We start from the raw sequence: 72,089 nt of genomic DNA on the forward strand, positions 1-72,089 counted from the left end.
TGATGTGATATGGCCAGAAGATGTGATGAATGATATATATGATGTATGAGATTGATCATATTCTTGTAATAGGAATCACGACTTGCATGTCGATGAGTATGACAACCGGCAGGAGCCATAGGAGTTGTCTTTATTTTTTGTATGACCTGCGTGTCATTGAATAACGCCATGTAAATTACTTTACTTTATTGCTAAGCGCGTTAGCCATAGAAGTAGAAGTAATCGTTGGCGTGACGACTTCATGAAGACACAATGATGGAGATCATGATGATGGAGATCATGGTGTCATGCCGGTGACAAGGATGATCATGGTGCCCCGAAGATGGAGATCAAAGGAGCATGATGATATTGGCCATATCATGTCACTATTTGATTGCATATGATGTTTATCATGTTTTGCATCTTATTTGCTTAGAACGACGGTAGCAAGTAGGATGATCCCTTATAATAATTTCAAGAAAGTGTTCACCCTAACTGTGCACCGTTGCGAAGGTTCGTCGTTTCGAAGCACCACGTGATGATCGGGTGTGATAGATTCTTACGTTCGAATACAACGGGTGTTGACGAGCCTAGCATGTACAGACATGGCCTCGGAACACACGCAATACACTTAGGTTGACTTGACGAGCCTAGCATGTACAGACATGGCCTCGGAACACGGAGGACCGAAAGGTCGAGCATGAGTCGTATAGAAGATACGATCAACATGGAGATGTTCACCGATCTTGACTAGTCCGTCTCACGTGATGATCGGACACGGCCTAGTTAAACTCGGATCATGTTTCACTTAGATGACTAGAGGGATGTCTATCTGAGTGGGAGTTCATTAATCAGACGAACTTCATTATCATGAACATAGTCAAAAGGTCTTTGCGAATTATGTCTTGCGCTTTAAGTTCTACTGGTTTAGATATGTTCCTAGAGAAAATTTAGTTGAAAGTTGGTAGTAGCAATTATGCGGACTGGGTCCGTAAACTGAGGATTGTCCTCATTACTACACAGAAGGCTTATGTCCTTAATGCACCGCTCGGTGTGCTGAACCTCAGCGTCGTCTGTAGATGTTACGAAACATCTGACATACACGTTTTGATAACTACGTGATAGTTCAGTGCGGTTTAGAATTGTGGCACCCAAGACGTTTTTGAAACGTCGCAGAACATGTGAGATGTTCCGAAGACTGAAATTGGGATTTCAGACTAGTGCCCACGTCAAGAGGTATGAGACCTCTGACAAGTTTCCTAAGCCTGCAAACTAAGGGAGAAAAGCTCAATCGTTGAGCGTGTGCTCAGATTGTCTGAGTGCCACAATCGCTTGAATCGAGTGGGAGTTATTCTCCCAGATGAGATAGTGATAGTTCTCCATAGTCACTGCCACCAAGCTAGTAGAGCTTCGTGATGAACTATAACATATCAAGGATAGTTATGATGATCCTTGAGCTATTCGCGATGTTTGACACCGCGAGAGTAGAAATCAAGAAGGAGCATCAATTGTTGATGGTTAGTAGAACCGCTAGTTTAAGAAGGGCAAGGGCAAAAGGGATACTTCATGAAACAGCAAGTCGTTTGCTGCTCTAGTGAAGAATCCCAAGGTTGAACCCAAACCCGAGACTAAGTGCTTCTGTAATAAGAGGAACGGTCACTGAAGCAGTACTACCCTAGATTACTTGGTAGATGAGAAGACAGGCAAGGTCGACAGAAGTATATTGGATATACGTCATATGAATGTGTACTTTACTAGTACTCCCAGCAGCACCAGGGTATTAGATACCGGTTCGGTTGCTATGTGTTAGTAACTCGAAATAAAAGCTGCGGAATAAACGGAGACTAGCTAAAGGTGAGATGACGATATGTGTTGGAAGTGTTTCCAAGGTTGATGTGATCAAGCATCGCATGCTCCCTCTACCATCGAGATTTGGTGTTTGCGTTGAGCATGATTGGATTATGTTTATCGCAATACGGTTATTCATTTAAGGAGAATAATGGTTACTCTGCTTATTTGAATAATACTTTCAATGGTCTTGCACCTAAAATGAATCTCGATTGTAGTGATACACATGTTCGTGCCAAAAGATGTAAAATAGTAATGATAGTTCCAGATACTTATGGCACTGCAATTTGAGTCATATTGGTATAGAACGCATGAAGAAGCTCCATGTAGATGGATCTTTGGACTCAATCGTTTTTGAAAAGATTGAGACATGCGAACCATGTCTATTGGTATATATGCATGAAGAAACTCCATGCAGATGGATCGCTTGGACTCACTTGATTTCGAATCACTTGAGACATGCAAATCATACCACATGGGCGAGATGACTGAAAGTCCTCGTTTTCAGTAAGATGGAACAAGAGAGCAACTTATTGGAAGTAATACATTTTGATGTATGCAGTCCAATGAGTTCTGAGGCATGCAGTGGATATCATTATGTTCTTACTTCACAGATAATTTGAGTAGATGCTGAGAATATTTACTTAATGAAACACAAGTCTGAATTATTGAAAGGTTCAAGTAATTTCAGAGTGAAGTCGAAGATTGTCGTGACAAGAGGATAAAATGTCTATGATATGATCATAGAGATATCTGAGTTACGAGTTTGGCACACAATTAAGACATTGTGGAAAGTGTTTCACAATTAATACCGCCTGGAACACCATAGTGTGATGGTGTGTCCGAACATCATAACTGCACCCTATTGGATATGGTGCATACCATGATGTTTCTTATCAAATTACCACTATCGTTTATGGGTTAGGCATTAGAGACAACCGCATTCACTTTAAAAGGGGCACCACGCAATTCCGTTGAGACGACACCGTTTAGAGAAACCTAAGTTGTCGTTTCTTAAAAGTTTGGGGCTGCGCAGCTTATGTGAAAAAGTTTCAAGCTGATAAGCTCAAACCCAAAGCGGATAAATGCATCTTCATAGAATACCCAAAACAGTTGGGTATACCTCCTATTTCAGATCTGGAAGCAAAAGTAACTGCTTCTAGAAATGAGTCCTTTCTCGAGGAAAAGTTTCTCTCGAAAGAATTGAGTGGGAGGATGGTGGAGACTTGATAAGGTTATAGAACCGTCACTTCAACTAGTGTGTAGCAGGGCACAGGAAGTTGTTCCTGTGGCACCTAGACCAATTGAAGTGGAAGCTTATGATAGTGATCATGAAACTTCGGATCAAGTCACTACCAAACCTCGTAGGACGACGAGGATGGGTGCTACTTCAGAGTGGTACGTGATCCTGTCTGAGATATCATGTTGTTGGACAATACTGAACCTACGAGCTATGGAGAAGCGATGGTGGGCCCATATTCCGACAAATGGTTAAGAGCCATGAAATCCGAGATAAATGGATCTTTGAGAAGAAGACGGACGTGGACGGTAATGTTACCGTCTATGAAGCTCGACTTGTGGCAAAGAGTATTTCCACAAGTTCAAGGAGTTGACTACGATGAGATTTTCTCATCCGTAGCGGTGCTTAAGTCTGTCGGAATCATGTTAGCATTATCTGCATTTGTGAAATCTAGCAGATGGATGTCAAAACAAGTTTCCTTACCAGTTTTCGTAAGGAAAGGTTGTATGTGATACAATCAGAAAGTTTTTGTCGATCCTAAGGATGCTAAAAGGTATGCTAGCTCCAGTGATCCTTCCATGGATTAGAGCAAGCATCTCGGAGTCAGAATATACACTTTGATGGAGTGATCAAAGTTTTTGGGTTTATACAAAGTTTGTTAGAAACTTGTATTTACAATAAAGTGAGTGGGAGCGCTACAACATTTCTGATAAGTATATGTGAATGACATATTGTTGATCCGAAATGATGTAAAATTTCTGGAAAGCATAAAGGGTTGTTTGAAAGGAGTTTTTCAAAGGAAGACCTGGATAAAGCTGCTTACACATTGGGCATCAAGATCTATAGAGATAGATCAAGACGCTTGATGATACTTTCAAAGAATGCACACCTTGACATGATTTTGAAAGAGTTCAAATAGATCAGCAAAGAAGGAGTTCTTGGCTGTGTTACAAGGTGTGAGTATTGAGTAAGACTCAAGACCTGACCACAGCAGAAGATAGAGAAAGGACGAAGGTCGTCCCCTATGCTTTAGACGTAGGCTCTATAGTATGCTATGCTGTGTACCGCACATGTAGTGTGCCTTGCCATGAGTTGGTCAAGAGGGTACAATGGTGATCCGGGAAAGGATCTCATGACAGCGGTCGAACTTATCCTTAGTACCTAGTGGATTAAGGAATTTTCTCGATTATGGAGGTGGAAAGGAGTTCGTCGTAAAGGGTTACGTCGATGCGAACTTTGACACTAATCCGGATGACTCTGAGTAGTAAACCGGATTCGTATAGTAGAGCAATTATTTGAAATGGCTCCAAATAGCGCGTGGTAGCATCCACAAAGATGACATAGATATTCGTAAAGCACACACGGATCTGAAAGGTTCAGACCCGTTGACTAATAACCTCTCTCACAAGCATAACATGATCAAACCAGAACTCATTGAGTGTTAATCACATAGAGATGTGAACTAGATTGTTGACTCTAGTAAACTCTTGGGTGTTGGTCACATGGTGATGTGACCTGTCAGTGTTAATCACATGGTGATGTGAACTAGATTATTGACTCTAGTGCAAGTGGGAGACTGTTGGAAATATGCCCTAGAGGCAATAATAAATAGGTTATTATTATATTTCCTTGTTCATGATAATCGTTTATTATCCATGCTAGAATTGTATTGATAGGAAACTCAGATACATGTGTGGATACATAGACAACACCATGTCCCTAGTAAGCCTCTAGGAGACTAGCTCGTTGATCAATAGATGGTTACGGTTTCCTAACCATGGACATTGGATGTCGTTGATAACGGGATCACATCATTAGGAGAATGATGTGATGGACAAGACCCAATCCTAAGCCTAGCACAAGATCGTGTAGTTCGTTTGCTCAGAGCTTTTCTAATGTCAAGTATCACTTCCTTAGACCATGAGATTGTGCAACTCCCGGATACCGTAGGAATGCTTTGGGTGTGCCAAACGTCACAACGTAACTGGGTGGCTATAAAGGTGCACTACGGGTATCTCCGAAAGTGTCTGTTGGGTTGGCACGAATCGAGACTGGGATTTGTCACTCCGTGTAAACGGAGAGGTATCTCTGGGCCCACTCGGTAGGACATCATCATTATGTGCACAATGTGACCAAGGAGTTGATCACGGGATGATGTGAGTTACGGAACGAGTAAAGAGACTTGCCGGTAACGAGATTGAACAAGGTATAGGGATACCGACGATCGAATCTCGGGCAAGTAACATACCGATGGACAAAGGGAATTGCATACGGGATTGATTGAATCCCCGACATCGTGGTTCATCCGATGAGATCATCGTGGAACATGTGGGAGCCAACATGGGTATCCAGATCCCGCTGTTGGTTATTGACCGGAGAACGTCTCGGTCATGTCTGCATGGTTCCCGAACCCGTAGGGTCTACACGCTTAAGGTTCGATGACGCTAGGGTTATAGGGAAAGCATGTACGTGGTTACCGAATGTTGTTTGGAGTCCCGGATGAGATCCCGGACGTCACGAGGAGTTCCGGAATGGTCCGGAGGTAAAGATTTATATATGGGAAGTCCTGTTTTGGTCACCGGAAAAGTTTCGGGTGAAATCGGTAATGTACCGGGACCACCAGAAGGGTCCCGGGGGTCCACCAAGTGGGGCCACCAGCCTCAGAAGGCTGCGTGGGCCAAGTGTGGGAGGGGACCAGCCCCAGGTGGGCTGGTGCGCCCCCCCCCACCAAGGCCCAAGGCGCATGGGAGAGTGGGAGGGGGCAAACCCTAGGTCCAGATGGGCCTTAGGGCCCATCTAGTGGGGCGCCTCCCCCTCTCCTCCCCTTGGCCGCCCCCCTTGATGGGATCTAGGGCTGGCCGCCTCCTCTTGGGGGTGGAAACCCTAAGGGGGGGCGCAGCCCCCTTCCCCCTATATATACTTGAGGTTTGGGCTGCCATACACACACGAGAAAGTCTCCTTTTGGTGCTGCCCTACCCCTCTCCCTCCTCCTCCTCTCCCACGGTGCTTGGCGAAGCCCTGCGGGATTGCCACGCTCCTCCACCACCACCATGCCGTCGTGTTGCTGCTGGATGGAGTCTTCCCCAACCTCTCCCTCTCTCCTTGCTGGATCAAGGCGTGGGAGACGTCACCGGGCTGCACGTGTGTTGAACGCGGAGGCACCGTTCTTTCGGTGCTTAGATCGGAATCAACCGCGATCTGAATCGCTACGAGTACGACTCCCTCATCCGCGTTCTTGCAACGCTTCCGCATCGCGATCTACAAGGGTATGTAGATTCACTCCCCTTCCCCTCGTTGCTAGATTACTCCATAGATTGATCTTGGTGATGCGTAGAAAATTTTGAATTTCTGCTACGTTCCCCAACACCACGATGTCGATGTTTCAAGCAACCCCGTATACAATTCCCTTTGTCAATCGGTACGTTACTTGCCCGAGATTCGATCGTCGGTATCCCAATACCTCGTTCAATCTCGTTACCGGCAAGTCACTTTACTCGTTCCGTAATGCATGATCCCGTGACTAAATACTTAGGCACATTGAGCTCATTATGATGATGCAATACCGAGTGGGCCCAGAGATACCTCTCCATCATACGGAGTGACAAATCCCAGTCTCGATCTGAGCCAACCCAACAGACACTTTCGGAGATACCTGTAGTGCACCTTTATAGCCACCCAGTTACGTTGTGACGTTTGGTACACCCAAAGCATTCCTACGGTATCCGGGAGTTGCACGATCTCATGGTCTAAGGAAATGATACTTGACATTAGAAAAGCTTCAGCAAACGAACTACATGATCTAGTGCTACGCTTAGGATTGGGTCTTGTCCATCACATCATTCGCCTAATGATGTGATCCCGTTATCAATGACATCCAATGTCCATGGCCAGGAAACCGTAACCATCTATTGATCAACGAGCTAGTCATGTAGAGGCTTACTAGGGACATGTTATGGTCTGTGTGTTCACACATGTATTACGATATCCAGATAACACAATTATAGCATGAACAATAGACAATTATCATGAACAAGGAAATATAATAATAATCATTTTATTATTGCCTCTAGGGCATATTTCCAACAAATTCTACTAGGACTGGAGTCCTAGTAGGACTCCCCTCTCCCTGGCGCGCCCCTTGGTGGCCGGCCTCCTCCTCCCCTCCTTTATATACGTGGGCAGGGGGCACCCCAAAGGCACATCAATTGTTCTCTTAGCCGTGTGTGGTGCCCCCCTCCACAGTTTACTCCTCCGTTCATAGCATCGTAGTGCTTAGGCGAAGCCCTACGCGGATCACGTCACCATACCGTGCTAACGGAACTCTCCCTCGACCCTCTGCTGGATCAAGAGTTCGAAGGACGTCATCGAGCTGAACATGTGCTGAACTCGGAGGTGCCGTACGTCCGGTACTAAGATCGGTTGGATCATGAAGACGTTCGACTACATCAACTGCGTTAACCTAACGCTTCCTCTTTCGGTCTACGATGGTACGTGTGAAGGAAATATGCCCTAGAGGCAATAATAAAGTTGTTATTTATATTTCCTTATATCATGATAAATGTTTATTATTCATGCTAGAATTGTATTAATGGGAAACTTAGTACATGTGTGAATACATAGACAAACAGAGTGTCACTAGTATGCCTCTACTTGACTAGCTCGTTGAATCAAAGATGGTTAAGTTTCCTAGCCATAGACATGAGTTGTCATTTGATTAACGGGATCACATCATTAGAGAACGATGTGATTGACTTGACCCATTCCGTTAGCTTAGCACTTGATCGTTTAGTACATTGCTATTGCTTTCTTCATGACTTATACATGTTCCTATGACTATGAGATTATGCAACTCCCGAATACCGGAGGAACACTTTGTGTGCTACCAAATGTCACAACGTAACTAGGTGATTATAAAGGTGCTCTACAGGTGTCTCCGATGGTACTTGTTGAGTTGGCATAGATCGAGATTAGGATTTGTCACTCCGATTGTCGGAGAGGTATCTCTGGGCCCTCTCGGTAATGCACATCACTATAAGCCTTGCAAGCAATGTGACTAATGAGTTAGTTGCGGGATGATGCATTACAGAACGAGTAAAGAGACTTGCCGGTAACGAGATTGAACTAGGTATTGAGATACCGGCGGTCGAATCTCGGGCAAGTAACATACCGTTGACAAAGGGAACAACGTATGTTGTTATGCGGTTTGACCGATAAAGATCTTCGTAGAATATGTGGGAGCCAATATGAACATCCAGGTTCCGCTATTGGTTATTGACCGGAGCGTCTCGGTCATGTCTACATAATTATCGAACCCGTAGGGTCCGCACGCTTAACGTTCGGTGACGATCGGTATTATGAGTTTATGTGTTTTGATGTACCGAAGGTAGTTCGGAGTCCCAGATGTGATCATGGACATGACGAGGAGTCTCGAAATGGTCGAGACATAAAGATTGATATATTGGACGACTATATTCGGACAGCGGAAGTGTTCCGGGTGATTTCGGAGAAAACCGGAGTGCCGGAGGGGTTACCGGAAACCCCCGGGGGAATTAATGGGCCACCTTGGGCCTTAGTGGAGAGAGAGAGGAGGGAGGCCAGGGCAGACCGCCCCCCGCCTTGGAGTTCGAATAGGACAAGGGAAGGGGGGCGGCGCTGAAGGAAATATGCCCTAGAGGCAATAATAAAGTTATTATTTATTTCCTCATATCATGATAAATGTTTATTATTCATGCTAGAATTGTATTAACCGGAAACATAATACATGTGTGAATACATTGACAAACATAGTGTCACTAGTATGCCTCTACTTGACTAGCTCGTTGATCAAAGATGGTTATGTTTCCTAGCCATAGACATGAGTTGTCATTTGATTAACGGGATCACATCATTAGGAGAATGATGTGATTGACTTGACCCATTCCGTTAGCTTAGCACTTGATCGTTTAGTATGTTGCTATTGCTTTCTTCATGACTGCTACCTCTTGAGCACTGCGTTGGTTTTCCCTTGAAGAGGAAAGGGTGATGCAGTAAAGCAGCGTAAGTATTTCCCTCAGTTTTTTAGAACCAAGGTATCAATCTAGTAGGAGGCCACGCACGAGTCCCTCGCACCTACACAAACAAATAAAATCCTCGCAACCAACGCAATAAAGGGGTTGTCAATCCCTTCACGGTCACTTACGAAAGTGAGATCTGATAGATATGATAAGATAATATTTTTGGTATTTTTATGATAAAGATGCAAAGTAAAGAAAGCAAAATAAACGGCGCCAGAAATAACTTGTTGACGGGAGATTAATATGATGGAAAATAGACCCCGGGGCCATAGGTTTCACTAGTGGCTTCTCTCGAGAGCATAGGTATTACGGTGGGTAAACAAATTACTGTTGAGCAATTGACAGAATTGAGCATAGTTATGAGAATATCTAGGTATGATCATGTATATAGGTGATACGTCTCCAACGTATCTATAATTTATGAAGTATTCATGCTATTATATTATCCATCTTAGATGTTTTATATGCATTTATATGATATTTTATATGATTTTTGGGACTAACCTATTAACCTAGAGCCCAGTGCCAGTTTCTGTTTTTTTCCTTGTTTTTGAGTTTTAGAGAAAAGGAATACCAAACGGAGTCCAATTGACATGCCAACTTTTGATGATTTTTTATGAACCAAAAGAAGCCCCTGAGTAAAAGAGTTGGGCCAGAAGAGTCATGGGCTGTCCACGAGGGTGGGGGGCGCGCCCACCCCCCTGGGCGTGGGCCCCTGCCTCGTGGACACCTCGGGCACCTCCTTGACGTGAGACCGACGCCAAAAATTCCTATAAATACAGAAACCTCGGAAAATTAACCTAGATCGGAAGTTCCGCCGCCGCAAGCCTCTGTAGCCACGAGAAATCAATCCAGGCCCTCTCTGGCACCCTGCCGGAGGGGGCCATCATCACCGGTGGCCATTGAGGAGTATCCCGGAGAGGCCATCATCGCCATGAAGGCCAAGGACCAGAGGGAGAACCTTTCCCCGTCTAGGGGGGAGGCCATGGAGGAGGAAGCACAAGGGGGAGAACCTCTCCTCCTCTCTCTCGGTGGCGCCGGAGTGCCATCGGGAGGGGAATCATCGCCGCGGTGATCGTCTTCATCAACATCAGCACCATCATCACCATCCTCATCTCTTTTATGCGGTCCACTCTCCCGCACCCCGCTGTAATCCCTACTTGAACATGGTGCTTTATGCCACATATTATGATCCAATGATGTGTTGCCATCCTATGATGTTTTGAGTAGATATCCTTTGTCTTTGGGTTGATTGATGATCTAGATTGGTACGAGTTGTATGTTTTATTTTGGTGTTGTCCTATGGTGCCCTCCGTGTCGCGCAAGCGTGAGGGATTCCCGCTGTAGGGTGTTGCAATACGTTCATGATTCGCTTATAGTGGATTGGTGAGTGACTGAAACACAAACCCGAGTAAGGGGGTTGTTGCGTATGGGAATAAAGAGGACTTGATGCTTTAATGCTATGGTTGGGTTTTACCTTAATGATCTTTAGTAGTTGCGGATGCTTGCTAGAGTTCCAATCATAAGTGCATATGATCCAAGTAGAGAAAGTATGTTAGCTTATGCTTCTCCCTCTTATGAAATTGCAATGACGACTACCGGTCTTGTTAACAATTGCCTAGGATAATTCCGCACACCGACCCACCATTATTCCACACTCGCTATTTATATTATTTAGTAATATATTCTAACTTTATGATAACAGCACCTACTTTTATATTTTAGCTCTCCGATATCATACAAAGTTATCCTCTTCATACCCACAACATAGTTTTATTTCTCGTTTCTAGTTGGAAGCAAACGTTCGGTGTACGTAGAGTCGTATCAGTGGCAGATAGGGCTTGAGAGAATATTGATCTTACCTTTAGCTCCTTGTGGGTTCGACACTCCATACTTATCACTTCCACCTTTGGAAATTGCTACGATGATTCCCTACACTTGGGGATTATCAAGCTCTTTTCTGGCGCCGTTGCCGGGGAGCAATAGCGTGGGGTTGATATTCTCGTGTGTGCTTGTTTGCTTTCTTCACTAAGTAGATTTTGTTTTTTTTTCCTTTTTGTTTCTGTTTAGTTGTGGGTGAAACATACAAAAAAATTAAAATATAAAAAAATTTACTTGCCTCTTATGCCTAAAAAGTTTTTCAAAAAGAGAAGTGATTGGAAAGTTATGCATTGAAGAAGTGATGGTCGACCTTGAGCACTTGTGTTCATGCTCGCGGAAACAATGTAGAATTTTTCATGGAAGTTTCTCTTTAAATAATTATCCCCTTGTATATATCCATTGTATTATAAAAATAATGTGCCAAGCTTTGGTTTTAGGATGATTAGATTGCTTGTTTACTATGTGCAGAACAAAAACAGAAACTTTGGCTGTAGTGCATGAATTTACAATTTTTACTGGAAGGTCAAATGGGTCTGAAACTTTTTTGCATATTACTTCTGTACAAAATTTTCAAATTTTAAAATTTATTTCATAATTTTAGTAATTACAGAAGTTTACTAAACTTCCATATTACTACAGACTGTCCTGTTTTTGACAGATTCTGTTTTTCGCGTGTTGTTTGCTTATTTTGATGAATCTATGGCTAGTATCGAGGGGTATGAACCATAGAGAAGTTGGAATACAGTAGGTTTAATACCAATATAAATAAAGAATGAGTTCATTACAGTACCTTAAAGTGGTAGTTTGCTTTATTACACTAACGGATCTCACAAAGTTTTTGTTAATGTTTTGTGTGGATGAAGTGTTCGAAGAACGAGGAGTTACCGATGTGAGAAGAATAAAGAGAGGCAAGAGTTCAAGCTTGGGTATGCCCAAGGCATCCCAAGTAAATATTCCAAGGATACTCAAGCATCTAAGCTTGGGGATGCCCCGGTTGGCATCCCATCTTTCTTCTTCAACAATTATCGGTATACCTCGGTTTTTGTTTTGTTCACATGATTTGTGTCCTTTGTGTTTTTCTTTTTCTTTAGGAACCATGCTAGTATGAGATGTCCCTTCATAAATTTATAGAATACTTCATGTGATTCACTTATATCTTTTAAATATGATCTTATAGAATTGCTCTTTGTGCTTCACTTAAATCTTTTGAGTATGGTTTTATAGAATGCTTCGTGTGCTTCACTTGTATATTTTGAGCTTGGATATTGGTTAGTCTATATTAATTGTAGAATGCTCCATGAACTTCACTTATATCTTTTGGAGTATGAATAATACTATCATTTAAAGTGGGTTTGGAAGAGTGTCAACTTTAGGAATTAGTGATCCCACTATTTTGGAGGGTGTTGAATCTTAGTGTGATATTTATGAAAGTGGATTTGGAAGAGTGTCAACTTTAGCTAGTAATGATTCCACTATTTCGAAAGAGGTTCCAATTGAGTATGAGAACAAAGTTGCTATCCCTGATGCTACTGAAAATTATTATGAGGGAGGAATACATGCTTGTAGGACTTGCAATAATATCAAGTTTCCACTCTAAGTGCTTAAAGTTTTGAAGTTATACTTGTTTTGCCTTCCTATGCTAGTTGATTGTTGTTCTTATAAATGGTGTGCTCACAAAATCCCTAGGTATAGGAAGTGGGTTATGTTTAAATGTGTTAGTCATATTCTTTATGATGCTCTCTTTATGTTTCAATTCTTTTTTTTTATGTGAGCATCATTGAAATCATCATGCCTAGCTAAAAGGCACTAAAGAAAAGCGCTTGTTGGGAGACAACCCAATATTTACCCTTACTGTTTTTGTGTGTTTACATGATTAATCTACTGTAGTAATCATGTTTTATAGCTTTTGTTAAAGTGCCAAGTAAGACCTTTGGGAAGACTTGGGTGAAAGTTAATGTGATCTTGCTGTAAAAAACAGAAACTTTGCGCTCACGAGATTAGCTGTCATTTTTTACAGAAGAGTGATTTTTAGTTGATTCTTTTTGCAGAATATTAATAGACAAATTCCTCACGTCCAACAATTTATTTCATAATTTTTGGAGTAGCAGAAGTATGGTTTATGTTCAGATCATTACAGACTGTTCTGTTTCTGACAGATTCTGTTTTCATTACATAGTTTGCTTGTTTTCTAGTTTCTATGGCTTATATGTCTCAATATAAATTGTAGAAATGATATGGTACAGTAGACATTGTGTGGGAACAATTATGAACCTTGTCTTAGACATTACCAAAGTGGATGGTTTACTCTTTATCATACTAACCTATCTCACGAAGTTTTGTTAAGTTTTGTGTGATTGAAGTTTTCAAGCTGTGGGTGAGATATTGATATGAGGAGAATAAGGAGTGGAAAGACCCTAAGCTTGGGGATGCACAAGGCACCCCAAGGTAATATTCAAGGAAGACTCAAGTACCTAAGCTTGGGGATGCCCCGGAAGGCATCCCCTCTTTCGTCTTCAAAACTATCGGTATACCTTACTCGGAGCTATATTTTTATTCGTCACATGATATGTGTTTTGCTTGGAGCGTATTTTCAATTTTACTTGCTGTTTGAATAAAATCATTGGATCTGAAATATTGAATGAACAAGAATCCTCCCATGGCTAGTTAATTATTTGACTACTCAGTGTTCTTCACTCATATCTTTTGGAGTAGTTTGTCATTTACTCATGTGCTTCACGTATATCCTATGAGTAAATGGTTGAATGAATTGAATGTCATAAATCTGAATTTATATATGTTTCATATGCTTATAACATGGGGAGTAATGACTTCACACATAATAAGTATAGGTAGTAAACTTATTGAAAGTTAGCAAACATAGAATTGGTCACTTGAACAATTCATGAAAGAATATTGAAGGAAGAGGGATTTCACATATAAATATACTATCTTGGACATCTTTTGTAATTGTGATCACTCATTAAAGTATGACATGATAAAAGGTTGATGTTGGACAAGGAAGACAACATAATGGGTTATGTTTTCTTATATCCGAAATAAAGTATATTGTCTTGGATCATCCAACATGTTGAGCTTGCCTTTCCCCCTCATGCTAGCCAAATTCTTTGCACCAAGTAGAGATACTACTTGTGCTTCCGAATATCCCTTAAACTAGTTTTGCTATGAGAGTCCACCATACCTACCTATGGATTGAGTGAGACCCTTCAAGTAAGTTGTCATCGGTGCATGCAATAAAAATTGCTCTCTAAATATGTATGATCTATTAGTGCGAAGAAAATAAGCTTTATACGAACTTGTGATAGGGAAGAAATAAAAGCGACGGACTGCATAATAAAGGTCTCTATCACAAGAGGCAATATAAGGTGACGTTCTTTTGCATTAAGATTTTGTGCATCCAACCATAAAAGCGCATGACAACCTCAGCTTCCCTCTGCAAAGGGCCTATCTTTTACTTTTATTATTCTACCTTATGCAAGAGTCATGGTGATCTTCACCTTTCCTTTTTACATTTTATCCTTTGGCAAGCACATTGTGTTGGAAAGATCCCGATATATATATCCAATTGGATGTAAGTTATCATGAACTATTATTGTTGACATTACCCTTGAGGTAAAAGGTTGGGAGGCAAAACTATAAGCCCCTATCTTTCTCTGTGTCGATTAAAACTTTGAACCCATAAATATCACGTGACTGTTTGCAATTGTGAAAGATTAAATGATAGTTGAGTATGTGGAGTTTGCTGAATCAAAGCTCTGACATAGACCCTTACTGAAAATAAGATGAATTGCAATTGTTTGATGACTGAGAATATAGTTTGTTAGTTTCAAGAAAGTTTATGATCTATACTTTAACATGTGAATAGCTTGTTACTTGATCATGAAAAGTTTTATGAGATGAGCTACTGTTATGACATAATGATGCTAGAAAAGGTGATTGAAATTATCATTGATCAAACTTGTGCACCTGCTAGCATTCACACTTCATAAATTATTTCTTTTACCATTTACCTACTCGAGGACGAGCAGGAATTAAGCTTGGGGATGCTGATACATCTCCAACGTATCTATAATTTATGAAGTATTCATGCTATTATATTATCCATCTTAGATGTTTTATATGCATTTATATGATATTTTATATGATTTTTGGGACTAACCTATTAACCTAGAGCCCAGTGCCAGTTTCTGTTTTTTTCCTTGTTTTTGAGTTTTACAGAAAAGGAATACCAAACGGAGTCCAATTGACGTGCCAATTTTTGATGATTTTTTATGAACCAAAATAAACCCCTGGAGTAAAAGAGTTGGGCCAGAAGAGTCACGGGCTGTCCACGAGGGTGGGGGGCACGCCCACCCCCCTAGGCGTGGGCCCCTGACTCGTGGACACCTCGGGCACCTCCTTGACGTGAGACCGACGCCAAAAATTCCTATAAATACAGAAACCTCAAAAAATTAACCTAGATCGGAAGTTCCGCCACCGCAAGCCTCTGTAGCCACGAGAAATCAATCTAGGCCCTCTCTGGCACCCTGCCGGAGGGGGCCATCATCACCGGTGGCCATGGAGGAGTATCCCGGAGAGGCCATCATCGCCATGAAGGCCAAGGACCAGAGGGAGAACCTTTCCCCATCTAGGGGGAGGCCATGGAGGAGGAAGCACAAGGGGGAGAACCTCTCCTCCTCTCTCTCGGTGGCTCCGAAGTGCCATCAGGAGGGGAATCATCGCCGCGGTGATCGTCTTCATCAACATCACCACCATCATCACCATCCTCATCTCTTCTACGCGGTCCACTCTCCCGCACCCCGTTGTAATCCCTACTTGAACATGGTGCTTTATGCCACATATTATGATCCAATGATGTGTTGCCATCCTATGATGATTTGAGTAGATATCCTTTGTCTTTGGGTTGATTGATGATCTAGATTGGTACGAGTTGTATGTTTTATTTTGGTGTTGTCCTATGGTGCCCTCCGTGTCACGCAAGCGTGAGTGATTCCCGCTGTAGGGTGTTGCAATACGTTCATGATTCGCTTATAGTGGATTGGTGAGTGACTGAAACACAAACCCGAGTAAGGGGGTTGTTGCGTATGGGAATAAAGAGGACATGATGCTTTAATGCTATGGTTGGGTTTTACCATAATGATCTTTAGTAGTTGTGGATGCTTGCTAGAGTTCCAATCATAAGTGCATATGATCCAAGTAGAGAAAGTATGTTAGCTTATGTTTCTCCCTCATATGAAATTGCAATGACGACTACCGGTCTTGTTAACAATTGCCTAGGATAATTCCGCACACCGACCCATCATTATTCCACACTCGCTATTTATATTATTTAGTAATATATTCTAACTTTATGATAACAGCACCTACTTTTATATTTTAGCCCTCCGATATCATACAAAGTTATCCTCTTCATACCCACAACATTGTTTTATTTCTTGTTTCTAGTTGGAAGCAAACGTTCGGTGTACGTAGAGTCGTATCAGTGGCAGATAGGGCTTGAGAGAATATTGATCTTACCTTTAGCTCCTTGTGGGTTCGACACTCCATACTTATCACTTCCACCTTTGGAAATTTCTACGATGATTCCCTACACTTGGGGATTAACAATAGGCATCACGTCCGCGACAAGTAGACCGACTCCTGCCTGCATCTACTACTATTACTCCATACATCGACCGCTATCCAGCATGCATCTAGAGTATTAAGTTCAAAAGAACAGAGTAACGCTTTAAGTAAGATGACATGATGTAGAGGGATAAACTCATGCAATATGATATAAACCCCATCTTGTTATCCTTGATGGCAACAATACAATACGTGCCTTGCTGCCCCTACTGTCACTGGGAAAGGACACCGCAAGATTGAACCCAAAGCTAAGCACTTCTCCCATTGCAAGAAAGATTAATCTAGTAGGCCAAACCAAACTGATAATTCGAAGAGACTTGCAAGGATAACCAATCATACATAAAAGAATTCAGAGAAGATTCAAATATTGTTATAGATAAACTTGATCATAAACCCACAATTCATCGGTCTCAACAAACACACCGCAAAAGAAGATTACATCGAATTGATCTCCACAAGAATCGTGGAGAACTTTGTATTGAGATCCAAAGAGAGAGAAGAAGCCATCTAGCTAATAACTCTGGACCCGAAGGTCTGAGGTAAACTACTCACACATCATCGGAGAGGCTATGGTGTTGATGTAGAAGCCCTCCGTGATCGATGCCCCCTCCGGTGGAGCTCCGGAAAAGGCCCCAATATGGGATCTCACGGGTACAGAAGGTTGCGGCGGTGGAATTAGGTTTTTGGCTCCGTATCTGGTAGTTTGGGGGTACGTAGGTATATATAGGAGGAAGAAGTACGTCGGTGGAGCAACGTGGGCCCCACGAGGGTGGAGGGCGCGCCCCCCTACCTCGTGCCTTCCTGGTAGCTTTCTTGACGTAGGGTCCAAGTCCTCTGGATCACGTTCGTTCCGAAAATCACGTTCCCGAAGGTTTCATTCCGTTTGGACTCCATTTGATATTCTTTTTCTGCGAAACTCCGAAATAGGCAAAAAACAGCAATTCTGGGCTGGGCCTCCGGTTAATAGGTTAGTCCCAAAAATAATGTAAAAGTGTATAATAAAGCCCATTAATGTCCAAAACAGAATATAATATAGCATGGAACAATCAAAAATTATAGATACGTTGGAGACGTATCAAGCATCCCCAAGCTTAATTCCTGCTCGTCCTCGAGTAGGTAAATGATAAAAACAGAATTTTTGATGTGGAATGCTAGTTGGCATAATTTCAATGTAATTCCCTTAATTGTGGTATGGATATTCAGATCCGAAAGATTCAAGACAAAAGTTTAATATTGACATAAAAATAATAATACTTCAAGCATACTAACTAAGCAATTATGTCTTCTCAAAATAACATGGCCAAAGAAAGTTATCCCTACAAAATCATATAGTCTGGCTATGCTCTATCTTCACCGCACAAAGTATTTAAATCATGCACAACCCCGATGACAAGCCAAGCAATTGTTTCATACTTTTGATGTTCTCAAACTTTTTCAATCTTCACGCAATACATGAGCGTGAGCCTTGGACATAGCACTATATGTGGAATAGAATGGTGGTTGTGGAGAAGACAAAAAGGAGAAGATAGTCTCACATCAACTAGGCATATCAACAGGCTATGGAGATGCCCATTAATAGATATCAATGTGAGTGAGTAGGGATTGCCATGCAACGGATGCACTAGAGCTATAAGTATATGAAAGCTCAACAAAAGGAACTAAGTGGGTGTGCATCCAACTCGCTTGCTCACGAAGACCTAGGGCATTTTGAGGAAGCCCATCATTGGAATATACAAGCCAAGTTCTATAATGAAAATTTCCCACTAGTATATGAAAGTGATATCATAGGAGACTCTCTATCATGAAGATCATGGTGCTACTTTGAAGCACAAGTGTGGTAAAAGGATAGTAACATTGTCCCTTCTCTCTTTTTCTCTCATTTTTTTGGGCCTTTTCTCTTTTTTTATGGCCTTTCTTTTTTTATTTAGTCCGGAGTCTCAACCCGACTTGTGGGGGAATCATAGTCTCCATCATCCTTTCCTCGCTTGGGACAATGCTCTAAGAAATGATGATCATCACACTTTTATTTACTTACAACTCAAGAATTACAACTCAATACTTAGAACAAAATATGACTCTATGTGAATGCCTCCGGTGGTATACCGGGGTATGCAATGAATCAAGAGTGACATGTATGAAAGAATTATGAACGGTGGCTTTTCCACAAATACAATGTCAACTACATGATCATGCAAAGCAATATGACAATGATGGAGCGTGTCATAATAAACTAAACGGTGGTAAGTTGCATGGCAATATATCTCGGAATGGCTATGGAAATGCCATGGTAGGTAGATGTTTTGAGGAAGGTATATGGTGGGTGTATGATACCGGCGAAAAGTGCGCGATATTAGAGAGGCTAGAAATGGTGGAAGAAAGAAAGTGCGTATAATCCATGGCCTCAACATTAGTCATAAAGAACTCATATACTTATTGCAAAAATCTACAAGTTATCGAAGCAAAGTATTACACGCATGCTCCTAGGGGGATAGATTGGTAGGAAAAGACCATCGCTCGTCCCCGACCGCCACTCATAAGGAAGACAATCAATAAATAAATCATGCTCCGACTTCATCACATAACGGTTCACCATACGTGCATGCTACGGGAATCACAAACTTTAACACAAGTATTTCTCTTCAAAACTAATCAACTAGCATGACTCTAATATCACCATCTTCATATCTCAAAACAATTATCAAGTATCAAACTTCTCATAGTATTCAACACACTGATAAGATTTTTTTTTCTAATCTTGAATGCCTATCATAATTAAAGCAAATTACCACGCTGTTTTGTAGGACTCTCAAAATAATCTAAGTGAAGCATGAGAGAACAAAATTTTCTATAAAACAAATCCACCACCATGCTCTAAAAGATATAAGTGAAGCACTAGAGCAAAATTGTTTAGCTCAAAAGATATAAGTGAAGCACATAGAGTATTCTAAAAATTTCCGAATCATGCGTGTCTCTCTCAAAAGGTGTGTACAGCAAGGATGATTGTGGCAAACTAACAAATAAAGAATCAAATAATACAAGACGCTCCAAGGAAAACACATATCATGTGGTGAATAAAAATATAGCTCCAAGTAAAGTTACCGATGGAAGTAGACGAAAGAGGGGATGCCTTCCGGGGCATCCCCAAGCTTTGGCTTTTAGGTGTCCTTAGATTATCTTGGGGTGCCATGGGCATCCCCAAGCTTAGGCTCTTGCCACTCCTTGTTCCATAATCCATCAAATCTTTCACCCAAAACTTGAAAACTTCACAACACAAAACTTAACAGAAAATCTCGTGAGCTCCGTTAGCGAAAGAAAACAAAACACCACTTCAAGTTACTGTAATGAACTCATTATTTATTTATATTGGTGTTAAATATACTGTATTACAACTTCTCTATGGTTTATAAACTATTTTACTAGCCATAGATTCATCAAAATAAGCAAACAACACACGAAAAACAGAATCTGTCAAAAACAGAACAGTCTGTAGTAATCTGTAACTAACGCAAACTTCTGGAACTCCAAAAATTCAGAAAAAAATAGGACGACCTAGAAAATTTGTTTATTGATCAGCAGCAATTGGAATCAATATTTTATCACGTTCTGGTGAATTTTAACAATTATTTTTGTGAACAGAAAGTTTCTGGAATTTTCAGCAAGATCAAATAACTATCATCCAAGAAGATCCTATAGATTAAACTTGGCACAAACACTAATTAAAACATAAAAACACATCTAACCAGGGACTAGATCAAATATTTATTCCTAAACAGAAGCAAAAAGCAAAAAACTAAAAATAAAATTGGGTTGCCTCCCAACAAGCGCTATCGTTTAACGCCCCTAGCTAGGCATAAAAGCAAGGATAGATCTAGGTATTGCCATCTTTGGTAGGCAATTCTTTAATGAGACATCTATCACCCTTAGGATTTTCTTTCTTTTTATTAATTATCAAACTTCTAGGCACAAAATTGAAAAATTCATTTGTAACAAATGGTTCCTTAATGGTAGCAAAAAGATTGGGATGAATACTTATAGATTTGAGGTCCGCAGTTTCCTTACTAGAGGATTCACCCTTATTTTTAGGAACATACATAAGCTTGGCAATTTTAGTTGGAGGACTTGGAGTATTCTTTACGGAAGAAAAAGCGGTTCCCAAGTTGGTAATGATACCCTCAAGTTTATCGATTCTAGTGGAATCCTGATTTATTCTTTCATTAACTATGGGTTCCTTCTCCTTAATATTTTTCAAAGTGACTCCTACTTTAGATCCATATTGGGTAATTTGGTTGTGGATCTTTTTATCCAAATTTTCAATTAACTCTATAGTAGCAACTTTATTTTCAATAATTTCAAGTCTTTGCATTACATGCTCCAAAGTTAACATAGTTCCATTAACCAAAAGAGGGGGTGAGCCAAACAAATCTATCATAGCATTATAAGAATCAAAAGTATGGCTACCCAAGAAATTTCCTTCGGTAATGGTATCAAGGATATATCTGTACCTAGGAGTAGTGCCTACATAAAAATTGCGGAGAAGAACGGAAGTAGATTGCTTCCTGGTAGATCTATTTTGAGCATTGCAAATTCTATACCAAGCGTCTTTTAGATTTTCTCCTTCCCTTCGCTTAAAATTAAGAACTTCATTCTCGGGAGACAACGGAGAAGATAGGGGACTAGCCATAATGACAAGCAAGCAATCCAACACACGAGCAAACAAGAAACACGCCAAAAAAGAGGCGAACAGAAATGTGACGCCCCCGATTCAATCGTACACTAATCATGAACGCAAACGTGTACGATCAAGATCAGGGACTCACGGGAAGATATCACAACACAACTCTAAAACATAAATAAGTCATACAAGCATCATAATACAAGCCAGGGGCCTCGAGGGCTCGAATACAAGTGCTCGATCATAGACGAGTCAGCGGAAGCAACAATATCTGAGTACAGACATAAGTTAAACAAGTTTGCCTTAAGAAGGCTAGCACAAACTGGGATACAGATCAAAAGAGGCGCAGGCCTCCTGCCTGGGATCCTCCTAAACTACTCCTGGTCATCATCAGCGGGCTGCACGTAGTAGTAGGCACCTCTGGTGTAGTAGGAGTCGTCGTCGACGGTGGCGTCTGTCTCCTGGGCTCCAGCATCTGGTTGCGTCAACCAGGTAGAATGAAAAGGGGGGAAAGAGGGAGAAAAGCAACCGTGAGTACTCATCCAAAGTACTCGCAAGAAAGGAGCTACACTACATACGCATGGGTATATGTGTAAAGGGCCATATCGGTGGATTGAACTGCAGAATGCCAGAATAAGAGGGGGATAGCTAATCTTGTCGAAGACTACGCTTATAGCAGCCTTCATCTTGCAGCATGTAGAAGAGAGTAGATTGAAGTCCTCCAAGTAGCATCGCATAGCGTAATCCTACCCGGCGATCCCCTCCTCGTCGCCCTGTTAGAGAGCGATCACCGGGTTGTATCTGGCACTTGGAAGGGTGTGTTTTATTAAGTATCCAGTTCTAGTTGTCATAAGGTCAAGGTACAACTCCGGGTCGTCCTTTTACCGAGGGACACGGCTATTCGAATAGATAAACTTCCCTGCAGGGGTGCACCACATAACCCAACACGCTCGATCCCATTTGGCCGGACACACTTTTCTGAGTCATGCCCGGCCGCGGAAGATCAACACGTCGCAGCCCCACCTAGGCTCAACAGAGAGGTGAGCACGCCGGTCTAAATCCTACGCGCAGGGGTCTGGGCCCATCGCCCATTGCACACCTGCATGTTGCGTACACGGCCGGAAGCAGACCTAGCCTAGCAGGCGTTCCGGTCCAATCCGGCGCGCGTCGCTCCGTCGCTGACGTCAAGAAGAGCTTCGGCTGATACCACGACGTCGAGTGCCCATAACTGTTCCTGCGTAGTTGGTTAGTGCGTATAGACCAAATGGCCAGACTCAGATCAAATACCAAGATCTCGTTAAGCGTGTTAATTATCCGCGAACGCCGACCAGGGCCAGGCCCACCTCTCTCCTAGGTGGTCTCAACCTGCCCTGTTGCTCCGCCACAAAGCAACAGTCGGGGGCTGTCAGGAACCCAGGCCCACCTCTACCGGGATGGAGCCACCTGTCCTTTCAGCCCCCTCATCAGAATCACTTGCGGGTACTCAACGAGCCGACCCGACTTTAGTCACCACATGTATCATGTATAAAGTATATAAGTATATACCTGTGATCACCTCCCAGGTGATCACGGCCCGATAGTATAGCACAGCAGACGGACCAGAATGTAGGGCCACTGATGGAAAACTAGCATCCTATACTAAGCATGTAGGATCGCAGGTAAAGGTAACAACAGTAGTGGCAAAGACAGGCTATGCAGCAGAATAGGATTAACGGAAAGCAGTAACATGCTACACTACTCTAATGCAAGAGTATAGAGAAGAATAGGCGATATCTGATGATCAAGGGGGGGCTTGCCTGGTTGCTCTGGCAAGGAGGGGTCATCGTCGACGTAGTCGATCACAGGGGCGGCATCGGTCTCGGGGTCTACCGAAGAGAATAGGGGGAAGAAACAGTAAATGCAAAGCAAAACAGATGCATGACAGGCAATAAGCAGCGCTAGGGATGCTCTAATGTAATACTACGGATACCGGCGAAGGGGGAAACATCCGGGAAAGTTTTCCGAAAGTCCAGCATTTTCGGACAGATGAAACAGAGGGGAAAAGTGCAGGTTCGTTATGCTAGGGGTGTGTGACAGACGAACAGACTGCGTATTCGGATTCGTCTCGTCGTTCTGAGCAACTTTTATGTATAAACCTTTTTCATCCGAGTTACGGATTATTTTCTATGAATTTCTAAAGTTTTATCAATATTCTAGATTTTTTAAATTACTTTTAATGCGAGTTGACCAAGTCAAAATGACTAGTCAAAAGGAGAGCTATGGCCCACATGTCATGGACTATTTACCTAAACAATTAAATAAACCTAACTTATTTAATGGGGCCTACATGTCATCTACTACTAGACTAACTTACCACTAAATTAATTTCCTATCTAAACTAGTCCTAGGTAATCCTAGCCTAATTAAACCAGGGGTCGGCCGATGGCACAAACCAGCCGTGGCTGTGCACACATACGCAAAAACAAACAAGGCCAAGGCCCGGCCATGGCAAGCAGCAGCAGTACCAGGCGGCAGCGGCTGCACTAGCAGCAGAAAGCGGGCGCCCGCAACAGCAGCAACTAAGCAGCGCGCCACGGGAGGCAGTAGCAGCTGCAAGACAAGCAGCGGCATCAGTTCTAGCAGCGGCAACAACATCAGGCAGGGACCAGCGGCATGTGCAGCCGCAGGAGCAGCAGCAAGCAGTAGAGCAACGGCAATGCAGCAACAAAGCATCAGCAGAGTAGCGGCAAAGTAGCAGCCGAGCAGCAGGGACCGCGGCCTCACGTAGGCAGGCGCGGGCGATGCAGGAGCGGCGCGTACGGGGCGTGGCAGTGGGGCGGGGTGAGCGGGCGCGGGCGCGAGCGCCGGCAACGGCGGCCGAAGCACTGGGACGGCGATACGGCGACGAAGCAAAGGGGTAGTAGGGGGAATGGAGGAGCAGCTCACGGGGAGGTCGTAGGCGAGCTCGAGATGGCCGGGGAGGCCCGGTGGTGGAGATCGATGGCGGGGACGTGCGGCGACCGTGGCGGGAAGAAGAGGCGATGGCGAGGCTACGCGGCGTCCTAGCTTGGGCTGGCCCCCGGGGCGGACGAAGGAGAGGGCGGCGCTCCTCCTGGACAACATCCCGCTCGCCGGGGAGGCCAGTGGTCGCGAGCATAGCGACGGCGCATCGACGACATCTCGGGAGCGAGGAAACAGAGAGGGAGAGGACAAGCGAGAGGATAAGTGAGGGCTAGGGGTTTGTCTACAGGGCCGGGAGCGATCTTATCCTCGTCGGGGATGCATCGGATGGTCGACACGGGGGCAAAAACAGCCAGGGCGGCGTGGATGTGCTCCACGCACAGGTTCTCTTCCTACTGTACGTGAGGACGAGGATAAGGGAGAGATGGGCTAGGCCTAGGTACTGTATCACTCGAGCCCAAGTGCATAGTGCACCATTTTCTCTTATTCTATTTCTCCTTTTGCCTTTTGCTACTGGTTCTATTTAAATGCGCTAGCAAAGAATATTTTTTAGCTGTGAAACTTTGCACATAAATCAAACACAACAATTCTAGAAGGCACAAAAAGTTTGGGGTCAGAGGAGTTGTCTAACCATTTTTAGAAATTGAAAAAGCCAATTTTAAATGCTGCTGGCCCACTAAATAATTTCCAGGAGCACTTTCAGAATCTAAAAGAGGTTGGTTCCAACATGACAAATACCTAGAGATTATTTGCCACACTTTGAACATTTTAGTTTTCAGGTTTGGTAAATATGAATTTTTGACTTTAGATTGGATTTGAATTTGAATTTGAATTGTGATTTGGATCAAGTGAAGATTAGCAACAGTAACATGATGACATGGCGCCATTATCAGGGGATTACTGTAGCATGACACTGGGGGTGTTACAAATCTCCTCCACTACAAGAAATCTCGTCCCGAGATTTAAGAGGTGGAGTAAGGAGAGAAGAGTTGGTTATGAAATTCTAACGAATGTTCTTTTTCGTGTTGCTGTCATCGAAGAGGTTGATCCATAACGTTGAAGTCTCCAATTCGTTGCATCAGGGCATCATCATGAAGTCCTCATCCTTTCTTCAGAAACTCCATCGTACTTACGAATAGGGTATAAGGGGAAAATTATAAGGGCGGATGTCTGAAAGGATTGGCATCCGATAATTAGCTCAATGAAGGAGAGTTTAGAAGCACCAGGAAACAAATCGAGAGTGCTATAAGGAGGTTCAACAAGTTTCAACCAGGTAGGCATCAAGCTGATGCCTATAACAGGTGAGGAAGGGGTTCAGAGCAATGAAGAAATAATGTTGTCGCTGATACCGGAATGAATCATGGTAAGGAAGTTAGCTCGTGAAGTACCTACGAAGCCGAGTGCAAGGAATATTTCGGAATCAAGGTTGTACAGGAGAGTCAGGTTTCTATCCTGTGGAATTGTAGGTTATGGGCCCACCATGTGGGTTAAAAGTAGAAAGGGGGCCGATAGCAAGGCATGTCAGAGCATAGACTGTCAGTTATATTGGCAACAACGTTGGTACCAAGGGCGAGGGACGAAGAGAACCATTTTCCTGCTCGTTAAACGAGGCGGACCAATAGGCAAGGTTCTCGTCCATCGGTGGTTACCAGAATGTTGTCAACGGTAGTAATAGGGTCTTGCTGACAGAATTGTACACCGAGGTGTTTACATAAGCAGGTGAATGTTACTGTTTAGATCATATAGACATCAAGATAGGTTAAACCAAACAATGGAAAGGATAATATGATTATCAAATTAAACAGAACAATGGAAAGGAAAAATCTGTTTAAACACATATTTCAGGGGTATATCCTCCCCAAGGACAAACAGAGCAGGATATCCATGACAGGATAGAAGTAGAAAACCATTTAGGTAAGGGGAGAGGAATTTCATGACATTACCCAAACAACAGTGTTTGAATAAGTGATCAAGAAACAGTTAGTATTGCGCCTCCAATGTTCTTAATGAAGTTCGGAGTACCACAATCATGCTTCGGGATAGCATTGACATGGTGTTTCAAGCAAGATTGAATCTGAAGGTCACAAGAAGTACAAAGGAACAATTCCAAGAATGTCAAGGAATGTAAGATATAACCAAAACATGACCAAGTCTGTATTGGCAGGAAGTCAAGGACATTGTCGATGATAACACAATCATAGAGGGGAGAGGATGGTATTTCTCATCATGAATTCGATTGATGTCCTGAAACAGGTCAGTATATTGATGGGGATCACGACAGATTTTGTCGAGGTACTATGAAGAGGCCATCGAACAGCGACCACATCAAGCAAAAGGAATGATGAAGCAAAAGGTCAAATGCGACACAAGCTCGAAAACAAGCTTGTTGTTTGAGGTGAAATGATAAGATGAGGAAGATCGACGTAAGCTTAGCTAGTCGTCGAAAGTTGTGCTCCAAAAAGAAGGACCGGGTAGCACAGTTAAAATTAGCTCGATAATGATATAGCCGATCAGGCTATGAATGACTTGAAGGATTACTAAACTCGTAAGCAACGGAAATAGCTTAGAGTTATTGAATCGGAGTGCGGAATCGATTCACTTATCGGTGTTCTCGAGTGACTAATAACTCGGAACCCGGGGCAATCTGAAATCGCTGAGGAGCAATACTAGATGAAGACTCATAGGGAGCAACACAGTTCTTTGTTATTCTCGAGATACCGGAGGGTAATACTCGAAGGAAGGTCAAGATAGAGGTTGCAAAGATGCATTGATCTGCAGAAGACAAGTGCTTTAACTTGTCCGAGAAATGGAATCAAAGGGGAACAATCATGGTCAAAACCACGGTTGCAAAGGAACAAACATAGTTACCAAATGAACTTATAACAAGGGGATTATTATTATCACAAGAAGCTTCCATGATAAGTTCTACATCGGGTCCATGGGCATGAACACAAGGGTTCAAGGTCGACTCCCACTTCTTCAATGCATAACCTTTCATTCACTCCTCGTTTTCGAAGAAATTGTAGTGCAGAGGGTTTATCTGGCGAAGTACCAGAAGAGTAAGACTCATGAGAACTCTTGGGTTCACACGGATTATGGAAGGCATAAGTTCAACCCATCGGGGCATTTTTACGAATCAATACCACCATCAACCAAGGAAAAGATACGAGTTCAATAGCAGAGTATCGAAGTCAAAGCAGATGATTCAATTTACCGAAGGTATTATGTATCAGGGAAAAACTCACAAGACTTTGGATGTGAAGGTCACTGTCGGATAACAACCCAGCAATGGATCTGGCGGTTCACGATAGAGTTGATGTGTGTATCGGTAATCAATCAGATGAAGAAGGGGATGCAAAGGTATTGGCTTATAGAAACGTCTGAATGATTTGATGCTTGGGTACAAAGGAATTATGATTTCAAGACGAAGGATCAGAAGCAGAGGCTCTGATCAAAAGATGAGTAAGTTGAATAGACTTAGAGGTGTACCCGATCAAATCTGGATTGGGCAAGAACCAGCTCATATCTGGAAGAATGTCTGAGCCGGAAAGAAAATTTCCAAGGATTGATTGATGAGTGCGAGTATTTGCACACATGCTGAATCCATAGGAACAGAATGACAATCACAAAGAATTTCAAAGAATATTGCTAGACATATGGAATTAATCCTAATGCAAGTAGGCAAGGAGAATCAAGAGCAATAAGCTGCAGAGGATTTTGAAAGATCAGAAAGCCTTTTCAGGTATTTGGAAAGCAAATGAACAACTGGGGATGAACGAACCCCGGTTAAGTGAATTATCCGCATTTCGAAAAGAAGCTGCAAAGCACAGGGCATAAAGGATTCTCGGAACAACGGAGAGTACTAGTGGTATCTTGTAATAACAAGAGCAACTAGGGATGAAGGTACAAGCGGCAAGGATGTTATTCGGGGGGGATTATCGATGGTCAGGAATTGCAAGGCAGTTGGCACAGGGTCTCAAGAAACATCAAGGAGTATCCGCAGAATCTTCTGGCGAAGCAAGCGATCATCGATAATGTCGGGGCTCTCCGGGAGGAAGTGGGTACGAGAACCTAATGTCAGAGTTAGTAAAATGTTTAACCCGAATAGAAGAGAGATCAGAATCCCAGAGTATAGACGAGAAGTAAAAGATCATAATACCACCCAATGGCGACGTGGGCCCGTAAGACACACAGCCAATGTTAATAAAAGTTTTTCAGTGACTAGACTCAACTTCGGCCAAGGAGTTAGAAAGGGGGCTACCTACAGGCAGTCGGCTCTGATACCAACTTGTGACACCCCCAATTCAATCGTACACTAATCATGCACGCAAACGTGTACGATCAAGATCAGGGACTCACGGGAAGATATCACAACACAACTCTAAAACATAAATAAGTCATGCAAGCATCATAATACAAGCCAGGGGCCTCGAGGGCTCGAATACAAGTGCTCGATCATAGACGAGTCAGCGGAAGCAACAATATCTGAGTACAGACATAAGTTAAACAAGTTTGCCTTAAGAAGGCTAGCACAAACTGGGATACATCTCGAAAGAGGCGCAGGCCTCCTGCCTGGGATCCTCCTAAACTACTCCTGGTCGTCGTCAGCGGGCTGCACGTAGTAGTAGGCACCTCCGGTGTAGTAGGAGTCGCCATCGACGGTGGCGTCTGTCTCCTGGGCTCCAGCATCTGGTTGCGTCAACCAGGTAGAATGAAAAGGGGGAAAAGAGGGAGAAAAGCAACCGTGAGTACTCATCCAAAGTACTCGCAAGCAAGGAGCTACACTACATACGCATGGGTATATGTGTAAAGGGCCATATCGGTGGATTGAACTGCAGAATGCCAGAATAAGAGGGGGATAGCTAATCCTGTCGAAGACTACGCTTCTGGCAGCCTTCATCTTGCAGCATGTAGAAGAGAGTAGATTGAAGTCCTCCAAGTAGCATCGCATAGAATAATCCTACCCGGCGATCCCCTCCTCGTCGCCCTGTTAGAGAGCGATCACCGGGTTGTATCTGGCACTTGGAAGGGTGTGTTTTATTAAGTATCCAGTTCTAGTTGTCATAAGGTCAAGGTACAACTCCGGGTCGTCCTTTTACCGAGGGACACGGCTATTCGAATAGATAAACTTCCCTGCAGGGGTGCACCACATAACCCAACACGCTCGATCCCATTTGGCCGGACACACTTTTCTGAGTCATGCCCGGCCGCGGAAGATCAACACGTCGCAGCCCCACCTAGGCTCAACAGAGAGGTCAACACGCCTGTCTAAATCCTATGCGCGCAGGGGTCTGGGCCCATCGCCCATTGCACACCTGCACGTTGCGTACGCGGCCGGAAGCAGACCTAGCCTAGCAGGCGTTCCAGTCCAATCCGGCGAGCGCCGCTCCGTCGCTGACGTCAAGAAGAGCTTCGGCTGATACCACGACGTCGAGTGCCCATAACTGTTCCCGCGTAGTTGGTTAGTGCGTATAGACCAAATGGCCAGACTCAGATCAAATACCAAGATCTCGTTAAGTGTGTTAATTATCCGCGAACGCCGACCAGGGCCAGGCCCACCTCTCTCCTAGGTGGTCTCAACCTGCCCTGTCGCTCCGCCACAAAGCAACGGTCGGGGGCCGTCAGGAACCCAGGCCCACCTCTACCGGGATGGAGCCACCTGTCCTTTCAGCCCCCTCATCAGAATCACTTGCGGGTACTCAACGAGCCGACCTGACTTTAGTCACCACATGTATCATGTATAAAGTATATAAGTATATACCCGTGATCACCTCCCAAGTGATCACGGCCCGATAGTATAGCACAGCAGACGGACAAGAATGTAGGGCCACTGATGGAAAACTAGCATCCTATACTAAGCATGTAGGATCGCAGGTAAAGGTAACAACAGTAGTGGCAAAGACAGGCTATGCAGCAGAATAGGATTAACGGAAAGCAGTAACATGCTACACTACTCTAATGCAAGAGTATAGAGAAGAATAGGCGATATCTGGTGATCAAGGGGGGGCTTGCCTGGTTGCTCTGGCAAGGAGGGGTCGTCGTCGACGTAGTCGATCACAGGGGCGGCATCGGTCTCGGGGTCTACCGAAGAGAAGAGGGGGAAGAAACAGTAAATACAGAGCAAACAAATGCATGACAGGCAATAAGCAGTGCTAGGGGTGCTCTAATGTAATACTACGGATACCGGCGAAGGGGGAAACATCCGGGAAAGTTTTCCGAAAGTCCGGCATTTTCGGACAGATGAAACAGAGGGGAAAAGTGCAGGTTCGTTATGCTAGGGGTGTGTGACAGACGAACGGACTGCGTATTCGGATTCGTCTCGTCGTTCTGAGCAACTTTTATGTATAAACCTTTTTCATCCGAGTTACGAATTATTTTCTATGAATTTCTAAAGTTTTATCAATATTCTAGATTTTTTAAATTACTTTTAATGCGAGTTGACCAAGTCAAAATGACTAGTCAAAAGGAGAGCTATGGCCCACATGTCATGGACTATTTACCTAAACAATTAAATAAACCTAACTTATTTAATGGGGCCTACATGTCATCTACTACTAGACTAACTTACCACTAAATTAATTTCCTATCTAAACTAGTCCTAGTTAATCCTAGCCTAATTAAACTAGGGGTCGGCCGATGGCACAAACCATCCGTGGTTGTGCACACATACGCAAAAACACACAAGGCCAAGGCCCGGCCATGGCAAGCAGCAGCAGTACCAGGCGGCAGCGGCTGCACTAGCAGCAGAAAGCGGGCGCCCGCAACAGCAGCGCGCCATGGGAGGTAGTAGCAGCTACAAGACAAGCAGCGGCATCAGTTCTAGCAGCAGCAACAACATCAGGCAGGGAGCAGCGGCATGTGCAGCCGCAGGAGCAGCAGCAAGCAGTAGAGCAACGACAATGCAGCAATAAAGCATCAGCAGAGTAGCGGCAAAGTAGCAGCCGAGCAGCAGGGACCGCGGCCTCACGTAGGTAGGCGCGGGCGATGTAGGAGCAGCGCGTACGGGGCGTGGCAGTGGGGCGGGGTGAGCGGGCGCGGGCGCGAGCGCCGGCCATGGCGGCCGAAGCACTGGGACGGCGATACGGCGACGAAGCAAAGGGGTAGTAGGGGGAATGGAGGAGCAGCTCACGGGGAGGTCGTAGGCGAGCTCGAGATGGCCGGGGAGGCCCGGTGATGGAGATCGATGGCGGGGACGTGCGGCGACCGTGGCGGGAAGAAGAGGCGATGGCGAGGCTACGCGGCGTCCTAGCTTGGGCTGGCCCCCGGGGCGGACGAAGGAGAGGGCGGCGCTCCTCCTGAACAACATCCCGCTCGCCGGGGAGGCCAGTGGTCGCGAGGATAGCGACGGCGCATCGACGACATCTCGGGAGCGAGGAAACAGAGAGGGAGAGGACAAGCGAGAGGATAAGTGAGGGCTAGGGTTTGTCTACAGGGCCGGGAGCGATCTTATCCTCGTCGGGGATGCATCGGATGGTCGACACGGGGGCAAAAACAGCCAGGGCGGCGTGGATGTGCTCCACGCATAGGTTCTCTTCCTACTGTACGTGAGGACGAGGATAAGGGAGAGATGGGCTAGGCCTAGGTACTGTATCACTCGAGCCCAAGTGCATAGTGCACCATTTTCTCTTATTCTATTTCTCCTTTTTCCTTTTGCTACTGGTTCTATTTAAATGAGCTAGCAAAGAATATTTGTTAGCTGTGAAACTTTGCACATAAATCAAAGACAACAATTCTAGAAGGCACAAAAAGTTTGGTGTCAGAGGAGTTGTCTAACCATTTTTAGAAAGTGAAAAGTCCAATTTTAAATGCTGCTGGCCCACTAAATAATTTCCAGGAGCACTTTCGGAATCTAAAAGAGGTTGGTTCCAACATGACAAATACCTAGAGATTATTTGCCACACTTTGAACATTTTAGTTTTCAGGTTTGGCAAATATGAATTTTTGACTTTAGATTGGATTTGAATTTGAATTGTGATTTGGATCAAGTGAAGATTAGCAACAGTAACATGATGAGATGGCGCCATTATCAGGGGATTACTGTAGCATGACACTGGGGGTGTTACAGGAAAAGAGAGGGCGAATAAAACGGCAAGGGTGAAGTGGGGGAGAGGAAAATGAGAGGCAAATGGCAAATAATGTAATGCGGGAGATAAGAGTTTGTGATGGGTACTTGGTATGTTGACTTTTGTGTAGACTCCCCGGCAACGGCGCCAGAAATCCTTCTCGCTACCTCTTGAGCACTGCGTTGGTTTTCCCTTGAAGAGGAAAGGGTGATGCAGTAAAGTAGCGTAAGTATTTCCCTCAGTTTTTTAGAACCAAGGTATCAATCCAGTAGGAGGCCACGCACGAGTCCCTCACACCTACACAAACAAATAAAATCCTCGCAACCAACGCAATAAAGGGGTTGTCAATCCCTTCACAGTCACTTACGAAAGTGAGATCTGATAGATATGATAAGATAATATTTTTGGTATTTTTATGATAAAGATGCAAAGTAAAGAAAGCAAAATAAACGGCACCAGATATAACTTGTTGACGGGAGATTAATATGATGGAAAATAGACCCGGGAGCCATAGGTTTCACTAGTGGCTTCTCTCGAGAGCATAAGTATTACGGTGGGTAAACAAATTACTGTTGAGCAATTGACAGAATTGAGCATAGTTATGAGAATATGAAGGTATGATCATGTATATAGGCATCACGTCCGCGACAAGTAGACCGACTCCTGCCTGCATCTACTACTATTACTCCACACATCGACCGCTATCCAGCATGCATCTAGAGTATTAAGTTCAAAAGAACATAGTAACACTTTAAGTAAGATGACATGATGTAGAGGGATAAACTCATGCAATATGATATAAACCCCATCTTGTTATCCTCGATGGCAACAATACAATACGTGCCTTGCTGCCCCTACTTTCACTGGGAAAGGACACCGCAAGATTGAATCCAAAGCTAAGCACTTCTCCCATTGCAAGAAAGATCAATCTAGTAGGCCAAACCAAACTGATAATTCGAAGAGACTTGCAAAGATAACCAATCATACATAAAAGAATTCAGAGAAGATTCAAATATTGTTCATAGATAAACTTGATCATAAACCCACAATTCATCGGTCTCAACAAACACACCGCAAAAGAAGATTACATCGAATAGATCTCCACAAGAATCGTGGAGAACTTTGTATTGAGATCCAAAGAGAGAGAAGAAGCTATCTAGCTAATAACTATGGACCCGAAGGTCTGAGGTAAACTACTCACACATCATCGGAGAGGCTATGGTGTTGATGTAGAAGCCCTCCGTGATCGATGCCCCCTCCGGTGGAGCTCCGGAAAAGGCCCCAAGATGGGATCTCACGGGTACAGAAGGTTGCAGCGGTGGAATTAGGTTTTTGGCTCCGTATCTGGTAGTTTGGGGGTACGTAGGTATATATAGGAGGAAGAAGTACGTCGGTGGAGCAACGTGGGCCCCACGAGGGTGGAGGGCGCGCCCAGGGGGGTAGGTGCGCCCCCCTACCTCGTGCCTTCCTGGTAGCTTTCTTGACGTAGGTTCCAAGTCCTCTGGATCACGTTCGTTCCGAAAATCACGTTCCCGAAGGTTTCATTCCGTTTGGACTCCGTTTGATATTCTTTTTCTGTGAAACTCTGAAATAGGCAAAAACAGCAATTCTGGGCTGGGCCTCCGGTTAATAGGTTAGTCCCAAAAATAATATAAAAGTGTATAATAAAGCCCATTAATGTCCAAAACAGAATATAATATAGCATGGAACAATCAAAAATTATAGATACGTTGGAGACGTATCAATGACTTATACATGTTCCTATGACTATGAGATTATGCAACTCCCGTTTACCGGAGGAACACTTTGTGTGCTACCAAATGTCACAACGTAACTGGGTGATTATAAAGGTGCTCTACAGGTGTCTCCGAAGGTACTTGTTGGGTTGGCGTATTTCGAGATTAGGATTTGTCACTCCGATTGTCGGAGAGGTATATCTCTGGGCCCACTCGGTAATGCACATCACTATAAGCCTTGCAAGCATTGTAACTAATGAGTTAGTTGTGGGATGATGTATTACGGAACGAGTAAAGAGACTTGCCGGTAACGAGATTGAACTAGGTATTGAGATACCGACGATCGAATCTCGGGCAAGCAACATACCGATGACAAAGGGAGCAACGTATGTTGTTATGCGGTTTGACTGATAAAGATCTTCGTAGAATATGTGGGAGCCAATATGAGCATCCAGGTTCCGCTATTGGTTATTGGCCGGAGACATGTCTCGGTCATGTCCACATAGTTCTCGAACCCGTAGGGTCCGCACGCTTAAAGTTTCGGTGATGATTGTATTATGAGTTTTTGTGTTTTGATGTACCGAAGGTAGTTCGGAGTCCCGGATATGATCACGGACATGACGAGGGGTCTCGAAATGGTCGAGACATAAAGATTGATATATTTGAAGCCTATATTTGGATATCGGAAGTGTTCCGGGTGAAATCGGGATTTTACCGGAGTACTGGGGGTTACCGGAACCCCCCCCCCCGGGGGGGGGGGAAGTAATGGGCATATTGGGCCTTAGTGGAGAAGAGAGAGGGCAGCCAGTAGGTGGCGTGCGGCCCCCCATGCCCCAGTCCGAATTGGACAGGGGAAGGGGGCGGCGCCCCCCCTCTCCTTCCTTCTCTCCACCTCCACCTCCTCCTTCCCCCTTCTCCTACTCCTACTAGGAAAGGAGGAGTCCTACTCCCGGTGGGAGTAGGACTCCCCCCTTGGCGCGCCCTCCCTGGCCGGCCACCTCTCCCCCCTTGCTCCTTTATATACGGGGGCAGGGGCACCTCTAGACACAACAATTGATCTCTTGATCTCTTAGCCGTGTGCGGTGCCCCCCTCCACCATAATCCACATCGATCATATCGTAGCGGTGCTTAGGCGAAGCCCTGCGTCGCAAGCAACATCATCACCGTCATCACACCGTCGTGCTGACGGAACTCTCCCTCAAAGCTCGGCTGGGTCGGAGTTCGAGGGACGTCATCGAGCTGAACGTGTGCTGAACTCGGAGGTGCCGTATGTTCGGTACTCGGATCGGTCAGATCGTGAAGACGTACGACTACATCAACCGCGTTGTGCTAACGCTTCCACTTTCGGTCTACGAGGGTACGTGGACACACTCTCCCCTCTCGTTGCTATGCATCAACATGATCCTATGTGTGCGTAGGAATTTTTTTGAAATTACTACGTTCCCCAACAGGCGCCCCCCTTTCCTTCTCCCTCTCCCCCTCCTTCCTTCCCCCTCTTTCCCCCTTGTTGGAAACCTACTAGGAATAGGATTCCTAGTAGGAATCCTACCTGGGGCGCGCCCCAGGGGCCGGCCGGCCTACCCCCTTCCTCCTTTATATACGGGGGCAGGGGCACCCTAGAACACAACAACAGACATTGTCTTAGCCGTGTGCGGTGCCCCCCTCCACCATAATCCACCTCGGTCATATCGTTGCAGTGCTTAGGCGAAGCCCTGCGTCGGTAGCTTCATCATCACTCCGTCGTGCTGACGAAGCTCTCCCTCGACACTCAGCTGGATCGAAAGTTCATGGGACGTCACCGAGCCGAACGTGTGCAGATCGCGGAGGTGCCGTACTTTCGGTACTAGGATCGGTCAGATCGTGAAGACGTACGACTACATCAACTGTGTTGTCATAACGCTTTCACTTTCGGTCTACGAGGGTACATGGACAACACTCTCCCCTCTCGTTGCTATGCATCACCATGATAGATCTTGCGTGTGCGCAGGATTTTTTTTTAAATTACTGCATTCCCCAACAACGTGGACACACTCTCCCCCTCTCGTTGCTATGCATCTCCTAGATAGATCTTGCGTGAGCATATGAATTTTTAAATTGCATGCTATGTTACCCAACACATCATTGTGTGGTCTTCTGGAAAGAGCATCTGCAACAGTATTCTCTGATCCTTTCTTATACACAATCTTGTAATTGAGGCCCATAAGTTTTGTTAATGCTTCTTGTTGCCAAGGAGTATGAATTCTTTGCTCAGTCAAGTTACAAAGGCTCTTTTGATTAGTTCTGATGACAAACTCTTGGAATTGCAAATATGGTCTCCAATGGTCTACTGCTAGCAATATAGCTAAATATTTTTTTCATAAATGGACAAACCTCTATTTCTTGGCCCCAATGCTCTGCTCACGAAAGCTACAGGATGTCCTTCTTGCATAAGTACAACACCTATCCCCAGATCACATGCATCTATTTCCACAACAAATTGTTTGGAATAATCATGCAGGTCTAAGACTGGAGCACTGGTGAGTATCTGTTTAAGTGTAGAGAAAGCAGTCTCAGTGATCGAGGTCCATAGGAATGGCACTCCCTTCTTAAGAAGTTCTGTCAAGGGTTACTAATAATGCTATAGTTTCTGATCAATTTTCTGTAATAACCAGTGAGGCCCAAACAACCCCTGACCTCCTTCACATTAGTTGGGGTAGGCCACTTCTGGACAACAACAATTTTAGTATTGTCAGTTGAGACACCCTTGTCACTGATAACATGGCCCAGAAAAGCAATTTCTTATTGGGCAGATGCACATTTGCTCAATTTTACCTTCCACTGTTTCTGTTGTAGAATACTCAGAACTTGCTCCAAGTGCTTCAGGTGATCCAGGAATGTTTTGTTGAACACTAAAATATCATCAAAATATACCACTGCACTTTCCCTGGAGACTGGGGCTAGATCACTGTTCATGGCTCCTTGGAATGTATTTGGTCCACCAGTTAAACCAAAGGCTAAAACAAGGAACTTGTAGTGGCCACAGTGAGTTTGGAAAGCAGTTTTGAATTTTCCCCTGGAGCCAGTCTGATTTGGTGATAACCAGCCTTGAGATCTAGCTTAGAAAGCCAGCGAGCTCCAGCTAATTCCTCTAATAATTCTTCAATCACTAGAATTGGGTACTTGCCTTTAATAGTTAGTGCATTCACATGTCTGAAATCTATTACCAGTCTCCAAGTGCCTTCCTCCTTCTTTTTGACCATGAGAGCAGGTAAAGAGAAGGGACTCTTGCTAGGCCTAATCATTCCATTCTTCAGTAGTTCAGCCACTTGTTTTTCCATCTCAATTTTCAGGTGTGGAGCAATTCGGTATGGTCTAATGGAAACTGGCCGAGCTCCTGGCACTAGTGGAATTGAGTGATCAAATTCTCTCCTAGGTGGCAGTCCAACAGGATCAGTGAACACCTCCTGATATTTGTCCAATAAAGCTTGTATTTCAGGTCGGTATGTAGTAACTTCTTCAGTTTCTATGGCATAGATTGCAATAACTGTGAAACCACACTCCTCTGGGAGTTCCCCTTGCAGGGTGACAGTTTTAGCCTTGTACTGGAAGGACAAACCACTTTTGTTCCCAGTCAACCTGCATGGGACTGTGGCGAGCTAGCCAGTCCAGTCCTAGTATTCCATCATAGATTCCCAGCTGCAACAACCTAAAATCAGTGTAGAACTCATTACCCTGGCAGTTCCAGAGACACTGCTTGACTTGCTTATCACACTGGAGTTTACCACCACCTGCAGCTAAAACGGATACTTGCTTGATTGCCTTAACATTGCCCAAAATGGAAAGCCACTTGTTGTTGAGGAAGGAATGTGTGCTGCCAGAGTCAACTAAGAACTGCATAACAATGCCTTGCATCTGTACTGACAATTTAAAGGACATGGTGGTAGGTCCCTGTTCACAAGCAGCAGCTGAAATAAGCATGAGGTTATCAGAATCATTATCAGTGTTGTCAGGAGAAGTTGTAGTTGGGCCCTGGAGTTGTTCAATTAACTCTTGCACTACATGTAACTGCACTGCTGACTTGCATTGATGGTCCTTAGGCCATTTCTCTCCACAAATAAAACACAAGCCCTTGGCCTTCCTATAATTTCTCAGATTAACCCACTTCTCATCAGTAGTGCCGTGTTTAGAGCTGTCATAGTTCCTCCTGTCCTCGGTACTGCGCGCTCTAGAGCTAGTGATAATGACAGGGGCAGTAATTCTCTTACTGTTGCCTAGCAACTGTAGACCCGTGCTCTCCCCCAACTCCTCATGCAGGAGAGCCAATTCGTAGGCTATGTCCAGATCATGGGGTTTCTGCATTGCGATGGCAATCCGTACTCCAGGTTTAAGGCCATCAATGAATCAGGTAGTGTAGTGTAGTGCATCTGGATTGTCCTCGTATGCCGTCAACTGATCATAGAGTTCGGCGAACTGATCCACATATTCTTCCACACTGCCAGTCTGTGCGATTCTGAACATTTTCCTCAACAAATTCTGATGTTGGTTTCTTCCGGACCTGTTCTGCAGAACTTGACAAAATTCAGACCAATTCAGATGAGGGGATCGCCTCTGTATGTATTCCAGTCAGCGGGCAGCAGCACCTTCGAACTGTGATGTTGCATAGGAAACCCATCTGCCATTTGGAGTGCTCCATAGCCTGAAAAGTCTTCGCATCTCGCCTGCCATAACCTGGGATTGGTTCCATCAAATTTGGGCAGCTCAACTCTTGGACCTGAATGGAATTGCTCAACCACTTCTCCAATGGCGAATTCTCTGGGTGACTGCGTGTCGCATGGGGATTGGAGATCCCGCAGCCCTCGCGCTGGGGGTGGCACATACAATTGGTGCCCCTTCCCTCTCTGGATCCGGTCCTGGGCTGCGAATTCTGACGGAAAGCCCTCCCGACCTGAGGCCGCATCACGGACTCCGGACGAACTCTCTGGCCTCTGGTCCCCTTCTAACTTGTCGGGACGGTCCATCTCTTGGCGGATCTGCTCCATATCCAGGTTGATCTCGGAACGGACGCCATCGATCCGGGAGGAAATCAGGCAATCCAAGGTGCGTGTTGTGTCCTGCAGTAACTTGGTCATGGATTTGAGCAGGTCGTCGCCATGTACCTTGAAACAGTGGTCGAGGTCGTCGGAGATTGAAGATTTGAGGATCTCGTGGATGTTCCTCCCTTCCGCCGAGAGCTTGTCCATGGCCTCCTCCCGACGACAGAGACGAAGAAGGGTAGCGTGCGAGTGGCGGGGAATCTCCAGGATTGGAACGGCTCTGATGCCAAATGTAAGCACTGGCTAGGGTTCACTCGAATTTCGCCGTAGCCATGAATTATCCTCCCAACCTCCCACACATGGAGCTACAATAGTCAGGCCGAAGCCACCAACTTCAATCCCAAATCTCAGTCTCACACACACACGTGTATATGAATGATGTCGTTACATCCCGTTAACATCCCGTTAACGGGCGCAGTCTGGACCTGCAAGCCACTGGGGAAGGTTACGTTGTCGAGTGGGCCGGGCCTCCGGTCCATGAGCTCGAGTTGTTGTTTCTCGTGTCTTGACTTGATCATCTTCGCTATCAGTCACAGCGCTGGGGCTGCTGACAGGATGGATTAACCGAACAAAGCAGACATGAAATCCGTGAATTCCGGCACAAATGATAGGTGCCAAACGAGGTGTAAGAGATCATTCGTATGATTAGGAGCCGATATGTGTGCATGCGAGTGATTGGGAAGGATCTAGTCGTTGCCAAATTCATGCGAACGAGTAAAGATACCGAAAATATCTCATCCAGTACTATCATGTGGAGCAGCACGTATCATTTTTCCACCCTCGAGACACCAAATGGGCATAGCAGCACCCTGTGCTAGAAGAAGTTTCTCCACGCGCGCGCGGGGGCCGCGGAATTAGGCGGACGGCGACGGCTGCGTGCATATTTCCCATGTGACGCTGATCGAGTTAAAAGCCATCCATCCACGCGAGGGACGACAGCGAGAGATCGGCGCAAGTGGTGCCGTGGTGACGGGTGCGTGGCACGGTGGTGGGCGCGCGGCATCCCTCCACTCACGCTCGCTCCCTCCTCACTCACTCAACCGGCCGGAGGTGACGTGCCACCTGGGCCGGCGCCCGGGCGAAAAGGCAAGACGTACCGAACCAGCCACGAAGCCACGGCGGCGGCCGCTGCACTCCCGCCTGCGTGCGCGCGCGGACGTGCATGAACCTCGCATTCCGCGCCTTGATCGACGCTAAAAATATCGTACTTTGATCTTTTTTCGGGTGATCAAGCGGGGGCGGGAGACGCGACGGCTACTCGAGCTGTTCTCTCTCCCCTATCTACTCCTCTGGGCTGTTCGTTAATTTGGCTGAAGTATGAGTAATATTTTGCTCGCAAAAGATAAATAAAAAAATTGGCGTGCCCATAGGTACTACATCGTCTCGACATATTATTCTTTTTGTGAGTAGACATATTATTATTAATCAACATCGCCACACCTACTAATTAGGTTTTCGTACCGCGTTTAATATATTTTCTTCTTCTTCTTCTTCGATTGTTGTGCAAATTTAATATTTTGCAAAATATCGTCGTGCAAGTTAGAAGTACTGCATCTACGTCGACACAAAGTGAACATTTGTTTTTGCAGCGCCACATCATGAATTCATGCATGTGAGTAATACATTATTTTTTTATTATAGTTCATCCTCCACATTTTGTTAGAAATGACATTTTATCAACTGCAAAAAATTCCTTTTTTATACGCTTCATATTTTTTTATTGTTCTTAAGCCTACATTTGATTTCCATTAGTTTTAGATGTTTTTAGCAACTATTTATGCATTTTTGGCAACAACGCTCGGGGCATCATCTAGTACTCTATGCTGACCAAACATGCCACCTGGGAGTATGTCTCGGGAGATATTAGACATACCATACAACTACCCTGAAAATGTATGGTATAAACAACATATGTTACACAAAATGTATAAACAACATATATTACACAAAATGTATAAATTGCCCTGAAAATGTATGTCCCTGAACGATGCGGCTTATTCGGCAAGTCAGGTGCTCGGCAAACCAAAACACGACGACCACTATCTCGTTGCTCGAAGGCCTTACCATAGAATGCCAAGGCCGCCACCCCATCACCGTCGAGACGCGCCCCAGTGGATGTATAAACTCGTTTTGTTTTTCTAAAGCTGGCCTTTTAGGCTTATGTAAAACTTTTTTAATACTTATCCATGATTTGGTTAGACAACGCAAACAAGTTTTATGTGCAACAGGAATCATGTTTCAGGAAATCTAGTTATAAAACAATTCCTGCATCCAAACAACCCCATATATTAGGTTCAATTTAAACCGGCTTTTAGAGATACAGTTTCGAACAAATTTGAAGGCAACGCATGTTTTGCAATTTCCCTGCAAAAAAAAAAAAAACGCATGTTTGCAAGAGAAAAAAAAAAGAGGCATGACGAGTAATCCCAGCCTGGGAGACCCTCTCGTGTCACCACTATACATCACCACTAAGGCCAACTTCACTGCGCGACCCTATCTTGGCCGGGTGCGTCCGTTTGAGGTAAAATGGACGAATAGCGCGGCCCAACGTGCGGCCTCAAACGGTCAAATGTCCGGATTCCGTCCGTTTTCGACCCATCCCCGACCCAAACTTGCGCTCGGTTTGGGGTGAAACGGACGCGCGCGGACGGCCTCGACGCACGCCCTTGTCCAATCCGTGGCCCGCCTGTCGAGGACACTAGCAGTCCCTCCGCTCCCAACGCTTCCACCCTCTCTCTCCGCCTCGCCTCGCCGCCGGCGCCGTCACTATTCTCCGGCCGCCTCCTCACCGCGCAGCCCCCGGCCGTCCATACCAAACCACGTCTCGACATGGCCGCCACCACGCCCGCGCTTTCGCCGTAGTTTTGGCCGTCGATCGGAGGAGGTTTGGCCGTCGCCGTCTTTGCCGGTGGCAGAGGGGACACGACCGCCGGCGACGTACCACGGCAGCCGCGGCAGATTCCGACGAGAGCTCCAGAGCGACCAGTAGCCGGCCGGCAACCACCCCTGCTGCGTCGAGGTGATCATCGCGGCCTCTTCGCCACCACGACGGCAAGGTGTTCGACATTTTGCCAACAAAGGTATAGACAGTGGAGACGAGTTTTTCTTCCATCACTTCCTTTGTTCATCGGATGATTCGTCGTCGGATGATGACGATCTTGTGGTGGCTGCACTGGTCGTTCACGACCATATTCAACGGCAGCTTCCTCGGTACAGGGGTCAGTCCCTGGTCGTGCTCCCAATCTGAACCGCAACAGGGAGAGAGGCCACGCCCTGCTCTATGCCGATTACTTTTCCAACACCCCGCTCTTTAAGCCGGATAAATTTTGTCGCCGTTTTCGAATGGCAAGGCATGTGTTCAATCGTATCCGAGAGGAAGTGGTTGCTCATGACCCATACTTCGAGTGCAAGACGGATGCCCTTGGCAAGCTTGGATTCTCCTCTTACCAGAAATGCACCGCGGCCATCCGCATGCTTGCATATGGAATTCCAAGCGATCTGGTGGATGAGTATGTGCGTATGAGTGAGACAACATGTCTGATGTCAATGTACAAGTTTTGCCAGGCTGTGATGAGGTGTTTGGCCCAGAGTACTTGAGGCAGCCAACTGCAACTGATACAGAGAGATTGTTGACAACCAACGCAGCTAGAGGCTTTCCAGGCATGCTTGGCAGCATAGATTGTATGCACTGGGAGTGGAAGAACTGTCCATTTGCTTGGCAGGGCTAGTACAAGGGGCATGTCAACGCGTGCACTGTCATATTAGAAGCGGTGGCTTCGCAGGATCTTTGGATATGACATTCTTTCTTCGGCATGGCAGATTCTCACAATGATATCAACGTGCTGCAGCGTTCTCCGGTCTTCGCAAGGCTTGCAGAAGGCCACTCCCCACCTGTCAACTTTGAGATCAACGGCCACCAGTACAACAAGGGATACTATCTAGCTGATGGTATATATCCTCAGTGGTCAACTTTTGTGAAGACAATCTCGAAACCCCAAGGTGAGAAGAGAAAGAGATTTGCCCAAATGCAAGAGAGTGCTAGAAAGGATGTGGAACGTGCTTTTGGTGTGCTTCAATCCCGGTGGGGTATCGTTCGAAACCCTGCCCTGTCATGGGATGAAAGGAAGCTTTGGGAGGTGATAACTGCTTGTGTGATCATGCACAACATGATCGTCGAGGACGAGCGTGATGCGAGTATCTTCGACCAAGGATTTGATTATCAAGGTGAAAATATTGAGCCCCTGCACCAAGACCCGGCCACATTTGAACAATTTGTGCAATTCCACCGTGAGATGCGTGATTGGCACAGTCATTTGAATCTTCAAAATGACTTGGTTGAGCACGTGTGGGATTACATTGGCAACCAATAGACGTATTGGTTCATTTTATGTTCAACTAAGACAATTTCGATTTGGTTATAAAACTTTTTTATTAAGGACAATTTCAATTGGGTTGTAAAACTATTTTAATTTTCAGACAAATATTTGGACGTGCAAACTAGTTTTGATAAGAATATGGACATTTTTGGCCCTGACGGATAGGATGGGGCAAATGGATGCGGCCATGCTGGGCGCACGGCTACCGCATCCCAGGACACGCCCGGACACGACCCCAAATCCCTACCCAAACAGACAGAATTCGGACAAAACGGACGTCCATTTGGGGTCGCGGCGTGGAGTTGGCCTAATAGCATCAATGCTCATTAATCGCTCTGCCGGCAGCCAGTGAGTGATAAAGGAAATAAGACCTCTTCCTGCAGCCGGCAACCACTCCGCTCTGCGTGCTTCTAGCAGCGCGTCCCTCTCGGCCCCACGGACACGTCACGCCACATCCACGCCACCACCTTGTCCGAACATGGTCCCCCGCGCTAGCCGCCCCAACAACTGGCGGGTCCCACCTACCGGTCACAAAAGATCGTGACCCCATCGCTACCCGCCTACGTGTGCAGCTTCCAGGCAGGAGACAGATATCGCTACGCGCACGCACAGGGTGAGGGAGCTCGAGACAACCAACGGAGGCTGCGCAGGTGGGACCAAGCGGGCAGCGCCGCGCGTGGGGCCCGCGGAGGGGACCCCGGTCGTTACAAGAGTCCGCGCCCCCTCTCGCTCCTCGTCTCGTCTCCTCTCCTCTCCTCTCGCGCGTGTACGCCTCTCTGTCTCCCACCCTCCTGCTCCCTCGACGACGATAGCCATTTCACCCCTCTCTCTCTCTCTCCCCCACAGCTCTTCTCTTTGTGGAACAGCCTTCGCGGCCGACCGAGCGCTGCACGGCCTGCGGCGCCGTGCGGGAGGCAGGATGCCGGCGTGGTGGAAGGGCAAGGGCAGGAGCAAGAGCAAGGCGGCGGCGCCGGCGGGGGACGCCGGCACAATTCCGGCCGGGAGGGACGGGGAGAAGGACAGGAAGAACAAGAAGGCGAGCAGCTTCGACGAGGCGCTTATTGGCAGGGAAGGCCGCGGGAAGCAGCTGCAGCAGCCGGCGCCGGCCGTCGGGCACCCGCTGCCGCGGCCGGCGTCCATGCCGTCGGCCTCCGCCCCCGCGTCAGCGTCGGCGTCCGCTTCAAGTGGGGGCAGCTCGTCGCTCGGGTCCTCCGCGGCGTCCGACGAGCCGCTGGATCTCGGAATTTACAGGTGAGAGGCAGCGCCATACTGATCACCACCAGAGTACATACTAGTTGGTCCGGTAGTTAATCTGCCGAGTTTGGGTGGTTGGTTGGTTGCTTCACACACAGGCTAAAAGTTCGAGAGCTTTTGCTCGTGCTCTCGTGTTGAATTCGGTGTAAAGTTTTCGTTTTGGGGCGCTAGGCGTGTCGTACTAGTTGCTGTTCTGCTGAATTATTATTCTTACTCTTTTTTGTTGAATATGCCGTCAGTAGGCAAATTCGAGGTGGTGCTGAGCTGTTCTTGACATCTGTTTGGGTTTCAGATTAGGTTTTTGTGGCTGCTTTGCTCGGAGATGTTTCTCTGGTTTTACTCCCGAAAGTTATGTGTCCATGCTCTGATTTATTCTTTGATTAGTTGGCGGATGAATCCAATTGGAACCGGATTCTGCTGCCCTGTTAGCCTGAAGGAAAAATGGATCTCCTTGAATCTTTGATTCATATCCTTTTTTATACAATTCAGGCTATTGCCTGGGCTTTGTTCGATGGGTTTGGTTTTGTTGTCAACAGAGATGAAAACTTGTTTTCTTGGTTGCAACACTGAATCCTTATCGTTTGGATCTCCGTTTGCGTTTGGTACTGGATTAGTGATGTCTTTACGGTGATTTTTCGTTGCTGTTTTAACTGTTGTTCGATTAATTTTTCAAGGCAGTTCCATCAGCCGATTTGCAAATCTCATCTGGAATTTGTTATTGTGTAAATTAATCTCGAACTCTGTGGCCCAACTTATCGCCGTGTGCTACAAGCATAGGCGACAATGCTTGTTGACCTTTTCTTCTTTCGAATAAAGAATATTACTAAACGACATTCCTTCAATCCCAATTATGTGTTAAGATATGATAGCTCTAGAATGCTTTAAAAAAATGTACTAATGATGCCAAGTGATTGGTTCATAGATGTGCGTTTCAACTGACTTGATTTCCATGCTTAATTCAATAGGATATCAGATGCAAATAGAACACCGGCCATTGATTCTCGGAAACAAAGTCTTGTGCTAGAAGAAGGGCGCTTTGTCGTAAATAATCTGGCTTCGGAGAATAACAGATCGTGTGAACCCTCAGTTTCTCCACGGAAAGAATTTCAACCCAACATTTTGGATCTTCCAAGTGATCGAACGACGTACTGTCATGGTCGAAAATCGACAGAAATTGTGTTTGCTACACGGATGCCGAACTCTCCCCCTAGTTCAAGAGGCAAACATTGTCCAACGTCACCTGTGCATTCAAGAGCATTTGGGCAATGCCCAGGATCCCCTACTGCGTGGCAAGATGATGCACGGAACTCAAGCTCACCACACCCACTTCCTCTTCCTCCAGGCTCCCCGTGCACATCTTCCCGTTCCCTCCATTCACAATGGAAGAAGGGGAAGTTGTTAGGCAGTGGTACATTTGGGCAAGTATACCTCGGATTCAACAGGTTCGCAGTTTGATGCTAGAGCCTTCTATTTTCTCCTCTTCTTCAGCAACTGAACCTTCCCTTTGTACAGTATACTTAACTGCACTCTAAATGTAATGCAGCGAAGGTGGCCAAATGTGTGCAATTAAAGAGGTTAAGGTTATTGCTGATGATTCAAACTCAAAAGAGTGTCTGAGGCAGCTAAATCAGGTATCATCTTTGGAGCATATTGTCTTAGTCAGCATCATTCTCATGTAACGGAAGTTAGTTCTTTCATACTGACACTGCTCTTTATTGACAGGAAATGCTTCTCCTGAATCAGCTTTCGCATCCAAATATTGTGCAGTACTATGGCAGCGAACTGGTAAATACAAAACATATGACGATCTTCCATGCTTTATTCTCGATCGAACATGTAACATTATCATCAATTTTATTCGCAAATAAATAAATAAATTATCCAAGCAATCACAGTCACTATAATATTTTATCTGAAAGTTAGGTGGTGCTGCAATGGTTACTTCGTTAGATACATTAGAATATTTATTTCCAATCATAAACCAGTAAACAACTGTAGTGCAAACAATGAAGTGTACCATTTTATTTGCAGATTTACCCTTTTGCCTGAATAAGTTTCATATTGCAATGCAGTCTAGTGAAACACTCTCAGTCTATCTTGAGTTTGTTTCTGGGGGCTCTATACATAAGTTGCTTCAAGAATATGGTCCATTTGGGGAGACCATCCTCCGGAACTACACTGCACAGATCCTTTCTGGCCTTGCATACTTGCATGGGCGGAATACAGTGCACAGGTACTGGGCAATCATCAAAGTAAATAGAATAGGATGGCCATTTATTTTTGAAAAATATCACGGCTTTTTTATTGATGAAAACTTACCTTTGTCACAGGGATATCAAAGGAGCAAATATACTTGTAGATCCTAATGGTGACATCAAACTTGCAGATTTCGGTATGGCCAAGCATGTAAGTACTAATACTGTGTCAATGATCTGACATTTATTTTATTTACACAAACATCAGTTGGTTAAATGTGGATTTTATTTATACAGATATCAGCATACACATCCATCAAATCTTTCAAAGGAAGCCCCTACTGGATGGCTCCAGAGGTAAGGCTACTGCAATTTTCCCATGTATTTTCCCTTGTTAGTTTAGCACCAACTGATATCTATTTATTCCCCAGGTTATCATGAATACCAATGGATATAGCCTTTCAGTGGACATTTGGAGCCTTGGCTGCACCATTCTTGAGATGGCAACTGCAAGGCCTCCATGGAGTCAGTACGAAGGGGTGAGTGTTATGACAATTTTATATAGCTATGGTGGTTGTTCTTCTGATGATTGTCTGCTAAGCTTTGTAATCGATTTCACAGGTGGCTGCAATATTCAAAATTGGAAACAGCAAAGACATACCTGATATCCCAGATCATCTTTCTTCTGAAGCGAAAAGCTTTTTGAAACTCTGCTTGCAGCGCGATCCTGCTGCGCGCCCAACTGCTGCGCAATTAATAGAACATCCTTGGGTGAAGGACCAAGCTTCAGTCAGGTCCTCTAGGTCTGGCTCTGGCATTACTAGGGATATGTTCTCAACTTCCACTGATGGCAGCAAAGCCACGGTACGTCTACAGTCTATGACTATGCACTGTCAAATAGTGGTCTATATTATGAAATCCGCCTGTGCTTGTGCTATGTATGATAACCAGTTATGGCCGGATGACATTATCTCTCATATTAGTTAGCCTCAATATTGAGTGTGGTGTCCTTTAATTTCTAACCACTATGATCAAATTTCAGGTAAAGACAAGCATCGAGTTGTCATCCTACAGAAGCTTATCACCTCTACGAGATACTAATCTCAGGATGAGAAACTTAGTGGTGCCAGCATCTTCTATTCCTTCGATATCAACTCACAGGGCCTCTGCCATGTATGTTCTCGTTCACTAATTTTGCTAAAAATATGGTAAATTACGTCTCTTCCATTGTCTAACAGAATCTGGTAATCTGATTTGTCCAGCAGCGCATCCAATGTGCGTATGAACATGTCCCTGCCCGTCTCGCCGTGCACTAGCCCGTTACGGCAGTACAGGCAGTCGAACCGGAGTTGTTTGCCATCACCTCCGCATCCAGCATATTCGGCTGGAGCAGCCAACTACAGCCCTATCAACAATGTGCTGTACCCTACGCGGCCAAGCAACTATCTCACAGACCCGTGGCTCGAAACCCCTCGCCAGAAAACACAAACATTTGATTCTCCAAGAAGATTGTAAAAATTCCAATCATACATGTTTTGTATACTGGAAGAATATATACTCCATAAGTTAAGGTGTTAGAACTTAGGAGGACAAAGGTGTACTTTTTGCTTTCTGTTTAGCCCTTTCTGTATGTATCTCCCCTCAGGATACAGTTGCCTCGTCCTTTGTACAAATTCAGAAAATGAGATGTAGTGAAAAACAATAGCATTTTTGTTCAGAAAAAGAGAGAATGGCATTTCAGGCTGTACCTGTATTTGCTGTGTCCCTCGTATGATCAGTTTTGAATGAATACAGGTTTCTACTAATCTTCAGAAGCTCGGTGATTTACAGATAAGGTGTTACGAATTTGGAGAAAATCAGGGCAGCTTTATCTGATGCACTTTGAAAACATCCCCTCTGTATGTCACCGTCTTCTCCTCAACACCAAGGCCCCACAGATGCCCTTGCAGCTTCAGTACTCCCTTGGCACCCTCACCTTTCTTGACGACGATATCGTTGCTAGTCCCAGTGTCAGTATTTGCTGCTTCCCAGACAAAGCTGAAGACACGGAGAGCGCGGCTCAGCTGCTTGATGCCGCTCCGGACCGCGAGTTCATCGCCGTCGACGAGGAATTTCACGGCGTGTATGGTGACATTCTTGCCTTCCTTGCCGGACAGGCATTTGCCGATATGCACCTCGATGTCCCGGACAGTGCCGTAGAGGTAGAAGAGCAGCAGCGTGTAGAGGTCCCGGGACGAGTGCCCCAGGTTCTTGGACAGATTCCTCTGCACCAGGCAGTCCTGGTGGCGCGCCTCCTTGAAGGCGATGTCCCTCTCGACAATGATGTCGCGTATCTGGTACAGCCCCTCCTTCATGGCCTCCACCTTCTGCGCGTGCCCGGCTAGCCGCTCGTCGGTTGCCAGGCTCTTCCCCAGGTCCGTGAACATGTCCAGTACTTCTTGCCATGTCTTTGCCGGCGGCGGCGAAGGGGACGGCCTCCTGTACGGCGTTGGGCGCATCCAGGACGGCGAGGCGGAGGTCGCCGCGTCCGCGGTCTCCGACAGGAAGCTGGCGCAGGCCGATGCGATCTGTTCGGCCATCCGAATCGCCTGGGACGGGGGCTCCAGCGCGCCCATGTCTGCTCGAAGGTCCCTGAGCACCTCCTCCAGCGCGCCGCGCCAGACGTGGTGCTGCGTCACCTGCGGGCAGACCGTCAGCCGCACGTTCTTCCGCCGCTGCGCTGACACGCCGAGAACGTCGCAGACCTTCGTGAGCGAGCTCAGCGCCGTCGTCTTGAGCGGCGGCCCGCGCCGGGTCGCGGCGAACTCACCCGCGAGGGCGTCGAAGTGCTCCACCCGGGCGAGGGCGTGCACATCGGTGACAAGGGATCCTGTCGCGGCGTCCCGCAGGTCGCCATCTACGAGGTCGACGCCTTGGAGCGACCCCGCGAGACGGAGCAGCCTGGCGTAGGCGGCCGGGTACCAGCCCCGGGACGGCGGGACGCGCTCTTGCTCCTCCTCGGAGGCCGGACCAGGCACGAAGTGGACCCCTCTGGTACCGACGCCCATGCCAGTCCCGCCCAACGAGAGCGCGCGGAGTACGGCATCCGTGTGTAGCACGGGCTTAAGCTTAGCGCGGCATTTCGTCGAACACCTTGTGAGCAGCGTCATTGCGCAAGCCTGTGCGTCGCCTGGAATTTCCACTGTAACGGGAACACACGTTACGTTGGGTGTTCTGAGTAGTAAATGATCCCTGGGTGGCGATTAAATAGCCGGCCCAAATCGAGATCAGTGACCCTGCCAGCCGCACTCATTCTGTGCATACGAAAACCGAACAAAAAACCATACCGAAAATAAACTGAACCGAACCAATTTTATGGTTTTTATGATTTCTGATTTCGATATGGTATAAACTTTTCATACCGATTTAAACTTTGGTTTTTATGATATATACCGAAAAACCGAACGGTTAACCGAATAAACCGAAGTAAAAATAAATTTATATTTCTTGAGATGAGCAACTATACAAGTTGTCATTTTTCTTGTACATGAGTCAAATTCCCTACTAAACAAATATTTTTTCTTGTAACATAGTCATTTTTCTCTTTTTAAAATGCTAAGCACGTCCATAATCATCAATAGATGAATCAATGCATGCATATATACTCACATATATAGTTATATACTATTTACATATATAGTTATATACTATTTGTGTAAAATAGTATGTATTCTGAGTCATAAATTTGCAAATTATTATTACGTCATTTTCAAATTCGCGTCAACTTTCATTATTATGGTATATATCGAAATAATTTGGTATATACCAAAACCGAATCGTATTTTAATTTCGTATCATATTTACCGAAGTATTAATACCGTACAAACCAAAAAACCATATAAACCGAGCCATGTAAACCAATAAACCGAACGCACAGAGAAAAGCCACACTATTCGTTCGTTGTATGCCGTACGATCAGCGTGAGGGTCGTCTTCTTCCCCGTGCAAGAAAAGAAAAAAAACCCTCTCTCTCCTCTGTCTTCCATCTCACACGTGCCCCGCCTCACACCATGATGTTAGCCCTGCGGGCTCCTGCACGCTCGCTTTTGCCGCTCCATCGTCGGCCTACTCGTCGCTCGTAGCATAGGCCGCATGTGTCCGCATGTGACGCCCGGATAATTAAGCTACAGTAATTCCACGCTAATGATGCCACGTCACCTCGGTTACTGTTGTTAATCTCGCGATGGTCCAAAAAGATTCAAATTCAAATTTAAAATAAAGACAAACATCAAAAGTTTTCAAACATCAAAACAAAAATGTTCAAACTGGGACAAATAAATCCTAAGTAATAATGATGGAGAGACCACACTTGTATAAAATGTGTAAATACTCAAAAATGATTAAAATAGTAGCAAAAACAATTAGTTAAATGATTATAAAATAATAAACAATTACAAACTATTTTATATTAGGTGCCAAGTTAATTGTGGTAGTGACATAAGTATTAATAATATTTTAGGTACAACTTGGGTATTTCATAAAACAAAAGAAATTAATAAAACAGAAAATAAGAAATAAAAGAAAGTACTCCCTCCGTTCCTAAATATTTGTCTTTCTAGAGATTTCAAATGGTCACCACATACGGATGTATATAGACATATTTTAGAGTGTAGATTCACTCATTTTGTTCCGTATGTAGTCACCATTTGAAACCTCTAGAAAGACAAATATTTAGGAACGGAGGGAGTAGAAACTAAGAAAAACAAAGAAAACACGCCCCACTGGCCCAACTGGGCTATGGCCCAGCCGACCGCTCACCAGGGCGGCCCACATCCCCTCCTACTAACCCCCACACCCCTTTCCCAAACCCTAGCCCGATCCCCTTTCCCCCCGTCGCCTCTCCCTCCCCCGATCCAGATCGGGATCAGGGGCATCGGCCCCAACCCCCGATGCTGATCGTTGCCGCCGCCCGGAATGCCCCTCGCCGCCTCGACCTCGTCTTCGCCCGTCGCCACCCCGTCCGTCGTCGTCCGCAGCACTACCTCACCGGCGCCTCATCCCTACCGGCCTGCTTCCTTCTTCGTCGTCGTCTCCGACCACCACCCCGAGCACCGCTGCCCGAACCCCTACCGGCCCCGTGAGCACGCGCCCCTCCCTCCTCTCTCTCCCTCGCCCCGACGTGCTCCTCCGCGCGCACCCGTGCCGACCACGCGCTACCGCACCGTCCGCTCCGCGCCCCCCAGCACGAGCCCTCGCGCACGCGCGCTCGCGGCGACCGCGCCCCACCTGCGCCTGGCCTCGCGCGCTGCCGTGCCTCGCCGCACCCACGACCATGCCCCTTGCCCGCGCTGTGGCCGCCGCTGCGCTCTGCGCCTCCTCTCCACTCTTTGACGCCATGCACCGTGGCCTCTACTTCGCCTCGCTGCGCCCCCTGCCCGTTCTTTGCCGTGTCCGACTGCGGTTGGCAGCGCGCGCTCGCGCTGACACTCCCCGTCACCGCTCCCGCTCGTGCATCCGCCCGCTGCTGCACTCACCGGCGCCGCCGCTCAGCTCCACTCCCTCCCTGGCCGTGGCTCCCCGGAGCCGCCCGCGCCTTCGCGCCCCCCTCTGACCCGACTTTCTGCAGCGCCATCGCTGCCGCTACACGCCAGTCGCCGGCGCTCCGGTGGCTCGCCGGAGCCCCGCCTCCCATGGCCCTGGCCGCCGGCGCCGACGTGCCCCCGCACGCCCAGCGCCCCACGGGCTCGCGCCCGTTCGGGCGCCCAGCCCCGTTGCTCGCCCGTAACCGCTAAGGCCCCCTGGCCCAATGGCAAACGGGCCCCAGCGCCCCAGAACGATTAAAAAAAGAAGATTAAAAAAATATATAATAATAAAAATAATATATTATTTAATTAATTTAACTAACTTAATTAATTATATTAAATTAACCTAATTAATTAGTGTTAATTAATTAAATAGTAATTAGATTAGTTAAACCCTAATTAGCTTAAACAGTCCATGACAGTTGGGACCCACGTCAGTTTGACCAGTCAACACCTCTGTTGACTGCTGACGTCAGCATGCACTGTTCTGGATAATGTTGAATTAAATTAATTAAATAAATCATTAAATCTTTTAAAATTAATATAAAATAAACCGTAGCTCAGATGAAAATACTTTCTACATGAAAGTTGCTCAGAACGACGAGACGAATCAGGATACACAGCCCGTTCGTCCGCCACACACCCCTAGCATATCGAACACCCAACTTTCCTCCTCTGGTACATCTGTCCGAAAACGCGAAACACCGGGGATACTTTCCCGGATGTTTCCCCCCTTCGCCGGTATCACCTCTTACCGCGTTAGGGCACACCTAACACCGCTGTTTGCTTTGTCATGCATCGTTATGCATCTGTTTGCATTGTATTCATTGTTTCTTCCCCCTCTTCTCTCCGGTAGACTACGAGACCGACACCGCTGCTGGTGCCCCGTCCGACTACGCTGTTGACGACCCCTCCGTCTTGCCAGATCAACCAGGCAAGCCCCCCCTTGATCACTAGATATCACCTATTCTTCTCTATACTGCTTGCATTAGAGTAGTGTAGCATCTTACTGCTTTTTGATTAATCCTATTCTGATGCATAGCCCGACTTTGCTACTACTGTTGTTACCTTTACCTGCAATCCTACATGCTTAGTATTCCATCTGTGGCCCTACCTTCTTGTCCGTATGCTGTGCTATACTATCGGGCCGTGATTACTCGGGAGGTGATCACGGGTATATACTATATACTTTATACATGATACATGTGGTGACTAAAGTCGGGTCAACTCGAGGAGTGCCCGCGAGTGATTCACGGATTGGGGGCTGAAAGGACATACTTTCCCGACGGCCCTCTGTGTGGATCTTTGTGGCGGAGCGACAGGGCAGGTTGAGACCACCTAGGAGAGAGGTGGGCCTGGCCCTGGTCGGCGTTCGCGGTTATTTCATAATAACACGCTTATCGAGATCTTGGTATTTGATCTGAGTTGGGTCGTTGACCTCAAACGCACTAACCGCCACGTGGGACAAGATATGGGCAACCGGCGTCGTGGTATCAGCCGAAGCTCTTTTTGACGTCAGCGACTAAGCGGCGCGCGCCGGATTGGACTGGAACGCCTGCTAGGCTAGGTCTGCTTCCGGCCGCGTACGCAACGTGCAGGTGTGCAATGGGCGATGGGCCCAGACCCCTGCGCGCATAGGATTTAGACCGGCGTGCTGACCTCTCTGTTGAGCCTAGGTGGGGCTGCGACGTGTTGATCTCCCGAGGCCCGACATGACCCAGGAAAGTGTGCCCGGCCAGAGGGATCGAGCGTGTCGGGTAATGTGGTGCACCCCTGTAGGGAAGTTGATCTATTAGAATAGCCGTGTCCACGGTAACAGGCGACCCGGAGTTGTACCGTGACCTTATGACAACTAGAACCGGATACTTAATAAAACACACCCTTTCAAGTGCCAGATACAACCCGGTGATCGCTCTCTAACAGGGCAACGAGGAGAGGATCGCCGGGTAGGATTATGCTATGCGATGCCACTTGGTGAACTTACCATCTACTCTCTTCTACATGCTGCAAGATGGAGGTGGCATGAAGCATAGTCTTCGACAGGATTAGCTATCTCCCTCTTATTCTGGCATTCTGCAGTTCAGTCCACCGATATGGCCCTTTACACATATACCCATGCATATGTAGTGTAGCTCCTTGCTTGCGAGTACTTTGGATGAGTACTCACGGTTGCTTTTCTCCCTCTTTTCCCCTTTCCCTTCTACCTGGTTGTCGCAACCAGATGCCGGAGCCCAGGAGCCAGACGCCACCGTCGACGACGACTCCTACTACACTGGAGGTGCCTACTTCTACGTGCAGGCTGCTGACGATGACCAGGAGTAGTTTAGGAGGATCCCAGGCAGGAGGCCTGCGCCTCTTTCGATCTGTATCCCAGTTTGTGCTAGCCTTCTTAAGGCAAACTTGTTTACTTATGTCTGTACTCAGATATTGTTGCTTCCGCTGACTCGTCTATGATCGAGCACTTGTATTCGAGCCCTCGAGGCCCCTGGCTTGTATTATGATGCTTGCATGACTTATTTATGTTTTAGAGTTGTGTTGTGATATCTTCTCGTGAGTCCCTGATCTTGATCGTACACGTTTGCGTGCATGATTAGTGTACAATTGAATCGGGGGCGTCACACCGCAACTCCGCATGAGTGATCAGCGTAGTCCCCCGCTTGCATCACCTCTTGGTTGCTATTTGTAGCCTTTTGGTTTGCCGGTTGCAACTCCACCTTCGCCAGTTCTAGCAATCAAGGCCGCCGGTTCTAGAATCGCCACCACTTGTAACGCCTAGCCACCACTGGTCGACCGACATGACCTATGCCCACGGTCGCAACATCTCGGCCCTATGGTTTCAACATCTCGGCTTGATGGTCGCAACAATTTCTCTTGGTGGTCGCAACATCTGGCCTTGCCATTCCAGCAACTCGGCCGAATGGTTGAACAAATTCTTTCTGCGGTCCCAACATTTCCGTCCACCGCTCGCAGCATCAGTGGCGATGCACGCATCAACTACCTACTCCGGCCATTGCAACTTCTCATATCGCCGGGCCAAGGGCCACACTGCACTGGTTGCGGTGTTGACGGAGGACGGTTGCAACTCCCGCATGAGGCTAGCATACTCGTCGGTGAAGATGCCACAGCTTTCCACGTCGCCGGTCACATCAACACATTGCCTTGGTTGTAGCATCCGGTTGCAGCTCCCTCTTGAGCTTGCACAAAAATCGTCAGTGACACCCCCACTCGTAGCAACAATTGTACCAGATACGTCCATTTAGCATCATAATTCCCCATTGTTTTTTATATCTTATTTTGATGCTATATTTCATAATATGAAGAAATTCTAGTGACTTTTCTCTCTCAAAATGCAAGATACATCAAAGGAGGGAGATTACTAGCAACTGTAATTCTGACCTGAAAAAGCTACAACACAGATAGCAATTCTTCGAAGCTCAAAATGAAGTGAAATTTTATGAAGATTTCTTTTAGAATATATTACAGATACAGGAAGAAAGAAGCAACGAAGAAGTGCAACAGGGGCCCCACAATCTTAGGGAGCGCGACCACCCCAAGCCGCGCCATCCAGGTTTGTGGGGTCCACAAAGCTCCTATCCCGACGTCCTTTGGTCATATACTCCCATTTTCCCTAGAAAAAAAATAAAGAGAACACTTTCGGGACTTTTCGTGATGGTCTCGAGGCGAAACCATGACAGGAGCACTTTTGCGCTCCGGCAGAGCGATTCTGCCGGGGAAACCTCTCTCCGGGAGGGGGAAATCGAATCCTTCATAATCACCAACGTTGCTCTCATCGTGGGAGGCACCATCTTCATCGGCACCATCTCATCTCCAAATCATAGTTCATCTTTTGTAATCAATCTTTGTATCAAACCTCAGATTGGTACTCCCTCCGGTCCTTTTTACTCTGCATATAAGAATTGTCTGAAGTCAAACTTCATAAAGTTTGACCTTATTTATATGAAAAAATATCAACATCTACCAATATGAAAATTTAAGTCATGACACATCTACTGATATTGATTTCATATTGCGAATGTTGGTATTTTTTTCTATAAAGTTGGTCAAACATTATGAGGGTTGACTTTAGACAAATCTTATATGCGAACTAAAAAGGACCGGAGGGAGTACCTAGGGGTGCTAGCAGTGTTGATTACATCTTGTAGTTGATGCTAGATTTATTTAATTGGTGGAAGATTATTATGTTCAGATTGTTTATCATATATTAATACCCACTGATCATGAACAATATGATGAGTCGTGAGTAGTTGCACTAGTTCTCGAAGACATGGGAGAATTCTTGTTATTAGTAATCATGTGTAAGTTGATCAACGTTCAATGTTTTCATAATATGTTGTGTTGTTCTTCCTCTAGTGGTGTTATGTGAACGTCGACTACATGATACTTCACCATCTTTGGGCCTAGGGGAAGGTATCGTGGAATTAGTTTGTAGATGATGGGTTGTGGGAGTGATAGAAAGCTAAACCCCAATTTATGAATTGCTTCGTGAGGGGCTGTTTTGGATCCACATGTTTAATGCTGTGGTTACATTTATCTTTAAGTACTCCTCTTGTAGTTGCGGTCCACCCATATAAAAATTATCAAGGCAATGGACATGAGTCAATTAGTCGTGGTGAAATTTACTTGGCGATATTCCCGTGTGTCTTCAAGAGCGTTTTGATCACTACAAGTGTTGGGAATTGTTGGACATGCATAGCAACGAGGGGCAGAGTGTGTCTACGTACCCTCGTAGACCGTAAGCGGAAGAATTTCACAACGCGGTTGATGTAGTCGAACTTTCTTCATGCTCCATCGATCGAGTACTGAACGTAGGACACCTTCGAGTTCTGCACACATTCAGCTCGGTGACGTTCCTCGTCTTCTTGATCCAGCAAGACGTCGAGGAAGTAGATGAGTTCCGTCAGCACGATGACATGGTGACGGTGATGGTGTAGTGATCCTCGCAGGGCTTTGCCTAAGCACCGCGAAAATATGACCGGGGGTGTAAACTGTGGAGGGGGCGCCGCACACGGCTGACAATTGATGTTGTGTGTTCTAGGCGCCCCCCTCCCCACATATATATAGGTGGGAGGGGAGGAGAGGCAGCCAGGGGCCCCAAGTAGGACGGATCCTACTTGGGGTTCCCCCAAGTGGCGCCCCCCTTTTCCTTTTCCCACCGGAGAAGAAAGGAAGGGGAAGAGAGAAATGAAGGGGGGGGGGTCGAACCCCCTTTGTTCCTTCTCAAATTTGGCCACATGCCAGGGGGGCGCCACCCCTTGTGGGCTGGTTTACTCCCCTCTTATGGCCCATATACATCCCCCGTGGGTTCCGGTAACCCCCCCAGTACTCCGATAAATACTGATACACTTCGGAACACTTCCGGTGTCCGAATACTATCATCGTATATGTCAATCTTTACCTCTCGGCCATTTTAAGACTCCTCGTCATGTCCGTGATCTCATCCGGGACTCCAAACAACATTCGGTCACCAAATCACATCACTCATATAATACAATATCGTCATCGAACGTTAAGCGTGCGGACCCTACTTGTTCGAGAACTATGTAGACATGACCGAGACACCTCTCTGGTCAATAACCAATAACGGAACTTGCATTCTCATATTGGCTCCTACATATTCTACGAAGATCTTTATCGGTCGAACCGTTATGACAACATACGTTATTCCCTTTGTCCATCTGTATGTTACTTGCCTGAGATTCGGCCGTCGGTATCTTCATACCTAGTTCAATCTCGTCACCGACAAGTCTCTTTACTCGTTCTGTAATACATCACCTCGTGACCAACTCCTTAGTCGTTTGCTTGCAAGCTTATGATGTGTATTACCGAGAGGGCCCAGAGATACCTCTCCGATACTCGGAGTGACAAATCCTAATCTCGATCTATGTCAACCCAACAAACACCATCAGAGATACTTGTAGAGCATCTTTATGATCACCCAGTTATGTTGTGACGTTTGATAGCACACAAGGCATTCCTCCGGTATTCGGGAGTTGCATAATCTCATAGTTGAAGGAATATGTATTTGACATGAAGAAAGCAGTAGCAATAAAACTGAACGGTCATTATGCTAAGCTAACGGATGGGTCTTGCCCATCACATCATTCTCCTAATGATGTGATCTTATTATTAAATGACAACTCATGTCCATGGTTAGGAAACCTTAACCATCTTTGATCAACGAGCTAGTTCAAGTAGCGGCTCACTAGGTACACAGTGTTTGTCTATGTATTCACACATGTATATGGGTTTCCGATCAATACAATTCTAGCATGAATAATAAATATTTATCATGAATAAGGGAATATAAAATAACAACTTTATTATTGCCTCGAGGGCATATTTCCTTCAGTATCCCACTTGCACTAGAGTCAATAATCTAGATTACATTGTAATGATTCTAACACCCATGGAGTCTTGGTGTTGATCATGTTTTGCTCATGGAAGACGCTTAGCCAACGAGTCTGCTACATTCAGATCCGTATGTATTTTGCAAATAGCTATGTCTCTGATGACCCACAAGTATATGGGATCAATTGTAACCTTTTCGATAAGTAAGAGTGTCGAACCCAAGGAGGAGTAGAAGGAAATGACAAGTGGTTTTCAGCAAGGTAATGTCTGCAAGTACTAGAATTGTAAGTAACATAGTAGTTTGATAGCAATATAATTTGTAATGAGCAAGTAACGATAATTGTAACAAAAGTGCAGCAAGATAGCCCAATCCTTTTGAGGCAAAGGACAGGCCAAAATGGTCTCTTATAATAAGCAAAGCGTTCTTGAGGGTACACGGGAATTTCATCTAGTCACTTTCATCATGTTGGTTTCATTCGTGTTCACTACTTTGATAATTTGATATGTGGGTGGACCGGTGCTTAGGTGCTGTTCTTACTTGAACATACCTCCGACTTATGATTAACCCCCTCGCAAGCATCCACAACTACAAGAAAAGTATTAAGAATAAATTCTAACTATAGCATTAAACTTTTGGATCCAATCGGTCCCTTACGGAATAGCGCATATACTAGGGCTTAAGCTTCTGTCACTCTCGCAACCCATCATCTAATAACTACTCCACAATGCATTCCCTTAGGCCCAAATATGGTGAAGTGTCATGTAGTCGATGTTCACATGACACCACTAAGGGAATTACAACATACATACTATCAAAATATCGAACACATATCAAGTTCACATGATTACCTGCAACAAGATTTCTCCCATGACCTCAAGAACAAAAGTAACTACTCACGAATGATAATCATGCTCAAGATTAGAGGGGTATTAATAGCATATTGGATCTGAACATATAATCTTCCACCAAATAAACCATATAGTAATCAACTACAAAATGTAATCAACACTACTAGTCACCCACAAGCACCAATCTATAGTTCCAGTACGAAGCTTGAACACAAGAGATGAACTAGGGTTTGAGATGAGATGGTGTTGTTGAAGATGTTGATGGAGATTGCCCTCCCCAAGATGGGAGAGTTATTGGTGACGATGATGACGATGATTTCCCCCTCCGGGAGGGAAGTTCCCCCGACGGAATTGCTCCGCCGGAGGGCAAAAGTGCTCCTGCCCAAGTTCCGCCTCGAGACGGCGGCGCTCCGTCCCGAAAGTCCTCTCCTTATTTTTTCTAGGTCAAAATGACTTATATACCAGAAGATGGGCACCGGAGGTGGGCCGAGCTGAGCACAACCCACCAGGGCGCGCCTGGGGGGCCAGGCGCGCCCTGGTGTCTTGTGCTCACCAGGTGCCCCCCCTCCGATGGTTATTTGCTCCAGTATTTCTTATTTATTCCATAAAAAATCCTCGTGAAGTTTTATCTCATTTGGAGTTGTGCAGAATAGGTAGCCTGACATAGCTTTTCCAGGTCCAGATTTCCAGCTGCCAGAATTCTCCCTCTTTGTGTGAACCTTGCAAATTATGAGAGAAAAGGCATTAGAATTACTCCAAAAAGCATTATTATGCATAAAAAATTTATAAATAACATTACGTAAACATGATGCAAAATGGACGTATCAGTCTCCCTCGTTGACTTGATCACAGATGGAGTTGAAGCGTCTCTTGATGTGTTGGGTTCTTTTGTGAAATATAGTTTTTCACTGGACCCGATGCAGTAGGTATTACACCTAGATCGGGTATGAACTCCTTCATCCAGACTCCTTCATTTGCTGCTTCCGAAACAACTATGTACTCCGCTTCACACGTAGATCCCGCCACGACGCTTTGCTTGGAACTGCACCAACTGACAGCTCCAACATTCAAAATAAATACGTATCCGGTTTGTGACTTAGAGTCATCCGGATCAGTGTCAAAACTAGCATTGGCGAAATCATTTACGATGTGCTCTTTGTCACCTCCATAAACGAGAAACATATCCTTGGTCATTTTCAGGTACTTCAGGATGTTCTTGACCGCTGTCTAGTGATCCACTCCTGGATTACTTTGGTACCTCCCTGCCAGAGTTATGGCAAGGCACACATCAGGTCTAGTACACAACATAGCATACATGATAGAACCTATGGATGAGGCATAGGGAATGACTTTCATTTTCTCTCTATCTTCTGCAGTGGTCGGGCATTGAGTCTAACTCAATTTCATACCTTGTAACACAGGCAAGAACCCTTTCTTTGACTAATCCATTTTGAACTTCTTCAAAACTTTGTCAAGGTATGCGCTTTGTGAAAGTGCTATTAAGCGTCTTGATTTGTCTCTATAGATCTTGATGCCTAATATATAAGTAGCTTTACTGAGGCCTTTCATTGAAAAACTCTTATTCAAGTATCCTTTTACGCTATCCAGAAATTCTACATCATTTCCAATCAACAATATGTCATCCACATATAATATTAGAAATGCTACAGAGCTCCCACTCACATTCTAGAAAATACAGGCTTCTCCGAAAGTCTATATAAAACCATATGCTTTGATCACCTCATCAAAGCGTATATTCCAGCTCCAAGATGCTTGCACCAGTCCATAGATGGATCGCTGGAGCTTGCACACTTTGTTAGCACCTTTAGGATCGACAAAACCTTCTGGTTGCATCATATACAACTCTTCTTTAAGAAATCCATTAAGGAATGCAGTTTTGACGTCCATTTGCCAGATTTCATAATCATAAAATGTGGCAATTGCTAACATGATTCGGACAGACTTAGGCATCGCTACGGGTGAGAAAGTCTCATCGTAGTCAACTCCTTGAACTTGTCATAAACCTTTTGCGACAAGTCGAGCTTTGTAGACAATAACATTACCATGAGCGTCAGTCTTCTTATTGAAGATCCATTTATTCTCTATGGCTCGCCGATCATCGGGCAAGTCCACCAAAGTCCATACTTTGTTCTCATAAATGGATCCTATCTCAGATTTCATGGCGTCAAGCCATTTATCGGAATCTGGGTTCATCATAGCTTCTTCATAGTTCGTAGGTTCGTCATGGTCTAGTAACAGAACTTCCAGGACATGATTACCATACCACTCTGTTGCGGAACGTGCTCTGTTTGACCTACGAGGTCCAGTAGTAACTTGATTTGAGTTTCATGATCATCATCATTAGCTTCCTCTCTGGTTGGTGTAGGCATCACGGAAACAGATTTCTCTAATGAGCTACTTTCCAATTCGAGAGAAGGTACAATTACCTCATCAAGTTCTACTTTTCTCCCACTCACTTCTTTCGAGAGAAACTCCTTCTCCAGAAAGTTTCCATTCTTGGCAACAAAGATCTTGCCTTTGGATCTGTGGTAGAAGGTGTACCCAATTGTTTCTATAGGGTATCCTATGAAGACGCACTTCTCCGATTTGGGTTCGAGCTTATCAGGCTGAAGCCTTTTGACATAAGTGTCGGATCCCAAATTTTAAGAAACGACAACTTAGGTTTCTTTCCAAACCACAGTTCATACGGTGTCCTCTCAACAGATTTAGACGGTGACCTATTTAACGTGAATGCAACTGTCTCTAATGCAAAACCCAAGATAGTGGTAAATCGGTAAGAGACATCATAGATCGTACCATATCTAATAAAGTACGGTTACGACGTTCAAACACACCATAACTCTATGGTGTTCCAGGTGGCGTGAGTTGTGAAACTATTCCACATCGTTTTAAATGAAGGCCAAACTTGTAACTCAAATATTCGCCTCCGCGATTAGATTGTAGAGACTTTATTTTCTTGTTACGACGATTCTCCACTTCATTAATTAGATATACCCATATCTGCTCAAATCATCTGTGAAGGTCAGAAAATAACGATACCTGCCGCGTGCCTCAACACTCATCAGACCGCATACATCGGTATGTATTATTTCCAATATGTCATTAGCTCGCTCCATTGTTCCGGAGAACGAAGTTTTAGTCATGTTGCCCATGAGGCATGGTTCACAAGTATCAAATGATTCATAATCAAGTGATTCCAAAAGCCCATCTGCATGGAGTTTCTTCATGCCCTTTACAGCAATATGACCTAAATGGCAGTGCCACAAATATGTTGCACTATCATTATTAACTTTGCATCTTTCAGCATCAATATTATGAATATGTGTATCACCACAATTGAGATTCAACAAAAATAGACCACTCTTCAAGGGTGCATGCCCATAAAATATATTACTCATATAAATAGAACAACCATTATCCTCTGATTTAAATGAATAACCATCTCGCACTGAAGAAGATCCAGATATAATGTTCATGCTCAACGCTGGCACCAAATAAAAATTATTCAGGTCTAAAACTAATCCTGAAGGTAGATGTAGAGGTAGCATGCCGACGGCGATCACATCGACCTTGGAACTAGTCCCGGCACACATTGTCCCCTCGTCCTTAGCCAATCTTTCTTTAACCCGTAGCCCATGTTTCGAGTTACAAACATGAGCAACCGAACCAGTACCAAATACCGAGGCGCTACTACGAGCATTAGTAAGGTACAAATCAATAACATATATATATATATCAAATATACCTTTGTTCACTTTTCCATCCTTCTTATCCGCCAAATACTTGGGGTAGTTCCGCTTCTAGTGACCAGTCCCTTTGCAGTAGAAGCACTCAGTTCCAGGCTTGGCTCCAGCTTTGGGCTTCTTCCCGGGAGTGGCAACTTGCTTGCCATTCTTTTTGAAGTTCCCCTTCTTTACCTTGCCCTTCTTCTTGAAACTAGTGGTCTTGTTAACCATCAAAACTTGATGCTCCTTCTTGATTTCTACCTCCGCAACTTTGAGCATTGCGAAGAGCTCTGGAATTTTCTTGTCCATCCCTTGCATATTATAGTTCATCATGAAGCCTTTGTAGCTTGGTGGCAGTGATTGAAGAACTCTGTCAATAACACTATCATCTGGAAGATTAACTCCCAGCTGAGTCAAGTGATTATGATACCCAGACATTTTGAGTATGTGTTCACTGACAAAACTATTCTCCTCCATCTTGCAGCTATAGAACTTGTTGGAGACTTCATATCTCTCAACTCGGGCATTTGCTTGAAATATTAACTTCAACTCCTGGAACATCTCATATGGTCCATGACGTTCAAAATGTCTTTGAAGTCCCGATTCTAAGCCGTAAAGCATGGCACACTGAACTATCGAGTAGTCATCAGATCGAGCTTGCCAGACGTTCATAACATCAGCATCTGCTCCTGCAGTAGGCCTTTCACCTAGCGGCGCATCAAGGACATAATTGTTCTGTGCAGTAATGAGGATAATCTTCAAGTTACGGACCCAGTCCATGTAGTCACTACCATCATCTTTCAACTTAGCTTTCTCTAGGAACGCATTAAAATTCAAGGGAACGGTAGCACGAGCCATTGATCTACAACATAGATATGCAAATACCATTAGGACTAAGTTCATGATAAATTAAGTTCAATTAATCAAATTACTTAAGAACCCCTACTTAGATAGACATCCCTCAAGTCATCTATATTATATGTGATCCAAATCAACTAAACCATGTCCGATCATCACGTGAGATGGAGTAGTCATCAATGGTGAACATCTCTATGTCGATCATATCTACTATATGATTCACATTCGACCTTTTGGTCTCCAGTGTTCCGAGGCCATGTCTGTACATGCCAGGCTCGTCAAGTTTAACCCGAGTATTCCGCATGTGCAAAACTGTCTTGCACTCGTTGTATGTGAACGTAGAGTCTATCACACCCGATCATCACGTGGTGTCTCAACACGATGAACTGTCGCAACGGTGCATACTCAGGGAGAACACTTTTACCTTGAAATTTAGTTAAGGGATCATCTTATAATGCTACCGCTGTACTAAGCAAAATAAGGTGCATAAAAGATAAACATCACTTGCAATCAAAATATATGACATGATATGGCCATCATTATCTTGTGCTTTTGATCTCCATCTCCAAAGCATCGTCATGATCTCCATCGTCACTGGTTCGACACCTTGATCTCCATCATTTCGTCGTGGTCGTCTTGCCAACTATTTCTTCTACAACTATCGCTAACGCATAGTGATAAAGTAAATCAATTACATGGCGTTTGCATTTCATACAATAAAGAGACAACCATAAGGCTCATGCTGGTTGTTAGATATCTTACAAAACATTATCATCTCATACAATAACATTTATCACATCATGTCTTGACCATATCACATCACAACATGCCCTGCAAAAACAAGTTAGACGTCCTCTACTTTGTTGTTGCAAGTTTTACGTGGCTGCTATGGGCTTCTAGCAAGAATCGTTCTCACCTACGCATCAAACCAGAACGTTGTTTCGTGAAGTTTGCTGTTTTAACCTTCTTCAAGGACCGGCCGCAGTCAAATTTGATTCAACTAAAGTAGGAGAAACATACACCCGCCAGTCACCTTTATGCAAAACTAGTTGCATGTCTGTCGGTGGAACCGGTCTCATGTGCGTGGACATTTAAGGTTGGTCCGGGCCGCTTCATCCCACAATACCGCTGAAACAAAATAAGACGTTGGTGGTAAGCAGTATGACTATCACCGTCCACAACACTTTGTGTTCTACTCGTGCATATCATCTGCGCATAGACCTGGCTCATGATGCCATTGTTGGGAATCGTTGCATGGAAAAACAAATTTTTCTATGCACACGCAATGATCTATCCATGGAGATGCATAGCAGCGAGGGGGAGAGTGTGTCTACGTACCCTCATAGACCGTAAGCGGAAGCGTTTCATAACGTGGTTGATGTGGTCGAACTTTCTTCGTGCTCCACCGATCGAGTACCGAACGTACGACACCTCCGAGTTCTGCACATGTTCAGCTTAGTGATGATCCTTGTCTTCTTGATCCAGCAAGACGTCAAGGAAGTAGATGAGTTCCATCAGCACGACGGCGTGGTGATGGTGTAGTGATCCTGGCAGGGCTTCGCCTAAGCACCATGAAAATATGACCGGGGGTGTAAACTGTGGAGGGGGGGCGCCGCACATGGCTAACAATTGATGTTGTGTGTTCTAGGCGCCCCCTCCCCACATATATATATAGGTGGGAGGGGAGGAGAGGCAGCTAGGGGGCGCCCCAAGTAGGATCCGAATCCTACTTGGGGTGTCCCCAAGTGGTGCCCCCTTTCCTTTTCCCACCGGAGAAGAAAGGAACGGGGAAGAGAGAAAGGAAGGGGGCCCGAACCCCCTTTGTTCCTTCTCCAATTTGGACACATGCCAAAGGGGGGGGCACCCCTTGTGGGATGGTGTGCTCCCCTCTTATGGCCCATATGGCCCACATACCTCCCCCGAGGGTTCCAGTAACCCCCTGGTACTCCGATAAATACCAGATACACTTCGGAACACTTCCAGTGTCCGAATACTATCATCCTATATGTCGATCTTTACCTCTCGACCATTTTGAGACTCATCGTCATGTCTTTGATCTCATCCGGGACTCCGAGCAACATTCGGTCACCAAATCACATAACTCATATACTACAATATCGTCATCGAACGTTAAGCGTGCGGACCTTACGGGTTCGAGAACTACGTAGACATGACCGAGACACCTCTCCCGTCAATAACCAATAGCGGAACTTGGATGCTCATATTGGCTCCTACATATTTTACGAAGATCTTTATCGGTCGAACCGTTATGACAACATACGTTATTCCCTTTGTCCATCGGTATGTTACTTGCCCGAGATTCGATTGTCGGTATCTTCATACCTAGTTCTATCTCGTTACCGACAAGTCTCTTTACTCATTCCGTAATACATCACCTCATGACCAACTCCTTAGTCGTTTGCTTGCAAGATTATGATGTGTATTACCGAGAGGGCCCAGAGATACCTCTCCGATACCCGGAGTGACAAATCCTAATCTCGATCTATGCCAACCCAACAAACACCTTCGGAGATACCTGTAGAGCATCTTTACGATCACCCAGTTACGTTGTGACGTTTGATAGCACACAAGGCATTCCTCCGATATTCGGGAGTTGCATAATCTCATAGTCGAAGGAATATGTATTTGATCTGTCCATGGAGATGCATAGCAACGAGGGGCAGAGTGTGTCTACGTACCCTCGTAGACCGTAAGCGGAAGCATTTCTCAACGCGGTTGATGTAGTCGAACTTTCTTCATGCTCCACCGATCGAGTACTGAACGTAGGACACCTCTGAGTTCTGCACACATTTAGCTCGGTGACGTTCCTTGTCTTCTTGATCCAGCAAGACGTCGAGGAAGTAGATGAGTTCTGTCAGCACGACGGCATGGTGACGGTGATGGTGTAGTGATCCTCGCAGGGCTTTGCCTAAGCAGCACACGGCTGACAATTGATGTTGTGTGTTCTAGGCGCCCCCTCCCCACATATATATAGGTGGGAGGGGACGAGAGGCAGCCAGGGGGCGCCCCAAAGGATCCGAATCCTACTTGGGGTTCCCCCAAGTGGCGCCCCCCTTTCCTTTTCCCACCGGAGAAGAAACGAAGGGGAAGAGAGAAATGAAGGGGGGGGGGGGTCGAACCCCCTTTGTTCCTTCTCCAATTTGGCCACATGCCAAGGGGGGCACCACCCCTCGTGGGCAGGTTTGCTCCCCTCTTATGGCCCATATACCTCCCCCGCGGGTTCCGGTAACCCCCCTGGTACTCCGATAAATACCGATACAGTTCGGAACACTTCCGGTGTCCGAATACCATCATCGTATATGTCAATCTTTACCTCTTGACCATTTTGAGACTCCTCGTCATGTCCGTGATCTCATCCGGGACTCCAAACAACATTCGGTCACCAAATCACATTACTCATATAATACAATATTGTCATCGAACGTTAAGCGTGCGGACCCTACGGGTTTGAGAACTATGTAGACATGACCGAGACACCTCTCTGGTCAATAACCAATAACAGAACTTGCATTCTCATATTGGCTCCTACATATTCTACGAAGATCTTTATCGGTCGAACCGTTATGACAACATACGTTATTCCCTTTGTCCATCTGTATGTTACTTGCCCGAGATTCGACGGTCGGTATCTTCATACCTAGTTCAATCTCGTCACCGACAAGTCTCTTTACTCGTTCTGTAATACATCACCTCGTGACCAACTCCTTAGTCGTTTGCTTGCAAGCTTATGATGTGTATTACCGAGAGGGCCCAGAGATACCTCTCCGATACTCGGAGTGACAAATCCTAATCTCGATCTATGCCAACCCAACAAACACCATCAGAGATACTTGTAGAGCATCTTTATGATCACCCAGTTATGTTGTGACGTTTGATAGCACACAAGGCATTCCTCCGGTATTCGGGAGTTGCATAATCTCATAGTCGAAGGAATATGTATTTGACATGAAGAAAGCAGTAGCAATAAAACTGAACGGTCATTATGCTAGGCTAACGGATGAGTCTTGCCCATCACATCATTCTCCTAATGATGTGATCCCGTTATCAAATGACAACTCATGTCCATGGTTAGGAAACCTTAACCATCTTTGATCAACGAGCTAGTTCAAGTAGAGGCTCACTAGGGACACAGTGTTTGTCTATGTATTCACACATGTATTTGGGTTTCTGATCAATACAATTCTAGCATGAATAATAAACATTTATCATGAATAAGGAAATATAAAATAACAACTTTATTATTGCCTCTAGGGCATATTTCCTTCTATAAGAATTATCATAGGCTTGTTCTTCGCGCAATTAAGGATTGGGCCACTTGTTGCACCTTACCAGTTTGTTTACACTGTTACAACTTATCCTGCTATCAAGTTATCTATCACAATTATCTTACATCACTTGCAGTGATGTCTTTGCTAAAAACTGCTAATCAATTCCTTCTGCTCCTCACTGTGTTTGACTATCTTACTCATCGAAAAGACTAAGATTGATACCCTATACTTGTGGGTCATCAAGACTCTTTTCCGGCGCCATTGCTAGGGAGTGTAGCTCTCTTGGTAAGTGAAATTTGGTAAGGTAACCTTTATTGTACGTGATGAATTTTATCTACACTTGCTACTAGCTATGGAAAACAATCATTTGAGAGGCTTGTTCGGGGTATCTTCACCTCGAGCACAATTGGTAAGAGAGTAGCCTCCACCTACTGAAAATTATTCTCTTATAAAAACTAGAGTTGGTGATGATGGTGTGCCTGCCATCCTGCAATATAGGCCGTCCGATTTATATCTGACGGATAGGAAGGAAACTATGGCAATTTTGCAAAAAGATACCCACACCCCTCTCCACATTTGCAAATAAGGCCTTCGCTCGTTCATCCTTTTCTCTCACAAGATAAACTACACATACAAATGCATCTTGATGTTCCGTGCAACGCACGGGCATCTTGCTATATTTGTTATGAAATTCCTCTTGGTATTATGGAAAAATTGCATCCCAATTCTTATGCGGGAGATGGGCTTTGTGGATTATTTAATCTTGCAGGGCTGCCGAGGGATGAAGTTAAAAATAAGTTATTCCCTTTATCTTTGGAGGGAAAGTCATTATCATGGTATAGGCTATTGGATGATTCTCGCTCCTGGAACTGGAAATGGCTATTCCAATAAATTTTATCCTATGAACTTGGTTCACTATGATCGGAATTATATCCATAACTTTTGGCCGTGTGAAGGAGAAAGTATCACTTAAGCTTGGGGGAGGCTTAAAGATTTAATGCTCAAATGCCTAGTCATGAGCTCTCGAGAGATATTATTGTTTAAAAAATTTATGCAATGCTTTCTCATCACGATAGGGAAATGATTGATTCATCTTCTGCAGGTTGTTTCTTGAATAGACAAATTGATTCAAATGGGGTCTCGTTGAAAGAATTAAACACAATGCTTTGGAGATTGTGAAGAGGTGACAGCCCACAAGTATAGGGGATCAATTGTAGCCTTTCTTGGTAAGTAAGCGTGTCGAACCCAACGAGGAGCTAAAGGTAGAATTTATATTCCCTTCAAGTTCTATCGACCACCGATACAAATCTACGTGCACTTAACGTTCGCTTTGCCTATAACAAGTATAAAACTAGAAGTACTTTGTAGGTGTGAAGGGATAGGTTTGCAAGATAATAAAGAACATGTAAATAAAAGTTAGGGGTTGTCTAGATAAAGAAACAATTAAGTTAGTTTAAGTAGAGAAATGTTTGTCATGAGAAAGTTATTTGTCCCTAGGCAATCGATAACTAGACCAGTAATCATTATTGCAATTTTATATGGGGGAGATGCATGAGCTAACATACTTTATCTGCTTGGATCATATGCGCTTATGATTGGAACTCTAGCAAGCATCCGCAACTACTAGAGATCATTAAGGTAAAACCCAACCATAGCATTAAGTATCAAGTCCTCTTTACTCCCATACACAACAACCCACTTACTCGAATTTGTGTTTCTGTCACTCGGGCAACCCACTATAAGCGAATCATGAACATATTGCAACACCCTATGGCGGGAATCCCTCACGCTTGCATGACACGGAGGGCACCATAGGACATCACCAAAATAAAACATACAACTCAAACCAATCACGATCATCAATCAACCCATAGGACAAAACAGATCTACTCAAACATCATAGGATAGCCACATATCATTGGATAATAATAAGTAGTGTTGACCACCATGTTTAAGTAGATATTATAGTAGGGAGAAGAGGTGTTACACCGCTACATAGAGGGGGAGAGAGTTGGTGTTGACGGTAGCGAGATTGTTGGTGTAGATCACCGTCACGATCCTTGCGGCACTCCGTCGCCACCGGGAGAGAGGGGGAGTGATACGTCTCCAATGTATCTATAATTTTTGATTGTTCCATGCTATTATATTATCCCTCTTGGGTGTTTTATATGCATTTATATGATTTTGGGACTAACCTATTAACTTAGAGCCCAGTGCCAGTTTCTATTTTTCCTTGTTTTTGAGTTTCGCAGAAAAGGAATATCAAACGAAGTCCAATTGACCTGAAAATTTATGGATAATATTTTTGGAAAATATAAAAATACTGGAACAAAAATTTATCGGAGAGGAGTCCCGAGGCCACCACAAGGGTGGAGGGCGCACCCCCCGTCCTTGTCGTCGCCTCGTGGGCCCCCCTGACTTGTTCCCGACGCCAACACCTCTTATAAATCCCAAAAAGCCCAGAACAAAACCTAGATCAGGAGTTCCGCCGCCGCAAGCCTCTGTAGCCACGAAAAACCAATTGGGAGTAGTTGACCCTCGGGGCTGAGGGTATGTACCAGTAGCTATGTGTTTGATCTCTCTCTCTCTCTCTCTCTCTCTCTCTCTCTCTCTCTCTCTCTCGTGTTCTTGATTTGGCACGATCTTGATGTACCACGAGCTTTGCTAGTATAGTTGGATCTTATGATGTTTCTCCCCGTCTACATTCTTGTAATGGATTGAGTTTTCCCTTTGAAGTCATCTTATCGGATTGAGTCTTTAAGGATTTGAGAACACTTGATGTATGTCTTGCATGTGCTTATCTGTGGTGACAATGGGATATTCATGTGATCTACTTGATGTATGTTTTGGTGATCAACTTGCAGGTTCTGTGAGTTTGTGAACTTATGCATAGGGGTTGGCACACATTTTCGTCTTGACTCTCCGGTAGAAACTTTGGGGCACTCTTTGAAGCTCTTTGTGTTGGTTTGAATATATGAGTCTGAGATTGTGTGATGCATATCGTATAATCAAACCCGCGGATACTTGTGGTGACATTGGAGTATCTAGGTGACATTAGGGTTTTGGTTGATGTGTGTCTTAAGGTGTTATTTTAGTACGAACACTAGGGATGTTTGTGACACTTATAGGAATAGCCCAATAGATCGATCAGAAAGAATAACTTTGAGGTGGTTTCGTACCCTACAATAATCTCTTCGTTTGTTCTCCGCTATTAGTGACTTTGGAGTGACTCTTTGTTGCACGTTCAGGGATTATTATATGATCTAATTTTGTTATCATTGTTGAGAGAACTTGCACTAGTGAAAGTATGAACCCTAGGCCTTATTTTCAAGCATTGCAATACCGTTTTCACTCACTTTTATCATTAGTTACCTTGCTGTTTTTATATTTTCAGATTACAAAAACCTATATCTACTATCCATATTACGCTTGTATCACCATCTCTTCGCCGAACTAGTGCACCTAT

General features: G+C 45.2%; 3 protein-coding genes and 1 long non-coding RNA gene across 5 annotated transcripts; 2 read left to right on the forward strand and 2 right to left on the reverse strand.

Annotated features, from left to right (window-relative positions):
* Positions 1 to 20,155: 20,155 nt before the first annotated feature.
* LOC141021209 (uncharacterized) lies at positions 20,156 to 24,517 on the reverse strand. Its single transcript, XR_012181436.1, has 2 exons — positions 24,242 to 24,517; positions 20,156 to 21,791 (listed from the first exon to the last, which is right to left on the reverse strand). It is a non-coding gene; the product is annotated as an uncharacterized lncRNA (long non-coding RNA).
* A 17,952-nt stretch (positions 24,518 to 42,469) lies between these two features.
* LOC141021676 (uncharacterized) lies at positions 42,470 to 43,497 on the forward strand. The gene is made up of 2 exons (XM_073497527.1): positions 42,470 to 42,640; positions 42,976 to 43,497. The coding sequence occupies exons 1-2, from the start codon at positions 42,470 to 42,472 to the stop codon at positions 43,495 to 43,497; spliced, it is 693 nt and encodes a 230-aa protein (XP_073353628.1).
* Positions 43,498 to 44,242: 745 nt separating this feature from the next.
* On the forward strand, positions 44,243 to 48,705 carry LOC109758282 (mitogen-activated protein kinase kinase kinase 3). 2 transcript variants are annotated; one of them, XM_020317132.3, is made up of 11 exons: positions 44,243 to 44,754; positions 45,723 to 46,199; positions 46,301 to 46,388; positions 46,480 to 46,542; positions 46,830 to 46,990; positions 47,088 to 47,163; positions 47,250 to 47,309; positions 47,384 to 47,491; positions 47,574 to 47,816; positions 47,995 to 48,125; positions 48,215 to 48,705. In XM_020317132.3, the coding sequence occupies exons 1-11, from the start codon at positions 44,423 to 44,425 to the stop codon at positions 48,465 to 48,467; spliced, it is 1,992 nt and encodes a 663-aa protein (XP_020172721.1). In that variant the 5' UTR covers positions 44,243 to 44,422; the 3' UTR covers positions 48,468 to 48,705. The 2 variants fall into 2 exon arrangements, with proteins under 2 accessions (XP_020172721.1, XP_020172722.1); XM_020317133.3 differs by having other exon boundaries at positions 48,218 to 48,705.
* Positions 48,642 to 50,177, reverse strand: LOC109758283 (uncharacterized). The gene has a single exon (XM_020317134.4). The coding sequence runs from the start codon at positions 50,099 to 50,101 to the stop codon at positions 48,809 to 48,811; it is 1,293 nt and encodes a 430-aa protein (XP_020172723.1). The 5' UTR covers positions 50,102 to 50,177; the 3' UTR covers positions 48,642 to 48,808.
* Positions 50,178 to 72,089: the final 21,912 nt, after the last annotated feature.

Source organism: Aegilops tauschii, chromosome 4, assembly GCF_002575655.3.
Source record: "Aegilops tauschii subsp. strangulata cultivar AL8/78 chromosome 4, Aet v6.0, whole genome shotgun sequence".
NCBI classification, from domain to species: Eukaryota; Viridiplantae; Streptophyta; class Magnoliopsida; order Poales; family Poaceae; genus Aegilops; species Aegilops tauschii.

What these genes read in the sequence shown, in the direction of transcription:
- LOC141021676 (XM_073497527.1), top strand. Translation starts at nt 42,470, where the DNA reads ATGGCAAGGCATGTGTTCAATCGTATCCGAGAGGAAGTGGTTGCTCAT. An exon ending in GCGATCTGGTGGATGAGTAT is followed by an intron (nt 42,641 to 42,975) that starts GTGCGTATGAGT and finishes AACGTGCTGCAG; the next exon opens with CGTTCTCCGGTCTTCGCAAG.
- LOC109758282 (XM_020317132.3), top strand. Translation starts at nt 44,423, where the DNA reads ATGCCGGCGTGGTGGAAGGGCAAGGGCAGGAGCAAGAGCAAGGCGGCG. An exon ending in CTGGATCTCGGAATTTACAG is followed by an intron (nt 44,755 to 45,722) that starts GTGAGAGGCAGC and finishes TTAATTCAATAG; the next exon opens with GATATCAGATGCAAATAGAA. An exon ending in ACTCACAGGGCCTCTGCCAT is followed by an intron (nt 48,126 to 48,214) that starts GTATGTTCTCGT and finishes TGATTTGTCCAG; the next exon opens with CAGCGCATCCAATGTGCGTA.
- LOC109758283 (XM_020317134.4), bottom strand. Translation starts at nt 50,101, where the DNA reads ATGACGCTGCTCACAAGGTGTTCGACGAAATGCCGCGCTAAGCTTAAG.